The sequence below is a fragment of the Amphiura filiformis genome, chromosome 14 (assembly GCF_039555335.1).
Source record: "Amphiura filiformis chromosome 14, Afil_fr2py, whole genome shotgun sequence".
NCBI lineage: Eukaryota > Metazoa > Echinodermata > Ophiuroidea > Amphilepidida > Amphiuridae > Amphiura > Amphiura filiformis.
Genome location: NC_092641.1, coordinates 519,537 through 591,625, shown reverse-complemented (window position 1 = coordinate 591,625; position 72,089 = coordinate 519,537). Strand labels below are relative to the sequence as shown.

General features: G+C 35.8%; 2 protein-coding genes across 3 annotated transcripts in view; one reads left to right on the top strand and one right to left on the bottom strand.

The window, feature by feature from the left end:
* The first annotated feature begins 28,549 nt into the window (after positions 1–28,549).
* On the top strand, positions 28,550–50,711 carry LOC140169601 (uncharacterized). Of its 2 annotated transcripts, none has more exons than XM_072192866.1 (11): positions 28,550–28,917; positions 39,982–40,494; positions 40,658–41,125; positions 41,540–41,851; positions 42,835–42,921; positions 44,216–44,461; positions 44,627–44,815; positions 45,366–45,441; positions 46,115–46,200; positions 47,279–47,509; positions 48,547–48,821. In XM_072192866.1, exons 1-10 carry the CDS (start codon positions 28,824–28,826, stop codon positions 47,491–47,493), a joined length of 2,286 nt encoding a protein of 761 aa, XP_072048967.1. In that variant the 5' UTR covers positions 28,550–28,823; the 3' UTR covers positions 47,494–47,509; positions 48,547–48,821. The 2 variants fall into 2 exon arrangements, with proteins under 2 accessions (XP_072048967.1, XP_072048966.1); XM_072192865.1 differs by lacking the exon at positions 48,547–48,821 and adding an exon at positions 49,318–50,711 and having other exon boundaries at positions 28,551–28,917.
* A 19,916-nt stretch (positions 50,712–70,627) lies between these two features.
* The window catches only part of LOC140168884 (uncharacterized), a 10,316-nt gene continuing 8,854 nt past the window's right edge, over positions 70,628–72,089 (bottom strand). The window contains exon 3 of the mRNA XM_072192218.1: positions 70,628–71,363. Within this exon, the coding sequence (XP_072048319.1) occupies positions 71,134–71,363 (230 nt within the window). The 3' untranslated portion in view covers positions 70,628–71,133. The remainder of the gene's footprint in view (positions 71,364–72,089) is intronic.

Below are 72,089 nucleotides of genomic sequence, written 5' to 3'. Positions count from 1 at the left end.
CGGAACTTATACATGGATTTTGATTTTTTTTAAATTTTTGATTGACCTTTTGACCCCTTAATGACCTTTGACTTCAATGAAAAAAAAACCTTATGTACACCGACAAAATGCATTGTTCCAATATTAATTAAAAAATTCTACTATGTTTAGTTGTTGAGATAAAAATTCTTGAAGTTATTTAGCTAAAAACAGGAAGTGACCCCTTAATGACCTTTGACCCCCAAAATAAAAATACCATGCATACATCAGGTAACACTGATTCATGTATGATGATTATATTACTCTGGTCTGTTTACATTTTGAGATAAAATTGTTTTAAACATTTTTGATAATTTTGGTTTTTGACCGGAAGTAACCCCTTAATGACCTTTGACCCCAAAACTGTAGGCATCCTAAAGACCCTAGCTAGTAGCAATGCATGTGTGCTAATGGCGACTCTCTGCTATGTAATTTGTAAAGACAGTGATTTTTTGAATATTTTTTACAAATTGTTCAGACTTTTACCGGAAGTGACCCCTTAATGACCTTTGATTCCAATTTTGTGGTATAACTTTTAGACACTGGCTATATATGATGCATGTGTGCAAGTGATGTCACGATGCTATGTAATATTTGGAAGAAGAAGCATTTTTAGTGAAAATCACGTTTTTGACCATTGACCGGAAGTGGATGACCATTGACCGGAAATTGATCATGTGACATTTGTAGCAAGTGCCAGTGATGAGTGTGTCTAAGTTTGGTTGAAATCCATGAAAGTATGTCGGAGCTAGAGCAATTTGTAAATTTCAAGAGGGGGTCTGCAAGTGTTGACAGAAGAAAGAAGAACGCGGTAAAAGAATGCACATCGCCGATGGCGGATGTGCAAAGAAAAAGAACGCGGTAAAAGAATGCACATCGCCGATGGCGGATGTGCAAGAACGCGGTAAAAAGAATGCACATCGCCGATGGCGGATGTGCAACTAGATATGGTTGCGGTCGCCTGCGACCGCGAGCATGCACAACCGCCAGGTATTTTAGAAGGTATTTTGTTTAACACCGGAAGTGACGCCTCATAACCTTTGACCCTAAATAAAAATCAATAATGTAAACGAGATCCGATTGCGTTCGCCTGCGACCGCGAGGATGCACAGCCAGCAGTGACAAATGAGTTATGGCTCCGAATCTGTGAGAACCGGAAGTGATCCCTTAATTACCTTTGACCCCGCAAAAATATTACATAGTGCTTAGGATGTCATAAGGAATATTCCTGGTGAATTTTCAGCTTTATCGGAACTTATACATGGATTATGATTTTTTTAAATTTATGATTGACCTTTTGACCCCTTTAATGACCTTTGACCTCAATGAAAATTAAACCTTATATACAACGACAAAATGCATTGTTCCACTTTTAATTAAAAAATTCTACTATGTTTAGTTGTTGAGATAAAAATTCTTGAAGTTATTTAGCTAAAACAGGAAGTTACCCCTTAATGACCTTTGACCCCCAAAATAAAAATACCATGCATACACCATGTAACACTAATTCATGTATGATGGGTATATTACTCTGGTTTGTTTACATTTTGAGATAAAAAAATTTAAACTTTTTTGATAATTTTGGTTTTTGACCGGAAGTAACCCCTTAATGACCTTTGACCCCAAAACTGTAGGCATCCTAAAGACCCTAGATAATAGCGATGCATGTGTGCTAATGGCGACTCTCTGCTATGTAATTTGTAAAGACAGTGATTTTTTGAATATTTTTACAAATTTTTCAGACTTTTACCGGAAGTGACCCTTAATGACCTTTGATTCCAATTTTGTGGTATAACTTTTAGACACTGGCTATAGATGATGCATGTGTGTAAGTGACGTCACGGTGCTATGTAATATGTGGGAGGAGTAGCATTTTTAGTGAAAATCCAAGTTTTGGCCATTGACCGGAAGTGGATGACATTTGACCGGAAGTTGATCATGTGACATCTGTGGCACCACCAAACGGTTATACTGACCAAGTATGGTCAACATGCCTGAAAGCATGTGGCTACGATGGCTGATCATAGTGTTGACAGAAGAAGAAGAAAGAAGAAGAAGAACGCGGTAAAAAGAATGCACATCGCCGATGGCGGATGTGCAAGAAGAACGCGGTAAAAACAATGCACAGCGCCGATGGCGGCTGTGCAAGAAGAAGAAGAAGAAGAAGAAGAAGAAGAAGAAGAAGAAGAAAGAAACTACTGGGAAACAGGAGTCTAGCCGCCGCTCGGCTAGACTAATTAGTATATGTGATCTTGATATGATTCAAAATATATTGGAGGTCATTTCAAGGTCACCAGAGGTCAACCAAAGGTCAAAAGGGGTCAAGTTCTAAAGTTTGTCCAATTTAAATGAAAATTAGTGTATGTGATCTTGATATGATTCAAAATATAATGGATGTCATTTCAAGGTCACCAGAGGTCAACCAAAGGTCAAAAGGGGTCAAATTGCAAAGTTTGTTCAATTTGAATGGAAATTAGTATACGTTATGTGGATATGATGCAAAATATGTGGTGAAGGTCATTTCCAGGTCATCAGAGGTCATTTCAAGGTCACGGCTAGACTTCGCATCCTTACTAAGGATGCAATATATCTAGTTCTTACACAGCCGTGACGTTAGTCACGGCTGTGTCTTTGTTCTTACAGGTTCTTTCTTCTTTACACAGCCGTGACGTTAGTCACGGCTGTGTCTTTTTTCTTACAGGTTCTTTCTTACACAGCCGTGACGTTAGTCACGGCTGTGTCTTTTTTCTTACAGGTTCTTTCTTCTTTCTTTCTTCTTCTTCTTTCTGCCGACCACTACATTTGCTCTAGCACTTACATGCTTGCACCGATTTTGACCTAACTTGGTCACAACCATCATTGACCATGCCCCTACATGTCATATGAAACTCGTGGGGTCAAAGGTCACGCAGGGGTCATAGGGGTCAAAAACGTGTTTTCAACGCAAAATGCTTCTTCTCCTACAGATTACGTAGGACAGTGACACCACTTGCACACTTGCATTGTTATTACCCAGTGTCTATAGGGTCCTCACAGATTTGGGGTCAAAGGTCATTAAGGGGTCACTTCCGGTATAAAACGAAAAACTTTCAATTTTTTTTTATTTGCTAAGAAAAACATAGGGCGGTAACGGTATGTTCACACGTAGATTGTAGTTACCCTGTGTATATGTGGTATTTTTTTATTTACGGTCAAAGGTCATTAAGGGGCCACTCTCCGGTATAAAACGTAATCCCTTTAAAATGCTTCTTCTCCCATAAATTACGTAGGATAGTGACACCACTTGCACACATGCATTGTTATTGCCTAGTGTCTATGGGGTCCTCACAGATTTGGGGTCAAAGGTCATTAAGGGTCACTTCCGGTATAAAACGAAAAACCTTCAAAAATTTTATTTGCTAAGAAAAACATAGGACAGTAACGGTATGTTCACACATGAATTGTTGTTACCCAATTCATATGTGGTATTTGTTTATTTGGGGTCAAATGTCATTAAGGGGTTACTTCCGGTCTGAGACGAAAAACCTTCAAAATACCCCTTTTGCCACAAGTAACATAGCAAAGTGGTGTTACGTGCACCCATGCATTGACATTAGCCAATGTCTATGGCCGTTTTCATATATGTTGGGGTCAAAGGTCATTAGGGGTAACAACACGGCTGTGTTCGTGGGTTAGACCACAGCTTAGTCTAGTTCTTCTTCTTTCTTCTGCCGACCACTACATTTGCTCTAGCACTTACATGCTTGCACCGATTTTGGCCTAACTTGGTCACAATGATCATTGACCATGCCCCTACATGTCATATGAAACTCGTGGGGTCAAAGGTCAAACAGGGGTCATAGGGGTCAAAAACGTGATTTCAACTCAAAATGCTTCTTCTCTCACAGATTACGTAGGAGAGTGACACCACTTGCACACATGCATTGTTATTAGCCAGTGTCTATGGGGTCCTCACAGATTTGGGGTCAAAGGTCATTAAGGGGTCACTTCCGGTATAAAACGAAAAACCTTCAAAAATTTTTATTTGCTAAGGAAAACATAGGACAGTAACGGTATGTTCACAAATAAATTGTAGTTACTCTGTGCATTTGTGGTATTTTTTCATTTAGGGTCAAAGGTCATTAAGGGGCTACTTCCGGTATAAAATGAAATTCCTTTAAAATGCTTCTTCTTCCACAAATTACGTATGACAGTGACGCCACTTGCACACATGCATTGTTATTACCCAGTGTCTATGGGGTCCTCACAAATTTGGAATCAAAGGTCATTAAGGGGTCACTTCCGGTATAAAACGAAAAACCTTCAAATTTTTTTATTTGCTAAGAAAAACATTGGAGGGTGATGGTATATTCACACGTAAATTGTGTTTACCTATTGTACATGTGGTATTTTTTTCATTTGGGGTCAAAGGTCATTAAGGGGTCACTTCCGGTCTGAGACGAAAAACCTTCAAAATGCCCCTTTCTGCCACAAATAACATAGCAAAGTGGTGCCACTTGCACCCATACATTGACATTAGCCAATGTCTATGGGCGTTTTATATATTTTGAGGTCAAAGGTCATTAAGGCGTCAAAACACGGCTGTGTTCGTGGTCTTAGACCACAGCTAAGTCTAGTTCTTTCTTCTTCTTCTGCCGACCACTACATTTGCTCTAGCACTTACATGCTTACACCGATTTTGACCTAACTTGGTCACAACCATCATTGACCATGCCCCTACATGTCATATGAAACTCGTGGGGTCAAAGGTCACGCAGGGGTCATAGGGGTCAAAAACGTGATTTCAACTCAAAATGCTTCTTCTCTCACAGATTACGTAGGACAGTGACACCACTTGCACACATGCATTGTTATTATCCAGTGTCTATGGGGTCCTCACAGATTTGGGGTCAAAGGTCATTAAGGGGTCACTTCCGGTATAAAACGAAAAACCATCAACATTTTTTATTTGCTAAGAAAAACATAGGACAGTAACGGTATGTTCACACATAAATTGTAGTTACCCTGTGTATATGTGATATTTTTTTATTTACGGTCAAAGGTCATTAAGGGGCCATTTCCGGTATAAAACGAAATACCTTTAAAATGCTTCTTCTCCCACAAATTACGTAGGACAGTGACACCACTTGCACACATGCATTGTTATTACCCAGTGTCTATGGGGTCCTCACAGATTTGGGGTCAAAGGTCATTAAGGGGTCACTTCCGGTATAAAACGAAAAACCTTCAAAATTTCTTATTTGCTAAGAAAAACATAGGACAGTAACGGTATGTTCACACATGAATTGTGGTTACCCAATTCATATGTGGTATTTTTTTATTTCGGGTCAAAGGTCATTAATGGGTCACTTCCGGCCCGAGACGAAAAACCTTCAAAATGCCCCTTCTGCCACAAATAACATAGCAAAGTGATGCCACATGCACCCATGCATTGACATTAGCCAATGTCTATGGGGTTTTCATATATTTTGGGGTCAAAGGTCATTGGGGGTTACAACACGGCTGTGTTCGTGGTCTTAGACCACAGCTAAGTCTAGTTCTTCTTCTTTCTGTCAACATTTGATATAATTTGCTATAGCTCCTTCATTATTTGACCGATTATGACCAAACTTGCGCACAAGCTCAACTACCCCGGCCTTTACATATGACATGACCCATTTGGGGTCAAACGTCACGCATGAGTAATTTTGGCTAAAAATGTGATTTTTACCAAAAATGCTTCTTCTCCTACAGATTACATGGTAGAGTATCGAGATTTGGACATTTACCTTAGCTATAGCCGGGGCCTATGGGGTCCTCACAGATTTGGGGTCAAAGGTCATTAAGGTGGTATTTCCGGCACATAACCAAATACCTTCAAAATGCTTCTTTTCCTACAGATTCTATGGTACAGAGATGCGACTGACACATATGCATTGACATTAGTTGGTGTCTATGGGGTCCTCACAGATTTTGAGTTCAAGGTCAAACAGGGGACAAAAATGGTTGATTACTGAAAATCACTTTAAAATTCAATATTTTCTGCATATTACGTGCTGTGATCATCAGAATAATGCCAAAAGGGCTCTAGCATTATGTTCGTATACGATTGTAATCAGATTTGGCTTAAACATGGAGGAGGGGTCTGTTTTGGGGTCAAAAGGGGTTAAATTCTAAAGTTTGTCCAATTTAAATGAAAATTAGTATATGTGATCTTGATATGATTCAAAATATATTGGAGGTCATTTCAAGGTCACCAGAGGTCAACGAAAGGTCAAAAGGGTCAAATTCTAATATTTGTCCAATTTAGATGAAAATTAGTATATGTGATCTTGATATGATTCAAAATATATTGGAGGTCATTTCAAGGTCACCAGAGGTCAACTAAAGGTCACAAGGGTCAAATTACAAAGTTTATTCAATTTGAATGAAAATTAGTATATGTTATGTGGATATGATGCAAAATGTGGTGAAGGTCATTTCAAGGTCATCAGATGTCATTTCAAGGTCACGGCTAGACTTCGCAGCCTTACTAAGGATGCAATATATCTAGTTACAAGCCGACGACGGATGTCGGCTTGTTCTGTCTCTTCTCAATTCTTCTTCTTCTTCTTTACAAGCCGACGACGAATGTCGGCTTGTTCTGTCTTCTTCCAATTCTTTCTTCTTTCTTCTGGCAACCAATCAAAATGCTCTAGCTCCGCCAGGCATTGACAGATTTCAACCATACTTAAGCCAAATGACCACCGGACTAGGCCAAACCTTACATTTGACTTTGACCTGACTGTGACCTTTGACCTTGACCTTATGACCAAAAATGTTGATTTCACAAAAATGCTACTCCTTCCACAAATTACATGCAATGATCATGTGACTCATGCATATGAATCAACATGTAGCAGTGCTTAAAACCTATCAAAAAGAATTGAGGTCAAAGGTCATTAAGGGGTCATTTCCGGTAAAAGTCTGAAAAATTTGTAAAAAATATTCAAAAAATCACTGTCTTTGCAAATTATATAGCAGAGAGTCGCCATTAACACACATGCATCGCTACTAGCCAGGGTCTTTAGGATGCCTACAGTTTTGGGGTAAAAGGTCATTAAGGGGTTACTTCCGGTCAAAAACTAAAATTATCAAAAATGTTCAAAAATTTATCTCTTAATGTAAACAGACCAGAGTAATATAACCATCATACCTGAATCAGTGCTACCTGATGTATGCATGGTATTTTTATTTTGGGGGTCAAAGGTCATTAAGGGGTCACTTCCTGTTTTTAGCTAAATAACTTTAAGAATTTTTATCTCAACATCTAACCATAGCAGAATGTTTTAATTAAAATTGGAACAATGCATTTTTAAAGTGTACGTAAGGTTTTTTTTTTTTTGAAGTTAAAGGTCATTAAGGGGGTCAAAAGGTCAATCGAAAATTAAAAACAAATAAAAATCCATGTATAAGTTCCGATTAAGCTGAAATTCACCAGGAATCTTTCTTATGACTTCCCAAGCACAATGCAAGAGCAGTTGACCCCATCCGTGACCCAAGGGTCAAGTTATAGGGGTCAAAGGTCAAATTTCGAAATTGGTCCAATCGAGCTGAAATTCAACAGGAATTATTCTTACGACATTCTAAACATGTTAAAAATATAATAATATTTATGACCCCAAAGGTCAAAGTTTAGGGGTCAAAGGTCAACTGCGGCGGCTTGTACTCAGAGTCTGTTGACTCTAGTCTTCTTCTTTCTTCTGGCAACCTCGTGACATTTTGCGTGAATTGCCACGTTTCGCCCTAGCTCTCTTATGCTTCGACAGATTTCAACCATACTTGAGCCAAATGACCACTGGACTAGGCCAAACCTTCCATTTGACTTTGACCTTGCTGTGACCTTTGACCTAGCTATAATGGTCAAAAGTGTAAAAAAAAAAAAAATGCTACTCCTTCCACAAATTTCATGCAATGATCATGTGACTCATGCATATGAATCAACATGTGGCAGTGCTTAAAACTTCCTAAAAAGAATTGAGGTCAAAGGTCATTAAGGGGGTCATTTCCGGTCTGAAAGCTAAAAATATTCAAAAAATCACTGTCTTTACAAAATATATAGCAGAGAGTCGCCATTAGCACACATGCATTGCTACTAGCCAGGGTCTTTGGGATGCCTACAGGTTTGGGGTCAAAGGTCATTAAGGGGTTACTTCCGGTCAAAAACCAAAAATGTTCAAAAAAATTTTATCTCAAAATGTAAACAGACCAGAATAATATAACCAACATACATGAATTAGTGTTCCCTGATGTATGCATGGTATTTTTATTTTGGGGGTCAAAGGTCATTAAGGGGTCACTTCCTGTTTTTAGCTGAATAACTTCAAGAATTTTTATCTCAAGAACTGAACATGTTAGAATTTTTAAATTAAAATTGGAACAATGCATTTTGTCGGTGTACATAAGGTTTTTTTTTTTACATTGAGGTCAAAGGTCATTAAAGGGGTCAAAAGGTCAATCAAAAATTTTCAAAAATCAAAATCCATGTATAAGTTCCGATTAAGCTGAAATTCACCAGGAATATTTCTTATGACATCCTAAGCACAGTGCAAGAGCAGTTGACCCCATCCGTAACCCAGGGGTCAAGTTATAGGGGTCAAATTGCGGCTTGTATTCAGCGTCTGTTGACTCTAGTTTCTTCTTTCTTCTGGCAACTCGTGACATTTTGCGTGACTTGCCACGTTTCGCCCTAGCTCTCTTATGCTTCGACAGATTTCAACCATACTTGAGCCAAATGACCACTGGACTAGGCCAAACCTAACATTTGACTTTGACCTGACTGTGACCTTTGACCTTGACCTTATGGTCAAAAATGTTGATTTCACAAAAAATGCTACTCCTTCCACAAATTACATGCAATGATCATGTGACTCATGCATATGAATCAACATGTGGCAGTGCTTAAAACCTATTAAAAAGAATTGAGGTCAAAGGTCATTAAGGGGTCATTTCCGGTCAAAGTCTGAAAAATTTGTAAAAAATATTCAAAAAATCACTGTCTGTACAAATTACATAGCAGAGAGTCGCCATTAACACACATGCATTGCTATTAGCCAGGGTCTTTAGGATGCCTACAGGTTTGGGGTCAAAGGTCATTAAGGGGTTACTTCCGGTCAAAAACCAAAATTATCAAAAATGTTCAAAAAAATTTTATCTCAAAATGTAAACAGACCAGAATAATATAACCAACATACATCAATTAGTGTTCTCTGATGTATGCATGGTATTTTTATTTTGGGGGTCAAAGGTCATTAAGGGGTCACTTCCTGTTTTTAGCTGAATAACTTCAAGAATTGTTATCTCAAGAACTCAACATGTTAGAATTTTTTATTTAAAATTGAAACAATGCATTTTGTCGGTGTACATGAGGGTTTTTTTTCATTGAGGTCAAAGGTCATTAAAGGGGTCAAAAGGTCAATCAAAAATTTTCAAAAAATCAAAATCCATGTATAAGTTCCGATTAAGCTGAAACTAGATATATTGCATCCTTAGTAAGGCTGCGAAGTCTAGCCGTGACCTTGAAATGACATCTGATGGCCTTTAAATGACCTTCACCACATTTTGCATCATATCCACATAACATATACTAATTTTCATTCAAATTGAATAAACTTTGTGATTTGACCCCTTTTGACCTTTAGTTGACCTCTGGTGACCTTGAAATGACCTCCAATTTATTTTGAATCATATCAAGATCACATATACTAATTTTCATCTAAATTGGACAAATATTAGAATTTGACCCCTTTTGACCTTTCGTTGACCTCTGGTGACCTTGAAATGACCTCCAATATATTTTGAATAATATCAAGATCACATATACTAATTTTCATTTAAATTGGACAAACTTTAGAATTTTACCCCTTTTGACCCCAAAACAGACCCCTCCTCCATGTTTAAGCCAAATCTGATTACAATCGTATATGAACATAATGCTAGAGCCCTTTTGGCATTATTCTGATGATCACAGCACGTAATATGCAGAAAATATTGAATTTTAAAGTGATTTTCAGTAATCAACCATTTTTGTCCCCTGTTTGACCTTGAACTCAAAATCTGTGAGGACCCCATAGACACCAACTAATGTCAATGCATATGTGTCAGTCGCATCTCTGTACCATAGAATCTGTAGGAAAAGAAGCATTTTGAAGGTATTTGGTTATGTGCCGGAAATACCCCTTAATGACCTTTGACCCCAAATCTGTGAGGACCCCATAGGCCCCGGCTATAGCCAAGGTAAATGTCCAAATCTCGATACTCTACCATGTAATCTGTAGGAGAAGAAGCATTTTTGGTAAAAATCACATTTTTAGCCAAAATTACTCATGCGTGACGTTTGACCCCAAATGGGTCATGTCATATGTAAAGGCTGGGGTAGTTGAGCTTGTGCGCAAGTTTGGTCATAATCGGTCAAATAATGAAGGAGCTAGAGCAAATTATGTTAAATGTTGACAGAAGAAGAAGAAGAAGAAGAAGAAGAAGAAGAAGAAGAAGAAGAAGAAGAAGAAGAAGAAGAAGAAGAAGAAGAAGAAGAAGAAGAAGAAGAAGAAGAAGAAAAGAGCTCGGCTAGACTAAGAAGAAGAAGGAAGAAACCGATATAAAACAATAGTCTAGCCGAGCTCGGCTAGACTAAGAAGAAGAAAAACTAGATGTATTGCATTCTTGTAAGGCTGCGAAGTATTATATCCACATAACATATACTAATTTTCATTCAAATTGAACAAACTTTGCAATTCAACCCCTTTTGACCTTTGGTTGACCTCTGGTGACCTTGAAAGGACCTCCAATATATTTTGAATCATATCAAGATCACATTATACTAATTTTCATTTAAATTGGACAAACTTAAGAATTTTACCCCTTTTGACCCCCAAAAAGACCCCTCCTCCATGTTTAAGCCAAGTCTGATTACTGATCGTGGATAATGCTAGAGCCCTTTTGGCATTATTCTGATGATCACAGCACTTAATATGTAGAAAATATTGAATTTTTAAGTGATTTCCAGTAATCAACCATTTTTGTCCCCTGTATGACCTTGAACTCAAAATCTGTGAGGACCCCATAGACACCAGTTAATGTCAATGAATATGTGTCAGTCGCATCTCCGTACCATATAATCTGTAGAAAATAAGCATTTTGAAGGTATTTGGTTATGTACCGGAAATACCCCCATAATGACATTTGACCCCAAATCTGTGAGGACCCCATAGGCCCCAGCTATATCCAAGGTCAATGTCCAAATCTCAATACTGTACCATGTAATCTGTAGGAGAAGAAGCATTTATTCAGGAAAATTCCATCAATACAAAAGTATAAAAAAAAATAATGACGAGGGCTACAATAAGTTCCTTATTAACTTAAATACATACAAAATTATAAGGCATTCTTGAACTCATTAAAGCTTAGAGAATCCAAATTGGCACAGAGATTATAAGGAAGCCTATTCCATGAAGTGGCACCTCTATAATGAAATGTTCTCTGCCCAGAAGATAATTTCCACCTTGGAACAACCAATTTGTTATGTGATTGACTTCGAGTGTTCTTAGAATGAGTAGAGGAGGTGAAGGTAAAGTGAGATGACAAATAATGTGGAGCAATGTTTTTAGACATTTAAAACTAAAATAAGTAACTGATTCTCCCACCTACTATCAAGTTTAACCCAGTCCAGTCTTTCATCATTTTGTCCACTGGTGTTCTTATGTCTGCAGAAAGTAAAATACGGGCAAGTCTATTCTGCAGAATCTGAAGCTTATTTTTGTGGCAAGCACTAAAATTTGACCAAACAGAACTGCAGTAGTCAAAATGAGGACAGACAAGGGCTTGGGCAAGTGTTTTAACTGATCTAACGGGAAGATACTTTTTCACTCTACAAATAACACCAATACGTTTTGATACATTAGACGAAAGATAATTAACATGCTCACCCCAAGAAAGATGTGGATCAAATGTAACTCCTAAATACTTATACTTATGAACTCTTTCAATGCTCTCACTTTTGTAAATGAGGGATATATTTTTATAATAAATTAAAGCTTGCCTTGTTCCAAACAAAATCAACTTAGTTTTCTTAGTATTTAGAGTTAAATGATTAGATTGAAACCAGTCAGCAATTTTCTTTAGATTTGCATTAAGATTATTTTCCAGAACAGTGGGGTCAGATGAGCTTACTAAAAGAGTAGTATCATCTGCATACATTACACACTTACAACTACTATTTACTGCTTCTGGTAATGAATTAACAAATATTAGAAATAACAAGGGTCCCAAAATTGAGCCCTGTGGAACACCAATATTAATATTTTTTAAATTTGATAAAGAAGAATTTAAATTTACAGCTTGAGATCTACCATCTAGATACGATTGAAACCAGATAAGAGCCTTACCTTTGATACCATATGAACTAAGTTTTTGAATAAGAAGGTCATGGTTAACAGTATCAAAGGCCTTCTTTAAATCTAAAAAGATTGAACCTGTAACTTTGCCATTATTCATGTTATTTGATATGTGATCTGTCACATCTGATAGAGTAGTATTAGTACTATGATTACGTCTAAAGCCTGATTGACATGGATTTAAAATATTGTTACATGTTAGATAATTATACAGTTGGTCATGTACAGCACGTTCTAAGATCTTAGAAATAATGGGTAAAACCGAGATAGGTCTAAAGTTGCTGACATCACTTCTGTCACCCTCCTTGTATATAGGTGTAACCTTTGCCTTTTTCCATTCATTAGGAAAAGTGGATGTGAACATAGAAAGATTACAAATATATGCAAGGGGATGACAAATAATCGGTGCAGCAAGTTTCAAAAGTTTAGTACTAACATTACAAATACCTGTAGACTTATTATTGGAGAAATTACAACTCTGTTTAAAAACAAATTCAGGTTCTACAAAATCAAATTCAAAATCATCATGCTCATAACTCACATCAGAATTATTGTTACTATAATTACTACACTTAAATTTATCAGCCAAGGTATTTCCAATAGACGTAAAATAATCATTAAACTGATTAGCAGTTTCTTTATCATTGCACGTAATGCCATCATTAGTTTGAACATTAGTAACTTTGGAAACATTTTTGGGAATTAATTTTCTTATAGTACCCCAAAGCTTCTTTGAATCATTTACATTACTATTAATTGCATCTGCACAGTAGGTTTTTTCAGATTCTTATTTAATTTATTTACTTGATTGCGAAGTTGTCTAGCCATTTTCCAATCCTGAGAGTCATTAGTTTTGTGAGCTTTTCTGAAAAAATGGTCCCTATCTTTAGAAAGTTTTAATCCAATCAGGATACAAGCCTTTGACCCTTTTTTCTTTTACTGGACAATGTAAATCACATGCTTGATCAAACATATCTTGAAAATTATTATAGGCATTATCTACATCATCACATTTTAGTACCTTATCCCAATTAGTCTTCTTAATTGTTTCCACAAAATTATGCTCATTGAAATTCTTGAAACACCTAGCTTTAATAACCTTCAGAGGAACCTTAACCTTTTTGTTTTTACGAATAACATATATCAATGAATGGTCAGAAAGTCCAGAGCTATGTACACCTGAACATGATACTTTGTCCTGTTTTGATACAAATGCCAAGTCAATGATAGTTTTAGTAGACTCAGTGATTCTTGTAAAATCATTAATTAATTGACAAAGGTTACTGTGTGTGGTCAGTTTCTTGATCTTACTTGCATTACATTGTTTATTTACATCAACATTAAAATCCCCAACAATAATAACATCATCATAAAGAGAAGTATTATTTTGAAAAATCAAGTCTAATTTGTCCAAGTAATCTGCTGTTGAGTTAGGTGGGCGGTATACTGTGCCAAGTAGGATAGGCTTGGTGCAGGGCAGATTTACCTCTATCCAGTGAGCTTCAACATTACTTTGCAAATCAGACTTTTCTTTGAAAACAATACCATCTTTTATATAGCATAAATTCCCACCACCATTTAAATCAAATCTGTCAAATCTACTAATATTGTAACCATCTATGTGAACCTCACCATTGCCTATATCATTATTTAGCCATGTTTCAGTTAAACATAAATGTCAATGTTATTTTCATCAAGTAAAACTCTGATATGATCAACTTTATAATGCAGACTTCTAATGTTGACATGAGCCATTTTAAAACCTTTAGAAGTATAAAATTTATAATCAATAAAACCTTCATTGAATGGGAGCTCATTATTGCACATTTTAAAAAAGCACTGATTACAGATCCAAGAATCATTGCTGTCACCGGAAGAATTCATATCAGTGCAGGATACATGGAAATCAAGGTTACAGTTATTACATACAATATATTTACAGTTTTCAATTTTACAAGTACATTCACCACATTTAATAAAGTTTTTAGAAGATCTTTTCTTATATACATTTTTATCCTTGGTGCATGTTCCACTAAATACTCCACAACCTGATGAATCATCATATTGATTAGGTTTGCTACTAGACCCACTTGAGTTCAAGTGCTTATTGTCATCCTTCTGGACATGGCAAGTACTTAAGTTTGAATTACATATATTAACATGATCAATAGAGGATACACTTACAGAGTTTTTAAAGGTTTTATGTACACTTGAATTTGTAGTACCAACATAAGAATAAAAGTCTATTTCACTGTCTGACTTGCTTCCATGTGAAAATTCAAATTGCGAAGTGTTGACATATAGTTCCGCGCAAGTAATACAGTTCCAGGCTTATCAAGATGAAGACCATCGCGCGCAAGATGTAAAATCTGAATACAGTTATTGTCAATATAAGTCCAGTTTCCAAGTTTGCACATGTCTTTAACTCTTGCATTGTATTCGGGTAATTCTCTGAAAAGGTGAACTATTGGAAGATAGGCAAATATGAATTTGAAAATGATTATTAAAATGTTTCCTTTACATATCTGTAAGGATGTAAGTCTCCAGTGCATGAAAACAATATTTGGCGCAATCTTTAGGGGCGCCCGCGTTGGTATTTTTTCTGTTGGTATTTGTTAATACAAACTTAAGTATATTCATAATTTTGCTTGAAATAACTAAATAAATTTATACTGACATAGTAAACTCATACAATATCAATTACATTTCCAAATAGTAAATTCCATCATCTCCGTCATAATTGCACCGATAAATTTGATTTCAGTAATGTTTTCACACTACTTGAAAATATCAATATCAATTACATTTCCAAATAGTAAATTCCAGGTTGTCTGGGTCAAAGGTAAAAAAAAAGTCAACAACAATGGTGATGGAGATGACATTGCTGTGATTGAGTTGATGGTGATGTGACGGAGATGATATTTCTACACGAATTCCTATAGAGAATCATCTCCGCCACGGTATCTATAAGGCAAATTGTGACGCCAACTGACGTAGCGGAGATGATGGTTCAGACATTGCTTACTGTTAATAGCAGGGTTAAGCTTACCCACGCGTTACATATAACCACAACAGCTTGTGGGACATATTCAATCATCATTATTTTCTGGAAAAATCCAACAATAACACTTATATCAAATTGATCAGAAACGTTTGGAGATGATGTTGAATAAAGGTACGCGCCTGTATACTTGAAGATACCCTCAAAATCGGCAGGAAAAGATTGCCAATGTGCAGCTATTCCGGGTTGATGTTTTTCGTCGTTTGTAAACGGCAGCGTACGGGGTCAAATTATTGACTTCTGATATTTGGTCTTAACCTCCAGCCGTTTTGATGCCAATGTGACGGCAATGATGCAAAACCACGGGACAGCAATTTTTTGACACAATTTTTTGAATTATTCCATAAAATTGACTTTAGAAGTGGTTTTAAACATTTAAACCTTCTTAGACATGATATTTACCCCAGTCAATGGTAATTTTCACTTCCCACACTTGCTCACAAAAATACTACAAAATCACGAAAATTCGGTGCGTGGCATCGGGACATGGGGTTTTCAGGGGGGTCGTTAGATATTGAAGAATTTTTTGACTCCAAGAAATGTATTTTTCTCCACTTGGATGTTCTGAACTATACTGCGCCAATAAAGTATCCTTACAGTTGGAAAAATAATCACAATTCCCAAACTGAACATAACAATATTGGGGTAAATTGGTTTTTTTAATAGATGCACTAGCTAATCCTGCACATTATGACACCACATTGAATCCAATGTGACTTCAAGAAGCAAAGTGACCCCTTCATGACCTTTCACCCAAAATCTGTGAGGACCCCATAGACACTGGGTATTAACAATGCATGTGTGCAAGTGGCATCAGTCTCCTATGTAATTTGTGGAGAGAAGAAGCATTTTAAAGGTATTTCGTTTTATTCCGGAAGTGGCCCCTTAATGACCTTTGACCCCAATACAATGAATAACCACAATTCATTTATGAACATACCGTTACTGGCCCATGTTTTTCTTAGCAAATAAAATTTTTTGAAGGTTTTTCGTTTTATACCGGAAATGACCCCTTAATGACCTTTGACTCCAAATATGTGAGGATCCCATAGACACTGGGTAATAGCAATGCATGTGTGCGAGTGGCGTCACTCCTACGTAATTTGTGAGAGAAGAAGCATTTTGAGTTGAAATCACGTTTTTGACCCCTATGACCCCGACGTGACCTTTGACTTCACAAGTTTCATGTGACATATAGGAGCATGGTCAATAATAGTTGTGACCAAGTAAGGTCAAAATTAGTGTAAGCATGTCAGTGCTAGAGCAAATATAAAGGTCGACAGAAGAAAGAAGAAAGACTAGACATGTACATAACTGTGGTCTATGGAAGTGACCCCTTAATAACCTTTGACCCCAAATAAAAAAAATTACCACGCATACACTGGGTAATAACAATTCATGTATAAACATACCGTTACAATGCTATGTTTTTTCTTGGTTAATAAAATGTCTGAAGGTATTTCATTTTATAACGGAAGTGACCCCTTAAAGACCTTTGACCCAAAATCTGTGAGGACCCCATATACACTGGGTATTAACAATGCATGTGTGCAAGTGGCATCAGTCTCCTATGTAATTAGTGGGAGAAGAAGCATTTTAAAGGTATTTCGTTTTATCCCGGAAGTGACTCCTTAATGACCTTTGACCCCAATTTAAAAAATACACATATACATTGGATAATCACATTTCATTTATGAACATACCGTTACTGGCCCATGTTTTTCTTAGCAAATAAACATCTGTGAAGGTTTTTCGTTTTATACCGGAAGTGACCCCTTAATGACCTTTGACCCCAAAGCTGTGAGGACCCTATAGACACTGGGTAATAAGAATACATGTGTGCAAGTGGCGTCACTGTCCAACGTAATCTGTTGGAGAAGAAGCATTTTGAGTTGAAATCACGTTTTTGACCACTATGACCCCTACGTGACCTTTGACCTCACACGTTTCATGTGACAAGTAGGAGCATGGTCAGTGATAGTTGTGACCAAGTTAATTTAAAATTGGTGTAAGCATGTCAGTGCTAGAGCAAATATAAAGGTCGACAGAAGAAAGAAAAAACTAGACATGTACATAACTGTGGTCTAAGACCACGAACACAGCCGTTGTATGACCCTTCATGACCTTTGACCCCAAAATCTCTGAACACCCCATTGACATTGGCGAATGTCAATGCATGTGTGCACGTGGCATCACTCTGGTATTTGTGCCCGAAGAGGCATTTTGCAGGAATTTCGTTTCAGACTGGAAGTGACCCCTTAATAACCTTTGACCCAAAATAAAAAATTATCACGCATACACTGGGTAATAACAATTCATGTATAAACATACCGTAACAATGCTATGTTTTTTCTTGGTTAATAAAATGTTTGAAGGTATTTCATTTTATAACGGAAGTGAACCCTTTATGACCTTTGACCCAAAATCTGTGAGGATCCCATAGACACTGGGTATTAACAATGCATGTGTTCAAGTGGCATCAGTCTCCTATGTAATTTGTGAGAGAAGAAGCATTTTAAAGGTATTTCGTTTTATTCCGGAAGTGGCCCCTTAATGACCTTTGACCCCAATTAAAAAAATACCACATATACATTGGATAACCGCAATTCATTTATGAACATACCGTTACTGGCCCATGTTTTTCTTAGCAAATAAAATCTTTTGAAGGTTTTTCGTTTTATACCAAAAATGACCCCTTAATGACCTTTGACCCCAAATCTGTGAGGACCCCATAGACACTGGGTAATAGTAATGCATGTGTGCAAGTGGCATCAGTCTCCTATGTAATTTGTGGGAGAAGAAGCATTTTAAAGGTATTTCGTTTTATTCCGGAAGTGACCCCTAATGACCTTTGACCCCAATTAAAAAATACCACACATACATTGGATAACCACAATTCATTTATGAACATACCGTTACTGGCCCATGTTTTTCTTAGCAAATAAAATCTTTTGAAGGTTTTTCGTTTTATACCAAAAATGACCCCTTAATGACCTTTGACCCCAAATCTGTGAGGACCCCATAGACACTAGGTATTAGTAATGCATGTGTGCAAGTGGCATCAGTCTCCTATGTAATTTGTGGGAGAAGAAGCATTTTAAAGGTATTTCGTTTTATTCCGGAAGTGACCCCTTAATGACCTTTGATCCCAATTAAAAAAATACCACATATACATTGGATAACCGCAATTCATTTATGAACATACCGTTACTGGCCCATGTTTTTCTTAGCAAATAAAATCTTTTGAAGGTTTTTCGTTTTATACCGGAAATGACCCCTTAATGACCGTTGACCCCAAATATGTGAGGACCCCATAGACACTAGGTATTAGCAATGCATGTGTGCAAGTGGCATCAGTCTCCTATGTAATTTGTGGGAGAATAAGCATTTTAAAGGTATTTCGTTTTATTCCGGAAGTGACCCATTAATGACCTTTGACCCCAATTTAAAAAATACCACATATACATTGGATAACCGCAATTCATTTATGAACATACCGTTCCTGGCCCATGTTTTTCTTAGCAAATAAAATTTTTGAAGGTTTTTCGTTTTATACCGGAAATGACCCCTTAATAACCTTTGACCCTTAATCTGTGAGGACCCCATAGACACTGGGTAATAACAATGCATGTGTGCAAGTGGCGTCACTGTCCTACGTAATCTGTGGGAGAAGAAGCATTTTGAGTTAAAATCACGTGACCTCTGACCCCACAAATTTCATGTGACATGTAGGGGCATGGTCAATGATAGTTGTGACCAAGTTAGGTCAAAATCAGTGGAAGCATGTCAGTGCTAGAGCAAATATAAAGGTCGACAGAAGAAAGCAAGACGATCCTGTAAGAAACAAAACACAGCTCTCGGCTGTGTAATAAAAGCCCTCGATCATTGCGCGCTACCACGTGTAGGCTTGCCGGCTGCTATCCTGTGCATACATGTCGAATTTGAAGGATATAAGTCTTTTAATTGAAATAACCTCTAAATGACCTTTGATCCCAATTATTTTTACACCCCATAGACACTGGTTAGGAGTTAGGTCAAAATCGGTGGAAAACAAGACGATCCTGTAAGAAACAAAACAGAAGAAGAAGAAGAAGAAGAAGAAGAAAGAAAGAAACTAATGGGATACAAAACCGAACTTTTTTAACATGCGCAGCATGTACAGCCTGCGGTTGGCCTTTTTAGTAATTTCCATGATGTTTTTGTCCCGTTTAAGATTATTTTGAACCCAGATGCCAAGGATTTTTGCATCATTAACATATTTAAGGGGTGTGTTATTAATCCCCAAGGCAGATGGATGAGGCACATCTCTTTTAAAGCACACCTGGAGGGCCTGACACTTGATGGGATTAAAAAAAAACAAGAAAAAAAACAGCGCAGTGATTTATAGTGCGCTACGCACAGGCACAACGCCTAGACGTTGATCCACAAGCCTCAGCACACTTTACAGGTTGTCGCTGACCACTATGGCCCCACATCATTCCATAAACCATTAAACAACAATTCAGGGACTTTGCTGCTTCAAGAGCGCACACCCTAGACATACCACAAATAACCATCGCAACCAGGATCAGCTCCCCGAGTTTCGTACGGGTTACAACGAGACAAATTAGCAGTGAGTTCCTTGTCCAAGGGAATTTCAAGCTAACTCAATTTATTGTCACTGGTCCATTGCGAAAAATCATCTAAAACCTCTTGGAGCTTGCCAGACGTGGAATGAGTGTGATTCTCAGCAAGTGTCAGGTCATCCACATATTTCCAACATTTTGTATTTGGGGCAATATTAGTGGCAGCATCATTAATTATGGCTTGAAATCCCAGAGGACCAACTTTTGTTCCCTGTGGGAGCCCCCCTTTCAAAACTTTAAAATCTGAGAGTGACTGATTGTATTTAACACATTGTACACACTCGTTGATGAAATCACACAACCATCTTACGATGGCCCCCCTGACTCCCAAATGAACAAACTTCTCAATCATGAGAGTGTGGTCAACCATATCGAACGCTTTTGAGAAGTCAGTGAGGACCACCGTACCAATGTTGTTGATAACATCAGCACCTGTATGTAGGAAATGTAAAAGACTAACGAGGTAGTGGGCAGTAGACACCCCCTTAACATTACCAAATTGTCGAGTGTCTATTTTCTCTGAAACATCCTGAAGCACCCAGTTGGTAATAAAACTCTCACTGACTTTGGCAAAACAATCAGTCAGGGAGACAGGGCGTAATTTGTCTTCCCTAGGTGGGTGTGTCTTAGGGATGGGAACAACCACAGCTCTTTTCCACTGTTTCGGGACTACACTTTCAGTAAACGAGCAATTGAGCATGTCAGTAAGAGGGGTACTTAATTCATAAGAAAATTATTTGACTAATTTAGGGGATATTCCATCAGGTCCACATGCCTTTGATGGCTTGATTTTTCAGCATATACATCCCATGCGTGTAAAGTGGGTGGCGGTGTAGGAGCAGGAAGATAGGCCTCGAGCTTAGTGATATCGAGAGGGCACAAATGATCCGAAACAGAAACAAATCTGTTATTGATGGCATTGGCAATGCCTACATGGTCACCATCTTCCAAACCAGGGATGGGTATGTTGACTTCAGATTTTTTATTATTAGTCATGAGTTTGACCTGCTGGTGCCATTTGCGTGGGTCAGTCTTTTGCAAATGACGGACACGATTTGCGTAATAATTAGTCTTTGCTTTGAAAATCTCCCGCTAAACACGATTACGTAATCGACGCCATTCTGTAGTTCTTTGCGGTGTGAAGGCTCTTTGTCGTAGCTCAATTAATTTTGGAATTTTGGAATTTACCCATGGTTTGTTGTTGCTATGTATTTTAATAGTCTTCATTGGAAAGAATGACTCGACCGCATTGTCTAGATAGCCGTAAAGTGTATCAGCCTTGTCTTGAGTGCCTTGGGCATTGGTGACATTATCCCAGGTTTGACTCTGAACCCAACTACCGAACTCTCTAATTTGAGAGTCTTTCATGGGACGAACCTTTTTAGTGACGGTTTTAGCTTTATCTTGGCAATACATCTTATTCGGCTTCCAGACAATGCATGTGTGATCACTCTTACCGATGGGACTCACATCAAGGGGGTTTTCAAAATAAGAACTTATGTTGGTCATAATTAAATCTAAAATTGCTTCACCACGGGTGGGAAAGGTAACTAATTGCTTTAAGTCATGAGCATGCAAAACATTGTTGACATTCATTCTATTGAAATCCCCAAGCACAGCGAATCCTATGTCTGGATGCTTTGTCTTCAAGTAGTCCATTGATTCATTCAGATGGCATTGAAGTAGATCTTGGTAGGGGGAGTCGGTAAGAATGTAAACACAGCAAACTGCAATTAGAGACACAGATCTAGGTGTACGTTTTGGTCTTAACATGACCCAAAGGCATTCGAGCTCATCAGGGATTTGGATGTCATTTATCACCTGAGCAGAAATATCCGATCGAACATTATATTCCGACACCACCCCCTCTAATGTGCACGCGACAGTTTGAAAACAGTTGATAACCATCAATCTTAGTCTTACTGTCTGGCATGTCAGGGTGGAGCCAGGTTTCACTGACCGCTGTAATGTCAATGGAATGGTGGTGAAGCAGAATCTGAAACTCATCAGATTTGTTGCCCAAAGACTGTGCATTGGTTAGTAAGAATGCTGGGAAGTCAAAACAGCTCTACTGATACTGAGTATCGGTACCTTGGGCACTCGCAGGGTTATCACTATCTGCTCTGGGTATGGGCGTTAAAGTTCTAGACCACGAACAGTGTTGTTGGTCTGCTGAGTCATTAAATGCACGATGGGGATTTATATGCACTGGGATATTCTTTCGCATGTGAGATCCAGCTCTGCGACCTCTAACATGCCTTTTGATGCCAAGATCCAACAGTTTACATTTTAGATCAGAGTTGATGGTATGACTGTGAGGGGCGGCGTTGAGTCTCCAAAGTTCATTTCGACTGTACGTAATGCTCTGCACAGGTTTGTGACAGATAATAGGGGTAGCACAGGAAGCAGATTGATGATCATTGCCCATTGTGCAGGTTAATGAGTTCATTGAAAAATTCAAAATAGGCGAGTTCAAAATTCTGCAGTCAGATAAGCTTAAAGTTAATGCAACTGCAGTGCCAGGGTTCAAAATTTTGCACCTGTTGGATGTGTCAGCATAAGTTCCATCTATTACTTCCGATTTGCCAAAAATATTCTCATTTACCTCGGTAGACAGGTTCCTTGGACTTAAAAGATACTCACTGATGTAGTTATGAGTGATGTTGGTGAATAAAATACGAGATAAAAACATATAAACAGGAACAGAAATCAACATGCTAGAACAGCGCCATCGTATCTCTGTACCATGTAATCTGTAGGAAAAGAAGCAAGTTATTTGGTTTTGTGACGGAAATACCCCCTTATTGACCTTTGACCCCAAATCTGTGTTTACCCCATAGACCCCAACTATTGCCGATACCGATGACCAAGTTTCATTACTCTGCCATCTAATCTGTAGAAGAAGCATTTTGGGTAAAAATCGCATTTTTGGTCAAAATTACTCATGCGTGACGCTTGACCCCACATGGGTCATGTTAAATATAAAGGCTGGGGTAGTGGAGCTTTTGTCCAAGTTTGATATCAAATTCGATGGTTTGAACCCAATACTACAAATTTATTGGTCGAGCTATGAGTTTTAAAATATTGGACGAGACGAAGTCGAGTCCAATATTTTAAAACTCATAGCGAGACCAATAAATTTGTAGTATTGGGTGAAAAAAACCATCCAATTTTATCATCGCTTTGCTGCTCTGCTGACAATGATTTTACTGCACTGTGCACTAGTGTGCAGTCGCACCAGCTACGGTTACCAGTAGCAAGCCGAGATATTAATCACTCTACCAGTTTGCCCAAAGCGACAGATCGCTAGGTCTAGGAGTTGAATTAATTTCAGTCAACTCGGGAGCTGCATCGCTCTGACGTACCGTATGAGATATTAAACGATTTCTGTCAGTGCTGAGCAGCAACACTGGCTTTATATCCATGTCGCTGTCGTTCAGCGGGATGCAGCTCTACGTGCACTGTTGCAGAAAAGTACAAGCGGCATGATGAAACAGCAAGCGGTAGAAGGTGAAATCAGCATCTAGGCCTAAGACTAGGCTTGGACTTAAATTCAGGCCTAGCTGATTTATATGCATGAGTTTTATAATTGCTCCCACGTACATATTTATAGACCTGGCAACTGCATAGCCCGCACTAGCAATTAGAACTAGAACACTTAACAGAGATATTGGGCTGATGAAGGCCTGGCCTAAGCCTTGAGGCTAAGCTTTGTGATTTGTGTTGTCTAATCATCTCTAGAATTAAATAGAATAAACCTACCTTTCTAGCTTCACACAATGCAAATTGCAAGCACATAAGCATGCATGTCTTGTGCAACTTCCAAAATAAGCTTATTGTAAAGTAAGCTTACTTACCTTGGCCTTGACTTCCTGCTCATGCATTCTATGTAACTCTAAAAACATGAATCTTGAAAATTACAGCTCAAAACACTGGCTGTCATAATTTTTTAACTCCAAAACAGACCTATCCTCCATGCTAGAGCCCCTTTGGCATTATTCTTATGATGCCGAAAATATTGAATTTTAAAGTGATTTTCAGTAATCAACCATTTTTGCCCCCTGTATGGCCTTGAACTCAAAATATCTGAGGACCCCATAGACACCAGCTAATGTCAATGAATATGTGTCAGTCGCATCTCCGTACCATATAATCTGACCTTTGACCCTAAATCTGTGAGGACCCCATAGACACTGGGTAATAACAATGCATGTGTGCAAAAGGCGTCACTGTCCTACGTTATTTGTGGGAGAAGAAGCATTTTGAGTTAAAATCACGTTTTTTACCCCAATGACCCCTAAGAAGAAGAAGAAGAAGAAAGAAACTACTGAAAAACAAGAGTCTAGCCGCCGGCTGGACTAATACCCCGCTCGTTTAATTGTGCGCAGGCAAGTGTATCATGATTCCTGTACGGGTTGCTTCGGGCCACATTATAAGTTGATACAATGCATTGGCTTTTGCATGGTCAATTCGTAATTTGTCATTTTTAAAATTGCACGAATTTCCAAACAACGGTTCTTATGCTCACGATGATTAAACTTTTGCTATCAAATTTGGTATCAACCTTCGAAGAAAAGTGTATAGAAAATTATTATAAACACATCAAAAGAAATAAGTCGCCCTCTCAAAATTACGTCATAACATCGTAGAATAAAACTTTGTACCAATAAAACTAACTGAGAAATATTTATATGACTGTAAAGTGTTGTGTGAAAATGAAAGATATCAATGACTTCATGGCTGAATGAGCCCAAATTAAAGACAAAAACTGCCCATTCCAAAAGTCACAAAGTAGGCCTATTCTTGTTAACTGCAAGGTGTATTGGGACAAGGAATGAGACTAACCGTCTTACCACTCACTGTGCTGAGCTCTGCATCAAGATGGGGATGTTCACTTGGTGAGGATTTTAAACTCCACTCAACCACAGTCCACATGGGTTTTACATTAGTGACAAGCCATGAATCAACTTTTGTGACAAGCATATAATAGGCCTACTTTGAGACTTTTGAAAAGGGCAGTTTTTGTCTTCAATATGGGCTCATTCATCCCTGAAGTCATGGAAATCTTTCATTTACACACAACATTTAGAAAACAGTCATATAATTATTTCAAAGTTAGTTTTATTGGTACAAAACGAAACCTTACAATGCTATGACGAAATATTGGGAGGGGACTTATTTTTGTTGATGTGTTTATAAATTATTTTGCCATTAAACTCATCAGACTCTGATTAAATGGGGATGGAACAAGTGGCGACAAGTTTCGTTACCCATGGCGAATGAGGGGGTCATCTGTGAAAAGAAACGTTCATATACGTTTATAGGACTTCGTCGAATTTTTGTTTGTTGCCTTAGATGTTGACTTTTTTAAGAATCATTTGTTATCAAATATACTACTGTACTTAACGTGTTTTTTAATGTTGCAAAATATGTTTTACAATTGGCAAGAAAATCAACGTTTTAAGAAATGTGGGCAAATTCCAACAAAATCAATTACAAACGTCATATGGCAACATTTTAAGAAGTCTCGGAAAATTTATTAAGTGTTTAAAGCTTTTATAAAACTCTTGGTCAGTGTACTTTGGTTATATTTATAAATGCGCTTTTATAAATATGCACGTGACCCATGGGTAACACATACAAAGACCAGCAAGCGTGACTAAATCCTCATGCATTGACCACTATACAGAAAAGGATAGGAACTCTGTAGATAAATATCAATGCGACCATTGTGTATGATTTTCACTAAGATTCTCTATAATGATACATTAGTGTATCGGACTGTCCTCCGAAACTCAATTTGATTTCCGCCATCTTGAATACCCATTAACAAATCACACAATGACCAACTGCTAAATAGACAATCGACTTGTGATTTGATGACTTGACTTGACTTGACTTGCAACTTTTTCAAAATGACTTGACTTACTTGTAACTTGGACAGAATGACTTGTGACTTGGACCTGACTTGCACAAAATGACTTGTTACCATCTCTGTCTCTCCAGTCCCCCAACATTGGTTGAGGGGGTATGGGGGAGGGAAGAGGAAAGGGAAGGTTTGTACTTCTCATCAAACATAGTTATCCTAATTTCACTGAACAGAGCAGAGCAGCAACGAAGAGTTCCAACACCCAAAACACCTTTTTGGGAAAAAATGTGTATCTTCAATACAAAATTTCGAAATTTTCAAATGATCGTCGGCTTTTCCTCCCAGCTCCGCACACTTTTTTCGCTCTACAGTTTTAACGCGCTCTGCGCCTTAGTTCCTGCAATAAATAATTTGTCTTGAGTCTATGTTGGCAGAAGGGGGTCATAGGTACATATTATTAGGTTTATAAACTTCGAGGACAACTTTTTCAAGAAGCTTGGAAATCGAAGGAAGAATAGAGATATGCCTATAGCTAAGACAATTATGCTTATCGCCTGCATTATAGATTGGTGATACATTGGGTTTCTTGAGTAGAGATGGAACTACTCCAGTAGTAAGAGAAGAAATACAGATGTTAGCCAAAGTATTGCTGATGAAAGGAATAATCTGTTTCAGGAGGTAGTTACTGATGTCGTCTGCATCGGTACTGTAGCTGTTTCTTAGTTTAAATGTCAAAGTAATTAGTTCATCAGCAGAAGTAGGGTACAGAAATAAGGTGCTGGATAAAGTGTAAATAGAGATAGGTGAGGTAAAATCCGGTATTTTGGTAGTGACTGTTTTGCCAGTGTTAGAGAAGAATGATATTAAATCTGCGAATTATATATTACATCTGCAAATTTAATATTTGCGAATTGAATATTCAATCAGCGAATTAAATATTAAATCTGCGAATTCAAATGCAAATATAATATCAAAATATACGATGATATTAAATCTCCAAATTAAATATTAGATCTGCGAATTAAATATTAAATCTGCTAAATAAATATTAAATCTGAGAATTAAATATTAAATCTGCGAATTAAATATTAAATTCAAGAATTAAATATGAAAATTTCGAATTATATATAACATTTGCAAAATACATTTTAAATCTGCCAATTTAATATTAAATCTGTGAATTAATTAATTATAAATTTAAAATTCGCAGATTTGATATTTAATTCGCAGATTCAATATTAAATCGGTCAATTCAATGTTAAATTTGTGAATTAAATATTAAATTTTAGGCCTACTAGTACATTTAAAAGTTTGTTAAACTTTATCCATCTCTATACGGAGGTTGTACGGAGTTTTATCTCCCATCAAGCTATTATAGAATACTCTGCATCTCCAGATGCAGCGCGGTACATCTGTTTTCATCTGAATTTACGATTTAGTGGTCACTTTTACTGGCACAGGGCCTCATAAAACTGACTCCACTGCAGAAGACTGCAAAAAGCTGCAACTGAATTTGGTACCATCACAAAGATGAAACTTTTCTGAATGTGCCTGTATAAGTTTTAAGGCGGGAATCGACGGGAATCTAATCTTTCGAGATCAAATTTGTTAAAATGTAATTTTTCCTTAGTTTCGATGACGTTTAAGCTAAAATATTTAATTCCCTGAAGGTTTTCACATTCTTCATATCCTATTGTTATATTCTACAAATAGTGTCTTAAATAGCTGTGAAAGCGCAAATGAATCAGAAATGTCAAAACAAAATTATAGAATTTTACCCCCAAATCATGATTTTTCTAATAAGAAGCAGATTGTGGCGATTTCTCGTGTTTATTATAAAAAATACCACCTTTAAGAACCAACCAGTGGTGAAATATTTTCAGAAAATATTCTTAGGTTCATTATCTTTCCAAATCACATTAAAAAAATTCGAACATTGAAAGTCACTAAAGTAGGGTTTTGGCACACTTTGACTTTGACCTGGCCCACTGTGCGTCGTCCAATACTGTTGGTTTGAACGGGAAGTCAAATAAGCAGTTTGGATTCGAGCCGAACAACCGTCTTTCAACATGAGCGGGGTATTATAGATTAATAATCTGTGACACGGTTGATATTGGCACGTCATCAAGCAACTTCCTCGGCGATTTACCTCGGATGACCTTAAATCATCCATCCAGCTGAAGGTCAAAGGTTTTGTCCGTAACGTCGGTTGTAACATCTAACCAAAAAAGTAAGTTTTTCTGGTTGACACGATTTAATTAATCACAATTTAAAATAATGACATCCAAACGTGAAGCTTAAATGAAAATGTAGTCCTTAATTAATACAAGAATGACGTAAAAAGTAAGACATATTGCCATGCGGGTGTCGGGAACTCGCCCGGGGTAGAAAACACCGCGTAAAAGTGTTGATTTTTTAAAGCTTTTCAGCTGAGAGGCTATAGTCGTATGCGCCCTTAAAGCACGCCATCTGTGACCAGACGAAGCTGTCACCCGATGACCTTTTTGTTTGCCCGATGCTTGAACAACACACCATTATACCCAATGCAATTAATTGATGCATGACTGCTATTGTGAACATTAGTACCATGTATTCACTTAGCGTATGTAGGCACGACAAGAAGTAATACTAATCACCTACCAAATTAAAGATTTGTCACCACTCTTTAATCAAGTTCATTAGCAAATATTAATTTACTTTTTTCAATGTGAATTGAAAAAAACTCAACGTCATCGATTATTTAATCTGCAAAATATACTGATTTGGCACATGCGAATTGCTTAAGGTTGTGGACAATGCGTCGACATCTTTGACGTTCCTGCTTAAGAGTCAAGACTGACATGCTTGAGACTATGGAAAAGCTACAGCCACATCTGTCTTTTATTTTGCTGTTCGTTTTTGAAGTTGTCATTTCTCCACACAACGTGAATGCCGGTAAGTACCTTAATTTTTTATATTCAATTGTATATTTGATTTTTAAAGTTGGGTTATGTTGTGTGAACATTACAATTATTTAATAAATGAAAGTACAAAGATGGAACTGTCATATCAGACAGATCAGAAATCCTTCAAATATATGCTGAGCTCTACCAGGACCTGTATATACTTCAAGGGAAAAACAAACCAAAGGAAATACCTTTCTACAAATATACAAAGGTTGAAGCAACACAGGTACATCCAATACTACACAATGAAGAAGAAGAGGCTTAAACAAAATACAAAGCACTAGACACTCATGAAGTTACAAGTGACGTGACATAATCAAACCTGGAGGAGAAGAGGCAATACTACAGCTCGCTCACAAAACTTTGTAATCAAATAATGCAAACACAGAAGATACCAAAGAGTAAGCTACCATTATTTTACTTCACAAAAAGGAGGACAAGACAGACATCAAAAGGTGCCAACCTTCTTTTTTAGATCAAAATCAGCCGAGAGAACATGAAGCAGGTTTTAAGTTAAAGAATCTCAACCACAAATCACCTGTTGAAAAATCAATTGAATACCAGATCAATTTTTGATATTGGATTCGTAGACTACCTAAAGGGCATTTGACTCCATAGAGCATATGCATATGTTTGATGTACTGAGAAAGATTGGAATAAATGAAAGTTACATCTGCATCCTAGAAGAAATATATAAAGATGCCCCCACCAGAATATACATAGATTATGACGTTTCCAATGAGGTAAGTATAGAAAGAGACAATCAGACACATTGTCATATTGACAGTCACGTGCCTTGTAAATCATAACGGCGTCAAAGGAAAAACGCGTTACGTAATGTATTTTTATTCGTGTTTATACAAGCTCCTTGGTCCATAGTGCATGGCGCTAAGGGGTTATATTTGAGTAAGCATCTACTTTTCCTAATGGAACCAATCCCTCATTTCAAATTATAAGTTTAAATTTGTCTATTGTTCAAAAACCAAAAAAATTAAAGAGTGGAGCAGATTTGGTCTGTAATCATAACACTATTGTGCTGGGAGGACACAGTATAGGGTATATAACCAAATGGCCTATTGTGCTAACATTAGTATTATCGGATATCTCACCACGGGCGGTAGCTATGCTCTTTGAAATCCGATTAACCAGACAAGTCTGTCGTAGTTGGCATGTTTCATGTCACCGTATAATTACACCCCAAGTTCTAGAACTAGAAATCATGCGCGTATATTGAGAGGGGCTTTGTTTGTTTGTATGAAACGAAAACGATACATGCTGATGGAAATGATTTGATTATGAATTAGTTTATTCTCTCCGGTAAGCACAACCCATACCTCTTACCTAGGCTCCCCCTCTCCCCCACCTATATAACATCCTCTTTCCTAAGTGTCTTCTTCTCAGCCCTCTTCGCTTCCCCCTACATTTGATATTTCCTCTATCTCGAGGTCTCGTGCCCCTTCCTTTTCCACTTCCAATGCTCCCTCCCATCTGCTTCTCTTTCAATAAATAACTCATTTGAATAAAAGTCTACCTAGTTTATACTGGAAGTAATATAACTTCAATCTTCAATTGAATACATGAATACAAAAGCCACCTAAGTCCATGCGAAGTTATTTTGAGAGAAAAACCCGCGTATCATTTTAATTCCTTCAGTTAGATTTACCTGGTCAATATGGTAAGTTTTACGTGCAAATGAGTGGATTAACCTGTATTAGGTATGACGATTAGCATTTCAGGGACTTCGTGGGGTTCATTTTAAATTTTGGACTTAGGTGGTTTTTTGAATCATATACAAAGACAACAATGTTAGAATGAGATTACCACTAGTAAGATAATACAAAATAAAGCACACATGTATGTATAATGTTGATAAGCATTCTGCCATGTAATATAAACCACACACTTTCCTTTATTAAACCCATTTTTTGTTCAAAAGTCATTCTCTAGCAATGAATGTGTTACAAGTGGACTTTTATACATACTGGATTTCAATCAATGTGTTACAAGACTCAAATCATGGAATTGGGTGATTCTTTCATACATGCTATTTTTCACATGCCCAATAGACACAGAGAATGAATTTGAGTTGTTCTTTCATGCATATGACAGGCCTATGTATAGCAACAATTTCCCATGCTTAACTCAATTTGGCCAAAGTATGGACTTAGGTGGCTTTTGTATTCATATATTCAATTGATCCCTGTGTATGCGATATACATATGAATTGGGTTAAGTGTCTATTGAGTAGGCTTCAAGTGCCTATTCTATTATAATCTGGGTTGCAATATTTCGATGGTCTGTATTGTTCACAGAGAAATAAGCTAATATGGAAATCGAACCCACGCTATCAAATGTAGATTGACATGTTCGACAGATCTGCTCGTGAATATTACACTGCGAAATTTGAAAACTTCTTTTGTATAATTTGATCAAGGTAACTTCAAACCTGATTTCCTGTGGTCGCACATTTATATAACAAACTGAAATGAAAACAGAAACTGCTTGCTACAAATTATAAGTTTCTAACAAAAGGTACAGACAAAGATATTGCTAATGACGTCACTCAAGAGCTTAGGCAGGATAATAGGAAACAAATACCAAAAACAAAACAAAACCTAAATACTCTTTACACCTCAAAGGATAAAAACGAGAATTTGTTCCATTTTTATACCCCCTCTGCTTCCCACTAGGGGTGGAAGGTCATAATAGGGCCAAATTTATTATTTGTTCTATCATTTTGTAATATACCTCAAAGTGTTCCTCTTATTGCTAGCAATTAACAAAAACAATTGTCATATTTTAATACACATTGGTGCTTAGTTTTTGAGTAGTATAGTAAATAAGCTCAAATGTCAAATATCTCATGCACAGAAGCCAAACTTTAAAAATGCACTGATTCAATCGAAATTTGTCTTAAATTTCTCCTCTCGGCAAACCAAATAGGAAAATACAAAATAGTTTATTATAGAAATGAAGTCATGGGTCGAATGTTATGCTTGTACATATTAGACTGTGGATGAATGGACTCTGAGGGGGGACATGACAATACAAAATTGCACTAAAATTGTAAATAAAGTATATGTTGGAGATTTCTTATGTTAAGGGGGGTAATTTGAGACCAGTTTTGATGAAATCGGACTAGTTTTCAATTTTTACCTATGTGTATGAAATTTTGGACATTTGACCTATTCGCCTTATAATTCTTGAACCAGAGCAAAATATGACAAATACCTTTTTTAATCCCTGTGATGAGAGGACAAATTTGAGATGCATTGCAACATGGTGGCACTATTTTAAAAAGTGTTTGCCCCACTGTAACCTTCGACCCCTCGTGGGAACCACAGGGGGCATAAAATAATCTGGAACCAATCAAATCTTTCAGATTTAATGATGCCAAAAACATTGGCTCCACTATTGTATGAATATAAAATCACAAACCCATAGCGCCATGCACTACATTACATGTCGGATCAACCAACTCAGTACGACGAAAACTTCGTGACCTCTTTTGTTTGACAAACAATTATCAGTGGCGTAGCCAGTGCCGCCCCCCCCCCCCCCTTCTCATCAGTGTCGTCGGTTCATCTTACGCCGTCGGTAGTCGACGGGCCTTGGCTAAAAAAATTGGGGGTCAACAATTGAAAATTTGAAGAGACAAAGAACATGTAGGTCAAATACTTTAAATCTTGGATATGACTCTTCCTTTTTGGCTGTTTGCGTTAGCACATTGAAGAATATTGATATATAAACGTAAAAACGCTGTCCATTTTTTTGGAAAAATTTTGCCGCAGTACCCCCCTTTTTTTAATAGATTTTTGAGGTCCGCACTGGCCCAAAAAATGGGGTCAACAATTCACAACTTTCGTTGGCAACACAACGTAACACAATGTTGAAAATTTAGCCGGCAAACTTGTTTTAGCAAAATAGCTCCAGAAATTAAAGACACTGGTCGTACTATGACCATGATAAGATATCAAACATTAATATGTAAAGCAAAAATTAACGTGTAAAAGTTCAATTATATGGAAAATAATGAAGCTTGAACATGCCCAAAGTAGACGGGAAAATGAGAAAAAAATCGCAAATATGTTAATAAAAAACAACATTTCTACTTTCCTGCAATCAATTCAATATGGCTGCCAAAATGACAATCTCCTTATGTATATAGAATAGTTACAGTTATGGAGTTGGCTGCGTGGATCTAGAACCGATTTTTTGCACCTACCAAGTGAACTAAAGATATCTCCATAGTCTAAAATGGTATGTTTCCAAAAATGAAAACTGCATGTTAAGGTTAAATGAGATCAAATATTGCTTTTCCTACTGGAAAAATATATTGTGACTTAACACGTAAGAATACATCCCTACATATCATGCTGAATAAAGAAATCAAGAAAATAAATGTGTGAAAATCTGTTTTTTGGTCTATTTTGTATTATGTTGTCAATGACTCATATGTTACCTCCACAAGAGTCGCTAAGTGAAATTGATTGACAGGTAATTCTGTCAAGTGGACAATTATTTTGATTGTCTAAAACACAGACGTCTAAAAGGATCATGTATTTTGTTAGCAGCCAAAATTCTATGCGGCGGCAATCGTACTACAGGCTCTATTTAGTTCATACTGCACATGCGCACGGCGTGGTCAAGGGCAAGCGCCGTCCATGTTGAGCTCGATTCCAATAATGCCAATACAGATTAACTCGTCCCAAACCAAACTGGCCATAAATTACTTTATATCTTTATCTTTATTATTTATTATTTATTTATTTATTTATTTAGTTATTTATTTATTTATTTATTTATTTATTTATTTATTTATTTATTTATTTATTTATTTACATTACCTACTTTTTATACTTTACATTACTTTTTATTTTTATCTTTATTATTTATTATTTATTTTATTTATTTATTTATTTATTTATTTATTTATTTATTTATTTATTTATTTATATATTTATTTATTTATTCGTTTATATGCTTCTTCAATTATTATTTTTATTTTCTCGTTATTTTGATTTGTTTACTGTTTGTTTCTTGATATAGTTTTATTTATTTACTTATTTAATGATTTAATTGCTTGTTTCTTGATTTAGTTTGTTTATTTATTATATTCATTCATTTATCTATTTATTATCGTTGGTTATTTGTCTGTACTTACATAATCATAATACTTTTCGTCTTTTTTTTTCTTTTTACTTTTGAATTATATATAATATTTACTTGAGAGAGATGATGTCTAGTTGTCTATGGTTTAATATTAGGCCCAAACACTCGTTTGTACTTTCCCGTAGGTGGTCTGAACAGCTAGGTATTTTTTTTATTTTTAATCTTTTATTTTAGTCAGAGTTACATAATACCTGAAATCAACTAGGCCTATTAAAGGTTTGATGGGTGTAACTCGACCTACCCTAAATATAATGCCGACCATGAATATTTATTTACTTTAGGGAGGAAAAAAGAAAAGGGGAAATTTTTTCTGGATTTCTCAAAATAATAAAAAGGAAATAAAATTGCTTACAATGCCCGTTTTCAGTTGCAAATGAGTAAATATTTCAATTAGGGCAATGTGCGAGTGCCAAGCATATTTGCCATAGGGTTTCATTCAAATTCGAGTTACTTCCAATTTGACCCCCAGAAGACCTTTGAGAGAGGACCTCTGGTTTGTTTTTAGCATATTTGGCACAGCTTCAAATTTACTTCCAGCAAGTGTTTGCCCAATCACAGCTATTTTAGTAAAATGTTGTTAATGATCATAAGTGACCTTTGAACTTGCTTTCCTTGACACTCCTCTTGACCCTTCAAATAAGAAGTATTTCAACAAACCATAGCAGTAGTGATCTATTACTTCCAGGGTGACTGAAAATTTGATCATCTATATAATAATAATGGTAGTCTGTGACTATGTGCATCTCTCTCTGTGACTCTGTCTGTCTGTCTGTCCACCTATTTTCTCGCAGACTGGGGGTCGCACGTTCCTCAAACTTGGTGGGTTTGTGCATCTTGACACCAGACAGAACAAGTTTGGTTAGTGGGTCAAGGTCACCCGAGGTCTTCCAGGGGTCATCTGAGGTCAAATTACTAAAAACTCGTATGGGCATGAAACTTGGTGGGTACAGTCAACATTTAGAGCCAAATTTTTGGAAGGTCACCCAGGGGCCATCTGAGGTCAAATTATTAAAAAGTGTTGTATGGGCATGAAATTTGGGGGTACAGTCAACGTTTGGAGTCAAATGTTGGATTAAGGTAAAGGTAAGGTAAAATTAGTAAAATCTGTCGCATGGGCATGAAAATTGGTGGGGGCAGTCACCATCAGCTAGGTAATCGGGCTCAGCCGAGAACTGCCGAATATAGGTAACCACCTAGTTAGTATTTAATTTGTGAGTGACCGCAACTTATTCAACCCTAAATGACTCCAATTGACCTCAACTGGACCCCAACCAATGATCTATGCTCAACAAGTTTGAGTTAAGTAGCAGTCAGTGGAATGAATATACTTTTCGAAACTTTAGTCAAATTAAGGGCTGGGCAATATTGAAGTCAAGACACTTTTTGAAGGGCAAAAAAAAGGTGGGGGAAACTTGATCAATTTATAGCAGGGCAGGCATATTTTGGGGCAGAGATTTTTGGTATTCAAAGCATGAAATTGTTGGCACACCTTCATACATTTTAAATAAAATGATATATATATATATATATATATATATATATATATATATATATAAAAGACTTCATGGGAAAACAGTATGGAATGCCTGGATGGAATGCTTCTCACTACGCATTATAATACGTCAGACCATTTCAGGTTTGTGATTTGGGTTACAACAGTATTCTCAACATGGACTCAAAAATGTCCAGTTTTGAAATGAAAACAAAAAAATTACCTAAAAATTGCAATTTATTTTGATCATATAAATTTTTTTTTTTTTTTTTTATTTTTAAAGGACAGACATGTAATCAGCCTAAAACAGGCTTGTCGCAGTCTAAAAAGTTCATTGCTTATTGTAAAACGTGTAGACTTGGCACAAATCTAAAGAATGTCATGGTGTGTGTAGCGTATTAAAAGCAAGTGAAGGGGGGGGGGTGGAATGGGCAAGCTTCATTGAATTGAAGCACAATCTGCATTTTGGTGACTTTGTTTTGCTTTCAATTATACTGCATGATTATAATTATTTGCGATCGGACTGACATAATATTTTTCAGTTGGAAAATTAAAATGTATTTTGATACGGTTGTGGAGGTCACGGCTGCCGAATTCAGCTCCATGACAAAGTGTATGAACATGGACGTGATATCAGATAGGATAACCATTATAAAAGCCTGTTTAATTCCATGTTCATGATGGCTTTACGGACAGTTGGAAGTCTGCTATAGGCATGTGAGTATTATAAGCTAGGATCGTGTAGGGGTATGACAGGGCTGAACACAAATATTTGGTAAGCTTATAGGTTTATGACCCCCTCCCTTATATATACATGCTATTTAGATGAATAATAGCTTGCCATAGCAATGTGAAATCGAGTAAGTGCATAATGAGCTTATCTGCTAAATACGCACAATTTAACGGTTCAACATGCCGCGCGTAATGTTGCGACTCAAAAAAGGTGCTGCGTCATTCTGTAGAAAACACGCACAATTTTACGGCTCAACATGCCGCGTAATGTTGCGACTCGTTCAAAGGTGCTGCGTCATTCTGTAGAAAAACACACAATTTTACGGTTCAACATGCCGCGTAATGTTGCGACTCGTTTAAAGGTGCTGCGTCATTCTGTAGAAAATACGCACACTTTTACGGTCTAACACGTCGCGTAATGTTACGATTCGTTTAAAGGTGCTGCGTCATTCTGTAGAAAATACGCACAATTTTACGGTTCAACATGCAGCATAATGTTACGACTCGGTAAACATTGACGTACCAGTCATTGGCAAAAGGCCTGTGGATTTACAAAAAAAAACACACACACAGTCATATTGACAATTATTAAAAAATGAGTGCAAATTTGCCACAAAATGAAAACCATCAAAATTGTTCTTTAAAGTTTAAAATTTTACATTTCAAAGTCATTGACTTTCCCATTATATCAGTATTATCTTTGTTATGTAATAGCCAACGTGAACTCTAGCCACTTCACACCTTTTCGTACAGATACATGTCATTGTTTACATAGCCCTATAGCCAGGCAATATGCAGCCATGCATACATGTACTGTGAGATGCATGGAACAATGTTTTATACAGGGGGGTGTAATCCTAACTCTAGAGCATTGAGCCCTAAATCTAAACCCTAACCTAAATCATAACCCTACACTCTAACTCTATGACATAACCCTAAATCTAAACCCTATCCCTAAATCATAATTTCAAACCCTAACCTTATGTCATATAACCAGAACTCTAGACCTAGTAGCCTAAATCATCAAAATCTGTTGCAATTTGCAGATGTATTTCTTTTCCATTTTCCCCCTTTTTTTAATTTAAGAAATAAAGTGGATTTTTGTAAGTCCATGTTGAGAAAAATCTCTGTTTTACCAAATATTTGTCATGTGCAAGGGGCAAGGATTTGTTGGCAAGCGGTGAGGTTTTGGAAAGGTTTTTTATGGGCATGCCCGATGCCGGGGGAAGCAGTATTTTTGTCAGGCCATTTTCAAATGTCTTCATTATTATTTGAGGACTTTTTGTAATTCTATATTTTCATTTATTCATGTTTATTATATTATTTTGTTAGGGGTGGTGAAATAATTATGTGTACCCCGGGTGGTGAATTATATGGGGGGCAAAGCTTTTTGGGAGGCCAAAAAAAAGGGGGGAGGGCAAGCATTTTTTGGCAGATCGAAAGGGGGGGTCAAGCAATTTGTGGCAGGTCGTAAGAAGGGGGCAAGCGATTTTTGGCACAGATAGTTTGGGCACCATTTCTATGTGAGTGGACACTACGAATAAGCCGTAAACTCGGCAAATTGTATTCTGAGTTACAGTGTAAAATATGCGTGAAGGCCGTATTCATATGTATCTCAATTCGGCGCGACAGGTATCTCATCACACACTGTTTAAACCAATCAATAATCCTAATGCTGAAGAGGATAATAAGCTTTTATGGAATCCTTTAAATAATTCTTGTCTTTGGTTGCTTTGGCTAAATCCTGTTCAAGTGGTGGATAACAAAGCATTGTATTTTGTCTAGGTATGTATAACCAACAATTACAATGAGAGGACATTGAACCTCGTTGACTTGGGGATGATTTGAAATGACCGCCAATTATTACCAGAAATGTGGAAAAAGAGACACATGTAGAACCGAAAAAAATGTTGTTGAAGGAACATATTTCAACAAACCATAACCCCGCTTCTGGATATTGTTTGAAGTCAAATGATATACCATGTTTAAGCTTATGATATATATTTTTTAAACACGAAATAAAACAAAATTGGCCGGGCCGGCTTTACGGCTGATTCGTGATGTCCAGTCACCTATATTACGCCCTAAATGCTTTGAAACTAGTAGTAACGGTTGCCTTTTCCAGAGGTCTATACTTTGCATTTGTTTCTACGCTCACCTGTAATGGGTTTGAGCACTTTTAATTCTAAAGTTAGTCACCTGAAAAATAATACTTGTTATATTACGCCCCACTATTTATAGTGGTTGAGCACTTTCGACTACTTTTGGAGTAGAGACTGTGCTGGAATGACTAGGTTTGTCCTGATTTTGACACCACAGAATGTATACACATGTATATGCATTTGTGTTAAGTTGGAACCATGACAAATTATCCGTCTGATGATCGGTATACCCAATGATCGTAAGTGAGGGTATGCTGTGAAACTAGTAGTAACGGTTGCCTTTTCCAGAGGTCTATACTTTGAATTTGTTTCTACGCTCACCTGTAATGGGTTTGAGCACTTTTAATTCCAAAGTTAGTCACCTGAAAAATAAGAGAGAGAGAGAGAGGGAGAGAGAGAGAGAGAGAGAGAGAGAGAGAGAGAGAGAGAGAGAGAGAGAGAGAGAGAGAGAGAGAGAGAGAGAGAGAGAGAGAGAGAGAGAGAGAGAGAGAGAGAGAGAGAGAGAGAGAGAGAGAGAGAGAGAGAGAGAGTGGAATGTTTCTTACGTGACCGAGAACAGGCGTATCATACTGCAGTTACTGTCCGTTTTCCTATACACAATACACAGTGCTCTCACCATTGACGCGTGACCTCTAAAAATGATGTACGTTGGAAGAATGGGCACTTGCCTAGTTAACATCACTGTGTGAAAAATAACCAGCCAATATCTTAGCTATTCTCCAAACTTCTAGCAAATATATTTCTCTAACATGACCTAAAATTACAGCTAGGTTAGATGTTCAGAAATAGTCGCACTTTTGTAAAATATGAGTGAGGGCAAGGCATAGCTAGCCAACTCCCCGTGTTAATTGAATGGAGATTTGACCGAAAATATTGGTATCGGACCGCTCACTTCTGAAGGATGCCACAAAAAAACGGTACAAGCTACATTTTAACTATTCTAAATAGGTTCTAGAAAATATAGTTTTGTAACATGTCCTACATTTTTAGCTAATTTAGATGTTTGGAGAGGGTCGCACTTTTGTGTTTTAGGAAGGATATGTAAACGACAGATAACACCAAAAATATGAAGAAATTATTTCCAAACCGTGTTAAGTCAACAATCATTATGTTGCTCATTTTGAAGAATGCTAGTTGACAAAAAGCAGGTATTTGTCTCATTTCGTGAACAATGCTACACATACCATTGTTTCCTTTCGTTTCCTTTATAATCGGTTAACCAACTGAAGCTATAATACCAGCTTTATTGCGATGTCGCACATTGAAAACAGACACTTATGCACAACCAGAGAAGATCTGATTTATTCAGTTGAGCTGCTTCAATGAGTGTTATCTTGGTTTAATAGCTTTAATGGGGTTTAAGTCCTGCAAAGGTCGAGATGAATTCTACTGTAGACATGACTGCATCATGTTTACCCTACTCAATATTCTGAATATCGTTGCATTTTGTTACTCCAAAAACATATTGTGAAAAACTTTATTTCTCACGATACAGAGTGTTTCGTTGGACCAGATATCATCATGCGCGGCGGGACGTTATCAGATCCTGTTACAGATATGGAAATTTTTGTGTTTGTGAGTGAACAAATAATGTGTGATGGACTTTTAACAACATGGGAGTTTTTTCCTACCGAATCAGTACCTGTCAAACTACTAGTTCTACGACCAGTGGGAAGCGATTTCAATATCGTCGGTGTTACCAATGTTCCTGTTGGAGATGTGACAGCTAATGAACTTAATAAATACGAGATAATGCCAGAATCGTCTCGTATTGAGGTTGAAGCAGGAGATGTTCTTGGCTTATTGAAGTGCACTACAATTACACCTACTTCCACGTGTGGCAATGGAATAAGTTTCGATATGGGTGGTTCTGCTTCTGGTCGGTTCTACATTAGAAGTGCCAACGCAGCAGATTTAATAGCAGTAGACACTTTAGCTTATATATTTAGTCCGTTGATTCCAATCACCTTGATGGGTACTGCCTCCGTTTCAGCTACAGTAGCGTTAGGTATGGACTTCTTTACTTATTTGGAAATTATTTTTAATACAAGCTTAGTAACTTATCCAAAAAAGTTAAACAAACCTGAAATAATTAAAAAGTTACTGTATTGTTCAATAATATGTTTTTAAAACACAATAGAAGCAGTTTGTTTGTTTTATATATTTTTTAGAATGTGAACCTGGTAGCCAACCGTTAGGTTTAGTATGTACATCGTGTGATCCTGGATCATATCAACCCGAATCAGGAATAGATTTATCGTGTAGTGAATGCCAACCAGGCTCTTACCAGCCTAATTCTGCTTCTTCCGAATGTTTTGAATGCCAACCTGGTTCTTACCAGCCTAATTCTGGGGCCACCTCTTTCTGTGATATATGTGAACCTGGTCATTCTCAGCCATACACAGGCGCATCAAGTGCATGTTCACCATGTGCACCTGGAACTTATGCACCTAATTATGGTTCCGCTGTTTGCATTCCTTGTAAACCCGGGACCTTTCAGGAAAACTCAGCGTCTACCGAGTGCAAGCGATGCTATATTGGCTACTATCAAGATTCGGAATTCAGCACTGAATGTATTCTATGTGGAGCAAGTATGTCAACGCTTACAACAGGATCCAATTCTGCTGATTTGTGTCTGGGTGAGTACTCATATTTTTTTTTAATTCGAAATGATGCTGCGGACGGAAAATATCGTTGTGAATAATAGAAGCGGTGTGTCTCCATTGCCTTCACATTGCCCTAACAATGAAACAGAGTGGGTATGTCCCTACCGAATGAGAACAGCATCATGAACAGTGATTTTTCATACTTAAACATCATGATCATGATGATAAAGTACTTTTTGATATAAGTGCTAAGAAGTGAAACGTCATAAGAAAGTCAAGATTGTGTATAATCATGTAAACATAAAGGAGTTGAATGGTAAATGGGCTCAACAATCAAAACAACTGGCAATATTGTCCTCATGTTGCTTGATTAGCTCACATATGACATTTAGTTTTATGATATGAGGAATGGGTCATACATTGTGTGCAATATAATTTTCTTCGCAGCGTATTGTCCGTCAGGCCAGAGTTCGTCAACAGGGCTAACTCCGTGTACTCCATGTGAACCAGGATCGGCTCAATCTAGTCCAGGTTCACTTAACTGTGATCTGTGCCAAGCAGGTACATACCAACCGAGTGATAATCAGGCATCCTGCCTTGAATGTGATCCAGGATCGTACCAACCAAACGTAGGAAGTACTGAGTGCATTCCCTGTCGAAAGGGTTTCTATCAAAGCGCAGGTGCTCAAGTTGTCTGTGATCGCTGTCCATCAGGGACGTCTACAGCAGCAACAGGTTCAGTTTTCTCTGATTGCACCGGTAAATACGTAGTATATTTATAAAGTATTACGTCTATACAGTTTGAATTGTGAAACAATTAATGTGTTTATGTATTAACCCTTCAGTACTCCTTTACAGAACTGGCAGTGGCGTGCGCAGAGGGGTGGGGGCGGTCGCCACTTTTGTTGGACATTCGGGGGAAATTGGAAGGTCCCGTGGAAGGAAAAATCTCTGAGAAATTCAGAAAAAAGTATTTATGAAAGAGTCCGTCACTTTTGACGGTGCAAAAATGTAAAAATTTGCCCCCTCAAAATAGGATTCCTTGGCCTTTTAAAACGCTAAACCCCAGAGCTTCCGGGCTGCCCCCGGGACCCCCGCCAGTGGCTTTGCCCCTGCACCCAACCTGTGAGGGGCTGCGCACGCCACTGAATACTGGTTATAACTGATATACCAATGACCCCCTAATTTGTACACCAACCGGAGTGATACTCAAAGTTACAATGTGTGATTTGCTCCACAGCGATGCCCTCAATTTTTCTTGTATGTCTTCTTTTTGCATGATTGTAATGCCCAGTGGTGTACTAAAATACCACGTGAAAGACTAAGCCTGAAGTGCTTTAATTACAGTAAACGTTAAGTTTTTATATTAAATCCGGAGATTATTCATCTTGTGCATATTGCTATTCGTCTTATGTCTTGTTTGTACATCCAAGCTGCATGAAGCTCCGCCAATAATCATGATACTATTATGAACGGCGAGCTAATACATGCACGCATTGTAGGCGCTGGAATGAAATGGCAATTTTCTTCAATTTCCCTCATTTGTTTGGCTAGAAATTAAAAGGGGACAATGTGATCAGTGAAAACTAACATTTAAATATTAATCTATTCTTTATGCAAATCATACATTACTGCTTTGATTTATTAGCTTATTAGATTGATTAATAGGACACAAATCAATCCTACACCCCCCCCCCATTATAATCAGACTGTCAATATATTAGTGTTAATTTGCTTTACAGTGTGTCAATATACTGATGACAGTAATCAATTAGACAATGATCAAGACGGCCAAGGAGATGCTTGTGATGACGACGACGATAATGATGGTAAATTATATGATTTATATCTTCAGACCTATATAGACCAGGTGTAACTTTAAGCCAGACTTTTAAGTCTGGCTTAAAGTTACACCTGGTCTATATAAAGTGTAACCTCCATAGTTAAAACTATGGAGGTTACACTTTATGGAGAGATCACTTTAAATTTGTTTTCTTTCCCTTTATTATTCCTTACATACCCATTTAATATTAAGCTGCATGATTTTACCCTTAACATAATCTACAATAATATGGAATAAGATATTTAAGTACCAAAAGGTTGAATCTCTGCAGGACTAATCTTGATAGGTAGTCCAGATTACTGATTCTATACCAGGTTGTTGATGCTCACTTCTTTAGTGGACACTCAGGTCCGTATGCACAAAACAAGTTAGACTTGGTCTACACTCTAAATTACAAATATTTAAAAAAAAGTCCTTAAGGTTGTAATTAGGGACCAATCAATTTTAGATTTAAAATTAATCTTACAGGTTTGAATTTTAAATCCCGTATGCTTTATTTTAAATCTAATGTTGAATGTAGCTATGGAGTTTTTGATATTTTACAAACCTTATTTTATATTATTGTAGATCCTGTTGAGGGCAAATGCATGTAGCTTGATATTAGATGGCTGTTGTTATGTTTTTAAGATATCATACATGTAAGTCAGACAATGTGGCTTCTGACCAATAACGAATTTATAATAAACTCAACCCAGAAAGATTATAGATGGTCAGATATATCGAGAACTGAAATATATAGCAAAAACTTATTTATTTAATGTATATAAAGCACAGCTTTCTCCTGCGCATTTTGATACCTCTTTTGTTGCTATACGATATCATTTGGTTGAGTTATGGGCGCTTGAGTGGCTTCAAGTCGGATTTTGAAAGTTGCACTTAGCTCCTATTCAAGCCAAAAGATAAGAACATACGACGACGAATCCAGGCAGTGATAGACAGTGATGGTGGGCACACCAAGTATTGAGATGTCAGTAGAGTTCATGATAGTTCATTAGATAATTCAGAGATAAGTAAAGGGTAGCAAGTATTGAAGTTGGAAGTCGAAGGAGTAAAATAAAGTAAAGTTCATGGTTAAGTAAACAGAGCACATCGGTGTCCTTTATCTTGAGTTTGTGTATGGGGTGTGTACACGACGAAAGCATTTGGCTTGAATAGGAGCCAAGTGCAAAATCCGACTTGAAGCCACTCAAGCGCCCATAACTCGACCAAATGATTATCGTAGAGCAACAAAAGAGGTATCAAAATGCGCAGGAGAAAGTTGCGTTGTTGTTGTTCCTTAGGTATTAGTGACGAATCTGACGTGTGCCCGTTTGTCCTCGATGCCAACCAAGAAGACCGTGATAGAGATGGTGTCGGTGACGCGTGCGATAATTGCCCAATGGACATAAATTTTGACCAAGCCGACGCCGACAATGACAACGTCGGTGACGCATGTGATAATTGTGTAAATGATGGAAATCCAGATCAATCTGATTTAGATGGGGATGGATATGGGGATGCGTGTGATCGTTGTCCAGGCATACGAGGTGAGTTAAGCAATTGTCAGGATTAGATGTAGGATTTTGTATGTGAACACGGTACGTAAACACATGACGTCTGTTTGACCTGATTCAAGAGTGCTGATTGGTTACAGCAGTCGAATAATTAAAAAAAAATTAAATTGACTCATATTTTTTACTCATCTTTATTAGACATATTAGACGATCCTGATACTGATAATGATGGTATATGGGACAAATGTGACAACTGTCCGGATAATCCTAACCCAAATCAGGAAGACACGGATGGCGATGGGCTGGGAGATCAATGTGACAATTGCCCATTAAATAAGAACCCTTCTCAGGAGGATGGCGATTTCGATAACGTCGGTGATATATGTGGTAAGCATGTACATGTCAACTGTACATTCTTTAAATTAACTCCTCACAAATGAATAGAATCTAAATTTATTTAAATTTGACAAGTATTCCGAGGGGGACATAACAGAATCTTGTCAAAATGAAATGGGTAATCTTGACAAATAATGAGTTTGAGATCTTGTCAATTTGAATAGTTACTTATTAGAATTAAACAGCACCTAATCAAAATGTATATCTCATCAAAACTCCTGGTCAAAACTAATAGTCACGGGATCAGAAATAAATTCATATTAAAAAAAAGAATAGTACGAAATTATAGTGTATTGTCCTTTACAACGATGTTTACACAACCATTCACCCCATACCCCACCCCTATGCATATATATCCACTTAACTATCGACCTCGGGTGACCTCAGGTCAATTGACTTCACGTAAACAATTATGTTGAAATAAAAGCTGATTCAAAATGAAGCACGTTCTCGTTTGTACGAAATCTATAACATCCAAAATTCAAAAACATTAGAATGATTAACAAACACGTTTGTTCTCACTTTAATATGATTCATGCAGACATTTGCCCGCCAAATTTCTGTCGTAATGGTGGTACGTGTGTCAGTGACACAGGAAGGAATACTGCAATTTGTCAGTAAGTCTATTGGGCATTTTAATGTATACTTTACTCATTCCTTATGTGTCATTTTTACTTGATGGCAGCTTTTTACTCAAAATATGGGTTACTATAAATAAAGTGGAACTATTGATTGAATATGTAACAATGTGATCTCATTATGTAAACTGTGCTTTATCATATAGGGTCCACAAGTTATAAGTTCTAATACTTTATTTAATAAATCGAGCAATATTTTACGAAATGTAAAAGTGAAAAATGATGTAGCCTTATTTGTTTTACAAATTGTAGCGTCACATGTTATTGCGTTCAGTCACAATGGTTCATTATGTAAAAAAGAGACCGTTTTTAACGTTGTTAAAAGTGGCATCTGAGTCCATAGGAGTCAACTCTCATATAATACAGTGGGTCAGGCCTATTCATGTATTTGTTAAGGAAAACCTGACTGCTATGGACTCAGGTGCAACTATAAAAACGGTCTCTTTTTACACAAGTAACCATTGTAACTGAACACAATAACATGTGACGCTATAAATTGGTCCACGTGTGTAAAACAATTAATGCTACCCCTAACTTTTTACATTTTTACATTTGGTAAAACATTCTTTGATTTATGATAAAAAGTATTGGGGGACTTATGTTGTGGACCCTATACTTTAATTATCGTTAAAATTTGGTGGTTTTTTTTTAGATGTTCAGTTGGTTTTGGTGGTATTAGATGTACTGACATTGTTCCAGATGATGGTGGCGGCGATGATGGCGGCGTTGCTAGACAAAGTAAATATTGACGGATACATTGTGATTTATTTTTTTTGTTTCATTGATTATCAGTGTTGTCAGTTAAAAGCAGAATGAACCGCTCAAAAACTTCATTCGCACTTTTTCTTCATCAAAATGGAGATTTTCCTGGTAAACACAAAGCTATTTTAACACGTTATGAACGTGTTACAAACGTGTTTTGGTTTTGGTGAAAATGTTTTAATGACATGCTGATCATTAATGTCGGGGTATACAGATTTAATGAAGGTGTTTTAGAACATTTTTATATAACAAAAATACTGTTCAGTATACCGATTTCATCCCAGCGAACTCAAACCTTTTAATATCGGGCTATATATAAAGGGTGAACATTCTAATATAATATTGTATAAGTATTGACAAAATATCGTAATTATAGGTTTTTTGTATTTTTTTAAATAAAAACAAAAAAGCCCATATTATTCTTATCACAACATGATATTAATCCTATGGAACACTAGGTCTGAAAGGTGTTATGTGTTTTGTTTAGATTTTGTGAGCCAAAATATGCCGAAGGTGACCAACTTTTTCTTCATACAGTATTCAATGGGTCCTACAGATATTAAATACATTATTTGGGCTCTCGATTCAAAGGGGTCAGGGTCGTTCAACCATGCCCATTTATGTCAAGAGAAATTCTTGAGAATTAGAAACAGGATTTCGTAATTTATGCTTTTTTATGTGTGTGGCACTGGGGTTGGTGTGTGTGTGCGGGGGTTATGTTTTATTACCCGGGACAGCGGCGTACTGTGGCCGCTCCCAACTTGATGGTTTGAAAAAACAATATTATAGGCGCTAGCGACCATAAGACATGTATAGTTCAATTGGTTTCACAACTTTTTCATAATTTTTCCACCCTTTTCTTTTATCATTATTGTTTTATCATCATTGTTCTCCTACCTCTAACCATTCTTTTTGCTCCCCCATGCCCCCCCCCAAAAAAAAAAAAAAAAAAAAAAATACGCGCATGCCGAGAAGTCTCAAATGCAACATTTACCAAATGTGTAGTTTCCTGAACTACGTGTATAGTTGCTAACTCTGCTCCAATATTTTTCAGGACTGAGTGACACCTCCATTGCTGTTATCAGCATGTCGTGTGTTATAGTAGTTGTGGTCGGTTTGTCGGCCATATTGGTTTTTCTGCGCATGTTACTTACCGCATCACGTGGGATCAAAACATCTGGTATAAATGCTCCACAAACTTTCAGTAATACTCCGAGAAGCAGGGCGTATTATTATAACGGACGCGTAAACCTATACCCAGGGATTTAGCCATTAATGCTATCAAGTAAGTATGCTAATATTTTCCAATTAAAGAGTTTTGGGAAAAGATCTGAGGCCATTGAATCTCGATCATTGTACGAAATAAGGCGTGGTAGTGGTACCATGAAAATTGGAAAATATGAATTACATGGGGCTATATTTTTTTATTATTATCGATTTCTTCATTATTCTTACATTATTTATCAACATTCTGGCACTTGCTATTCCATTTCATTTTCACTGAAACTTGTTTTGCAAAATAAGACGTTTTTCGCCATCGGTTCGTCCGAAATTTCAGAGCGATATGCTTGTTTATTCTAAACATCCATTGTGCCGACGCGATTGTAATCATATAGCCGCTTTGAGATCAAACAACTGCGTATGTTGATGCTTTCTCCTTTTCCTTTACCCCCTTTTCCTTTCTTTTTTCTTTCTTTCTTTCTTTTTTCTTTTTTCTTTCTTTCTTTCTTTCTTTCTTCTTTCTTTCTTCTTTCTTTCTTTCTTTCTTTATTTCTTTCTTTCTTTTTTTTCTTTCTTTCTTTCTTTCATTCTTTCTGTTTTCTTTCTTTCTTTCTTTCTTTCTTTTTTCTTTATTTCTTTCTTCTTTTCTTTCTTTCTTTCTTTCTTTCTTCTTTTCTTTCTTTCTTTCTTTCTTTCTTTTCTTTCTTTTCTTTTTTCCTTTCTTTCTTTTTCTTTTTTTTCTTTCTTTCTTTCTTTTTCTTTCTTTCTTTCTTTCTTTCTTTCTTTCTTTCTTCCTTTCTTTCTTCCTTTCTTCCTTTATTTCTTTCTTTCTTTCTTTCGTTCTTTCTTTATTTTCTTTCTTTTCTTTCTTTTCTTTCTTTTCTTTCTTTTCTTTCTTTTCTTTCTTTTCTTTCTTTTCTTTCTTTTCTTTCTTTCTTTCTTTCGTTCTTTCTTTCTTGCCTTCTTTCTTTCTTTCTTTATTAACTTACGCCCCTCTGGAATCAAGGAATCATTGAAACATATATTGTAACCTTAAACACCATTAGAATATTAGTCCCAATAACCTCAGAACCATCAAAGTCATTATGCTCCTTGTTGTAGGGGGATGTCATTTTCATCGGAATGGGGGTGTCATGTATTTACTGCTACTGGGGCCAGACGATGGTGGACTACATTATTCACTGTGGCAACAGCCAATATCGTAAACAAAACAGACAATATGACGGCAACACTGCCTGGACATTGGACGCCCCGTGCTGAGTTGTGTTTTTAGCTCTATTGGCCCCGTTACAGAAAAAAAATGCACAAAATATATTTCTCAGTGAATGTATAAATTTTCACATAAAATAAATATTTTTGGATTCAAAATAAATGTGAAGAAAAAAAAAATTATAGCCGGGAGTGAGCGGGACTCGATCTCGTGACCCTATGCACCGCAGGCGAGACCCGTTACCATTAGACCAAGCGAACCGCGATACACAATGGGTGAAATTTTAGGTATATATCATAAACATACCGTGCGTTATTCATACAAAACATTCAAAAAACAGTACTTACAATGAGGTTCACTGGCGAACCTCAACGGATTTAGACTGATAAAATAGTGCTTAATAACATACGTACAGTTTTGGAATAATTTGAGACATTTTTGTGTTTACGTGTAAAACCAATGACAACGTCAAAATTCAGCCAATCTTGGCCGGCCCCCCCTGACTGGGGCTTATAGAGTTTTTAGACCAAAAGTAGGTTATAGAATTATTAAGGGCTATTTTTTTAACTTACGATTTGACAATGTTTGAACCAAGTATGTAACAAATTTCACTAAAACAAATTCTTGTTTATTTGTTGTCTGTCTGCCTGTGTCTGTTTTAGGTCACAAGATGCTGTTTTGATGAACTCTATTATATATTAGACTATTTATTAATAGATGTTGCTTGTGTTTTGCGGACACGTGTCCTAAATAATATGATACCTTTTTATACAACTTAATGTATAGTATGTGACATAATTGTGATACCTTTGTGTACAATTACCATATTAAATTGAGTTATTCGTTGTAAAAACGCTGTATAGAAAATAATCACTGTGAGGTTTATCCCTCTCAAATTTGACTTTTAAAATGTAGACCTACATACTTATCAAACCTGTAATTAAAGACCTGAGCGCAAGAAGACCGTAAGTCCACTTGGCCCCTCAACGTGTATAGGCTACACAATAGTTTCGTATAGTTTCGTGTAGTTTGGTAATGTTTTATACATAGTCAGTGGCCAAAACAAATCTTTCACAACCTTTCATGATGTTTTCACCCTGGAACATCTATTAAACATTATAAAACCCTAAGAAACTATACGTAACTTTAGTATATACATGTTGAGGGGCCAAGTGGACTTACGGTCTTCTTGCACTCAGGTCTTCAATTGTAGAACACTGATCAGTGGCTGTAACAAAAAAAATCGCTTCCTGGGAGAATGGTGTTAAATTGGAATTCATAGGGACCACAAATCTGACATTTTTCTTAAATTTTGAATTCTTTACCCGAACTAGACATTTTCATGGCTTTTGTTTTGTTTTGATGGTGAAACAACAAGTTTTGGGTGTGAAATGCCCCCATGTCTTCCTTGTTACCGCCCCTGCAACTGGTGATGAGTTACTGGTTATACATGGTGTCCACGAAAGAACTGTATCGTCGGAAACATTAATTTGTTTGTATTTTAATGTCTGGACTAACCAAACACTTAATAGTTGTCAAGGTTAAGGAATAAAATAGATATCGCATAAGAAGAATAAGAAGAATTTTACGAAAACACTTCATTTTCAAGCGTTCCAGGGAGTCAAATACCAAAGACGCCTCATGTCTAGTGATTGGCACTCCTATTAAATGCAGATCATTGATTGATATTTGAATCCGAGGAAAGGTTTGAAAATGAGGTGGTTTCGTAAAACTCTATATTAAAGAAAAGTGTGGTCAGTGATCAAAATTCAAAAAGTACCTGATAGCTGATTTATTCCTCAAGCACATCATTTATTTAGTTATGTTTATAGTTTACGGACATACGGTTCTTTCAGGGACACCATGTATTGTTGCTCGTTATTTCGTTTATCATGATCAAATACACAATATCGTAGTGTGTGTCTAATATATTGTATAAAATTGTAATTATACTTGTATTTAATTAAACTGTAAAACATTATTATATATTATAAAGAACAATGCAATATTATTGCCTTCAAATTATAAAGATGCATTTCGGTGCATAAAAATTACATTTCATTGCATTCACATAATTTTTGACCGTGTGTCTATGAGTGCCATGCACTTTAAAGTATTATTATTACAACTTGCTGTCATTTTCAAACGCAAATGGTACATGTAGTAAAATGGTAGTAAAAGGGTACAACAATAGTATGCATTATGCATGTTACACACATGAGTGAGCGTTTTGCAAACTTAACAAGCCTTACTGGCTGGCAGCATTCAACAACATGGTGGAACAAATTTTACATGTTGCCCCCCCCCCTCCCATTATGACCTTAAGCCCCTCGTGGGAAGCATAAGGGCATAGAAAAAATGGAGACAATTATGGTTTGATCATTTGAGGTGTAATGATGCCAAAAATCATTGGTTCCACTATAATGTAGGAAGACTCAAATATCACCCCATTGCGCCCGTACTATCTGGTGTTAAAAGAAATTACGGAACCCACCTGGTTTCCATGGGAGTTATGTATGCCTTCACTAGTGTAATTATTTCTATTTTCATCAATCAATACTTCTTTTTATTAATTGCTAAATATTTTTTTCAAAAATATTTTTTTTTTATAAAAGGGTATCAGCATACCTTAATGTTAATAACTATATAGAATAATTGGAATATGTTTTGTATTAAACAATACATTATTGTAAACATTGGATTAATTTGAATTGTGTTAATGATAATTACGTATCATGGTCATTATAAACATAAGATGTGTATAATAGTCATACATTTTCCTTTTATGTCTGTATCAATGAAAGAAAGCGGAATCATTCAGTGCAGACATTTTTTATTGATTTCATATTTCATAAATCAGAACCTTTTGGTCCTAATGTTCGCTGGTTCCAAAAGTTTGCTTGTAACATGTTTGTACAAAGAGACATACAAAATAAAGCATATATTTTTGAATAATTCAGAAAATGTTTTCCACTGTTTTTCAGTATTTAAGCACAGACTTTGTTTATGGTTTGAATGCAGTCATTCATCCACAAAATAATACAAGAAAGATGAATACAATCTAAAAATTTACAGTAAACTGTTATTGTGTGTGTAAAAATGACAGGAATCTGTTCACAAAAAAGCTAACGTTTTGCTGTATATAAAACTTGAACCAGTTTTACCTTGAACCTACCACTGGATATCACCAGTACATTATGGTTGGTTCAAAGAGGTTCAAGTCTACGGTACAACAAAACATGTACATGTTCTTTAACCATGAGTGACATATTATTAATAATAAAGTTGACTGAATCTGTTAATACTTTGCATTCAGCTACCTGTGAATGCACGAATGAATTGAACGAGTTCATAGCCAAAGCATAAGCATGAGGAATAAAACGAACGAAATGGTTGTTTTATTGTTTAACTGAAGATTTGGTTTTGACATTTAAAAAAAGTTCATATACAGGGTGTCCCAGAATGATTTGTACCGTGTTTGCAAAAATAACTAAAAATAGAAGACGGGCAGTGTATCTATTTTTGATACATGCATTATAATGCTGGACATGTCTCCTACTTATTCTGTGAATTTCAGCACGCTACCTTTATTTGTTTTGGCGTGGCATGCAATAATGTAAAATCAATGAAAAACTGCTTTTCATTTTCAGCGCAAACGACTCGCATACCCTTGAAAATGGCACGATACGATTAAATAAAGAACGTGGGATGTTTGGCACAGCATTTCGACGACAACTACTGTTGGGGTTGGGCCTTAAAGCTTGCCAGACAGCTGCAATCTTCGCTCTAGTTCTTGCAGTCTTACGAGCACCTGAAGCTTCACTCTGCCGATTCCTGACAGTTCTGTGCTCGTCAAACTTCTTTACGTTATACACTATCGCTCCTTTGACTGGAACGCGTGCTCGCGGAAATCGTCTAATGAATCTTCTTTGCGTCTCAACATAGCTGCCGGTTTGCCAGTAAGTTTTTGAAAGGAATCTACGCTGCTGCAAAATAAATTGAGGAGCCATCTTTTCTGTACCACAACCAGTTCGACCTCTGCAAGCATTTCAAATTACATGGACCTCACACCACAATAACTAAAACTACCGCCAAAGAGAGAATGGGATTAGGCCGCAAATCCTTAATTCCATGTAATGATTGCTTCGTAACGTCATAAATAATAGATAGATATCGGCTATTTAGTGGAAATATGAACAGGGCACAACTAAAATACCTGCATAACTTTTTCCAAATAACTTTGTGCTGAACGGTTAGTAATGTTACAGATTTTCAAAATAGGTTGCGTTGTCAAAACTTAGAATTCACCATTTTTACGCAATCTTCTATAACTTCTACTAGAAGCGTCCAATTTTTAAAATCTAAAAAATCTGAGAAAGCTCAATATATGTAAAACTTAAAATGTAAAACAATATGAACATTTAACATGCCCTTCATACCTAAAAAATTCCATCTTTCCCGGTACAGATCATTCTGGGACACCCTGTATTATCATAATAATAAATAAATACATAAACAAATAAATAAATAAATAAATAAATAGATACATAAATAATAATAATAATAATAATAATAATAATAATAATAATAATAATAATAATAATAATAATAATAATAATAATAAAAAAATAATAATAATAATAATAATAATAATAATAATAATAATAATAATAATAATAATAATAATAATAATAATAATAATGATAATAATAATAATGATGATAATGATAATAATAATAAGAAGAAGAAGAAGAAGAAGAAGAAGAAACACAATAATCATAATAATGATAATAATAATAGTAGTAGTAGTATTAATAGTAGTAGTAGAATAGTAGTAGTAGTAGTAGTAGTAGTAGTAGTAGTAGTAGTAGTAGTAGTAGTAGTAGTAGTAGTAGTAGTAGTAGTAGTAGTAGTAGTAGTAGTAGTAGCAACAGCAGCAGCAGCAGTAGTAGTAGTAGTAGTAGTAGTAGTAGTAGTAGTAGCAGCAGCAGCCGCAGCAGCAGCAGTAGTAGTAGTAGTAGTAGTAGTAGTAGTAGTAGCAGCAGCAGCAGCAGCAGCAGCAGCAGCAGTAGTAGTGATCTTCATAAACTTTATTGCTATCAAATGTAATGTTATAGTTGAAAAGTGCGTTTGGTTGTAACTAATAATTGGTTTGATTTAAAGTACATAAAATTAATACATATTTGCATATGAGCACCTCTCACATTGTTCGGATCCAACATGTAACACCAAGTAAAAAAGGTACTCCATGCTATATATATATTCTTTACTTTCGCGGTTACCACCTTTTCACGCATCATGGGCAGAGTCATTGCACGTGTTAAGTCATTTGAAACCACGAAAGTTCAAGGTTTCGGACGACATGATGGCATTTACTAGCATATTACATCAACAACTCGCAATAATATTATTATCATCAACACGTTTATGTAAGGTAAAAAACAAGCATTATGGACAAATCAGCATGCCACCTTTCTAATCCAATCTGAAAGTTAGGTTTAAAGCTGCCAGTTACCAATAATATACTATTTGCATTGCTTCTACACTATTATTATAATCATTATACCTTTGTAGATGTCAGTATACTCAGTATACCTCTCAGTATTCATGCGTCATTTTAACTCATGAGAGGGTACATTTCGGACACGGATAATACACATCTGTCATCAACCTTTGTACAGTATTTCTGTGGGATCTGAGAGCACACCAGACACACCAAATTGCATTCTGAATACGTGGAAGATCATTATGAAAAAATTTGATACAAATTTTATGATATTTTTGATATTTAACAGTCCTCGAAGTAAATTTACAAATATAATGATATGTACTTAAAGTGTATGTAGCTAGAAGGGAAAGCCGTCAATCATATGGACATGTTGACCATTCGTATTGAAGATATACATTTTCCCCCAAATCCATTAAAATTGGAGTTCTTTTGGGAAAAAAATACGAAAGCTTAATTTTCAAAATGGCCGACTTTTCCTACCAGCTACATACGCTTTAAGTACATATCGTTATATATATTTGTCGTAAATTTTACTTTTTTTAAATATTTGAAAGAAATTAAAAAATGAAATTTTTTGATAATTTGCCATAACATTTGTATTATGTCGTGAATTTCAAAAATATATCTAAACAATGCGTACTGTTTGTACCAATTGTTTCGCTATTTAAGGTTTTTATGAGGGGAGGGGTAAACGGTGCAGGCGACATCTGCCTCCCCTCTTTATCAAAATAAGTCCAAGTTACAGTATAAACTTTAGAACTGGTATAGTGGTTAATTAACACCGTCTGTGGATACGACTTTCCTATTGCAAACAATGTGTGCATTAGACAGTGAACATTGTTGCCATATCATAATATGAGTTTATTCAACTTGTGTAGTGACCCCAAATAAATTTGTTTTAAACATACTACTCCCTATTCCAGAAAAATACAGCATTAATTTTTTGGGATTAAAAAAATATTATCACGTTCTGCGAAATGAAACGTAGTTCAATCCTAATCATTCATTTATTACTGACTGGAGATACAAAAAAAAGGTTTACTATTTTATAAATTTCTTTGAAAAGGACCCAAAAACATGTATTTTTAGCATGTTTTCTGACAATCGAGTCAAAAAAACTTGATACAAGTCTAAGCATCCAAAATCTTGAGTATATGTGGAAATTTTGCTCAAATTTTCACTTTTACTTTTATTACCAGTTAGAACTAAATGAATAATTAGGATTAAGCTGTGTTTCATTTGGCAGAAGTTGAAAAATGAAACATGTGTTTTCCAAAAATTAGAATGCATAAATTGACATTAGACTTCGTACAAATCTTTAGACTTGATTGTCACATTATGCGAAAAACACCCTAAAAATGCATGTTTTGGCCCTTAATTCATAAATCCTGCCCAATAGTGAAATTTAACTTTTATTACCAGTTAGCACTATATGAATGATTAGGATTAAGCTGTGTTTCATTTGGCAGAAGTTGACAATATTTTTTTTAATTCTAAAAAATTAGTGCTGTATTTTTCTGGAATAGGGAGAAATAACTTTTGTTGCCAGCGCGCTAGATATGAAAGAGAGATGGCGCTATTAGCCCACAAAAACAGCAACATGGGGGATAAGACCTGCATACAATATTTACCTTCATTTCTGAATGAAAGGACATTTATGTGCGCTCTTTTAAAATGAATTTGACTAATTATTTTCAAATATGCTTTTGTGACATATTTGTAATGTCCTAACTTATATTGCACCCAATGGAATACCAACACAATTTTCAGGTTTTGGGGGGAAAATCTATATCTTCAATATGAAATGTCAAAATTTTCAATTGATCGTCGGCTTTTCATCCCAGCTACATACACTTAAAATATATATCATTTATACAATTTAGTTCGAGGACTGTTAAATTTCAAAAATATAAATTTTTAATCATTTGCTATAAAATGTGTATTATATCGCGAATTTCAAAAATTCAAAATTATTTGATATCAGAAGGACGTTCCTCGTATTGAAAATATATCTGATGTGCTCTTAGGTCCCACAAAATATACGTAAAAACGTCGCTATCCGAGTCCTTAAGGGCAAGCATATCAGAGTCAACAATAGAAACATATCATTTAAAATAAATGCCTCTAAAAGATGCACACTGTAAAAATAGGTCAATTTAAGAGGATTTATTTACGAAATTAATATTGATTGCTGTTATTCCCTATCCTATGCTGTGTATTTCGGAAAATTAAATTATGTATATCTCATTATTGCATTTAATACTTAATATCGAAAAGAAACTTGACACATGTACCTGGTAAAAAAACAAATACATTTGATGCCATTTCAAAACGTAGATATTATACAAACAGTACAATTTTTTGTGTATCGAGTTTTGTGGGAAGGGGTCACAAATATGTTATACTTATGTTATGTCACTTAATGTGTCCCTGTGTCCATCGAGTCTAGAACTTGCAGTCTGGAGTTACAAAATCCGTAAAAAAACTGTTAATGTTGTCGAATACGAAAGACTTGAACCGAGCCATTGACAATATTAATTTGTTTATCTATTTAGTTAAGTAAACAGTTGAAAGATGATTCAACATCTTGTCCTCCCACAACAGTAAAAACACTGGCTTGTGACGGAACGTCTTGCAGAATTGTTTAGCAATCGTGTGATTGATTTGAATCATCAAGTGGAATTGTACAGGTTGACATCTTCAGGCAGGACAGACCTCTCATTGGACGTTTACAAAGGGAGAGCTGAAATTAGAGGAATGGTGGCCATGTAGAAGACTAAGATTGTCAATTACAGTAAATAAAGGGGTGAAACATGTGATTTTCATGATTTTGACAACTCATTAATTCAAAAAGGGCCACCAATCCTACAGTCAATCATTGTTCGTAATAAACAAATATTTTTGCTTCCATTTCACGCGGTATTTCATAGCGAAAATTAGTGGCAAATCATACAGATTCAGAATTTTTGGACACTGCTACAGGTCTACCTGGTTATCACCTTCACACTACTTTTTCAGATTCACTTCCAATTATATGCTAGCAGTTTCTGAAATACCGTACATACAAATTCCGAACCCCATTCGCCAAAAAAATCAAGTTTTTCACAATTCTTTTGTTCTTTTCCATGTTTTCGGACGACACATCAATTCATATAATAAATATTGTACATCGACACGCTATTTCACAGCCGAGTCCCTTGGTCTAATGGTAAAGGTATTGGACTCTTATTCCGGGGACTGGAGTTCGAAATCCGATGACCAACTTATATTTTTGTTACAATCTTTTATTAAACAATTAATTTTCGTTCAACAAGGATAACATAATTTTAAACATCTGGTGCTATTGTGATTTTTTTTTTAAGAATCAAAGCAAGATGTTTTATTCTCAGGGAAATTGTTTATTATGAAGAACCTATTTAAAAAACACCACTCACAGTGTCATACAACATCAATGATAGAGAACAAATAATTAAACAAATCTGAATAACATAAGAAACTACATTAGGATAACAATACTACGATATATGCAATACCACGTCACTAATTGCAGAGTCATTCTCACGTCGTGTTCACACGGTCGGACATTATCATCATTAGTCGGCTCTGGAGCAGGCCACTACAAGCTTTCTCCAACAACTCCGATCTTGGGCAAGCGAAACAATTTAGTTTGGCTGCAGCAGTGTAATGAAAGACTGTCTTGAGATAATTGACTGCTAGTTTGGACGAAATTATGTGCTCAGGTGTATCGAAGTGGAAGCTGATTTAAGCTGGTTTAAAAGAGAATCGTTTCTGTAGCCAAACCTTTTAATATGTTACCGCTAATATGTCAGGCTGACCATGTGAACACGACTTCATTGAAATAAAATTATGTCCTACCACGGCCCAATTCGCATGATTAAATAGGACAATAAAACATATGAATGTTCTGGAATCGATCTAGAGACCTGTCTTTCTTTCATCTTCAGCTATCTTAGAACTGCACTCCACCATGGCTGCCATTTCAATTGTTATACCGTTCCAGTTGGTTTATTGCATTGTTCCACTAGTATGGAAGGCCAACAGGGACAAAAACGTATCCAAAAAGAGACAACCAAATATGGAAGGCCATTTAAGTCATACGTAAAGACAAATTAGCAAAGCGGCAAAAATTCCCAAATGCCTATTGAAAGGAGGGACTGTCCCCACCACCATGACCACAGACACACGGAACCCCCGATAGAGAGCAGGGCTTGAAGAATGAGGGAAATTAAAACCACAAACCGCGAAAGACCGCCAACAACCGCCGCTCAATAGGGATGTCAAACTAGATTGCCCCACATGGTTACAAAGAACCACAAACCGCGAATTTTTTGGATATCCACCTAAATTGCCCCGCGGGGCTACAAAGAAGTGTTGTAATCCATCAAGCTTAAGCTATAAATTACCCCCTCCCCCCGAGACTGCAGTGCTTGAAGAATGAGGGAAATTAAAAACCACAAATCGCGAAAGACCGCCAACAACCGCCGATCAATAGAGATGTCAAACTAGATTGCCCCGCAGGGCTACAAAGAACCACAAACCGCGAAATATGGATATCCAACCAGTTTAAAAGACAAATTAGCCACAGATAGAGGCCAGGGCCTGAACAATTACAGAAATTAAAACCACAAACCGCGAAAGAACGCCAAAAACCGCCGCTTACTAGGGATATCCAACTAGATTGGCCCGCAGGGCTACAAAGAAGCACCAACCGCGAAATTTGGATATCCAACAAATTAAAACCACAAACTGCGAAAGACAACCAACAACCGCCGCTCAATAGAGACATCCAGCTAGATTGCCCCGCAGGGCTTCAAAAACCACACACCGCGAAGTATAGTTATCTAACAAGCTTAAACTATAAATTAGCCCCCGATAGAGGGTAGGGCATAAAGAATGAGGGATATCAAAACCACAAACCGCGAAAGACCGCCAACAACCGCCGCTTAATAGGGACATCCAACTAGATCTATAAATCTAAATAACTATCAACTGCGAAATTTGGATATCCAACTAGATTGCCCCGCAGGGCTACAAAGAACCACACACCGCGAAGTATAGTTATCCAACAAGTTTAAACTATAAATCAACCCCCGATAGAGGGTAGGGCATGAAGAATGAGGGAAATTAAAACTACAAACTGCGCCAACAACCGCCGCTTAATAGGGAAATCCAACTAGATTGCCCGCAGGGCTACAAAGAACCACGCTCCGCGAAGTATAGTTACCCAACGAGCTTAAACTATAAATTAACCCCCGATAGAGGTAGGGCATGAAGAATGAGAGAAATTAAAGCTACAAACCGCGAAAGACCGCCAACAACCGCCGCTTAATACGGAAATCCAACTAGATTGCCCCGCAAATCTACAAAGAACTATCAACCGCGAAATTTGGATATCCAACTAGATTGCCCCGCAGGGCTAAAAACCACAATCATTAAAACATAATTATGTTGCTAAGTCGTTGCACTTAGACGCTTCCGTAGTATAACTATAAGCCTTGCTACATAGTTTCAATTTGAAGTAAATCGGACTGACTCTGTGTCTCGCTGGCATCGTCAACATTGGGTATATGTTGTTCATATTTACATTTTCTTAGTTGCCTTGAATAATAAAAGTATATTAAAATGTATATGTATCCCTATTAACATTACAGTCACGCGGTAGCTGTGACCAGCAAGTTTTAAAAATAAACGGCTGATAAAGTTTTATTAAATTATTTACTGTCATAAATCAAGGATAACATAATTTTAAACATCTATTTTTCGTTTTATGGAGTACTTCGTAACCCGATGACTGTCTAAGCTTAGAGCTGCTTGGCTACATTCATAAAAAGAAAGAAAATCCACCAAAAAACGTTGACAACGTAAAGAAAGCAGCAAGTTTAAAAAGCCCCCACCTCGGCTCACTTTTTGAAACTTGGTCCCATTTTGAATATCAACAGCAAATCGGTGTTTTTAACGTTTAAACAATAGCATCATTGCCATTAACATGCCTACTTGTTATTCGTTTAATTCAATCATTGGTCATGAACTTAATAATAATTATAAAACAAAACATATATAGGATATTGGCCAAGAACAACATATTAACCTTTCTGATCGTTCCAGAATGCTAACAACTTAATATCGCATCGGCACATTAAAGATACATAACACTTCTGGAAATGTTTTAAGTTGATAATTATGACAAAGATTAAATCAGTATCTTTTACAAATGGGACCAAGTTTCAAAAAGTGAGCCGAGGTGGGGGCTTTTTAAACTTGCTGCTTTCTTTACGTTGTCAACGTTTTTTTGGTGGATTAATTCTTGTCTACTAGTTCCAACCTTTGTTGAGAAAGAACTTCAGGTAATATATGGGTCACTCCATATGAAATCAAGGAGGTCCCCCACCTGACCCCCTCAGATTTGCTTTATATTTTAGTCATATGTTGTACCTTTTCTGTGGCAGCCATTTAAAGTTGGAGTAGGGGGGGGCCTAAATTTAGACCCAAAAGTCTTAGCAAAGTTGTAATTTGACTAGTAGTCATATACAAATGATGTTTTATAAATTTTGAAGGTGGACCACATCGACTTTGGGCCCCCTGAAAATGTTGAATTTGCAATAAATTTCATCTTCGCGAGGGCGCTGTTCGAAATGTAAATGAGTTGTGACCTCAATTTTTTGGATATGCATTGTATTTATCCTATATAACATCAGTGACAACAAAAAATAATTAAACTGACAAATAATGTGAATTTAGGGGGGCTAAACTTGCCAGTTTACAAAACATTACATTTTTTCTTGCATATTTTATGACCCCGTGACACAACTCGCAATTACAGAAAATTTATTTTTTTAACTTTTTGACAAATTGGGCATGCAGTTAGTGTGTATCCAAGAATTCAGACTTTTCTCTCCTTTTATAAAGAAGGCACAGTCTCCCAAAATTGAAATTTATTTAAAGGGCAACTTTTGGGTCTAAATTTAGGCCCCCCTACTTCAACTTTAAATGGCTGCCACAGAAAATCCGTAAGAGCTACGAACTTCAAATTTGCAGGTTTTTAATATTTTTACAGGTGCAACATATGACTAAAATATAAAGTAAATCTGAGTGGGTCAGGTGGGGGACCTCCTTGATTTCATATGGAGTGACCCATATTTGACCATCATCAATACCTTAAACATTCAGCTTCGTGTGATAAAAACCTTTAATTATGTATTATTTATTTATCTAATTATGAGATGTCGATCTGTCTTGGCTGTAATACTAGACTTTTAATAATAACAATGAATGAGATTCTTTAGAAATTATCTTATGTGCTATTTTTTCGCTAAATACATCACATTTACTACCGCATTATCGCTAGCCAAGCAAACACAAAACGTTTTAAAACGTTTTTTACACAAATATTTTTAAAATGTTTTCAAAATGTTGTAAAATATTTTTTGCAAACAATTTTGCCAAATACTTTGTCAACACTTAAATAACATTATGTTAGAATATTTGTAGTAAGTTATCACATAACGTTTTTGAATGATATGAAAACGCTACACCCTATAATACACTTTATATAACCCGACATTTAAACATTTTCTGGCAACGTTTTTTAACCTTTTGCGAATGATGTCGAAAATGTTTTGTGTTTGCAGGGAGGTTGTGGTTCAATGTTTTTGGCAAAGTTTCTTCATGTTCAAATAAAGCTGCATACTCTGTTCTATCACTCATAAATAAGTTGTTGAACTTACTTAATCAACTTGTGGCCTCCAAATTTCAGCAAACGTTGAATAAAGTAATACTTCATACTAGTACTGCACTTAAGTTCGAACAACAAAACTAAAAAAACGTGCCATAAAATCCATTCAAGAGTATTTCTTTTATGCTGATTACTAATCATATGAAGCCGTAATGGGCAAATTTTAAACACCAAAAAAAAGTTACTTTAATTACAACAATTAGTTTCAATTGTCTGTGCTTGTTGTACTTTCAAAAAATATTTGTTTTGATCGGTTGACTTTATTGTTTTAAGGTGTAATTATTGCCTATTTTGATTTACTTGTTTATTCTAATTGTAATTACTCAATAAAATTTAGGTAAGAATTTAATTGCATAAGCCGAACAAATCATGTAGGTAGATTGGAACATATGCTGACAAAACTCGTACAAGTGAATGTTATATAATTCGTTGTAAAGATTTGAGTACGCTGAACTAAAATTAATTTTGTGACCAATGCTAAGGTGGAAAGTCATTTTTTGAATGTAGCTAATACTGACGTGATATTGATACCTGGATTTTAATTTATCAATCAAAACAAAGTTTACCCGTCGCCTATAATTTAAAAACAGTTTCATTCTTTGCAGTCAAGGGATAGGAGGTGCCAGAAACCCAAGCCGTTTGTAATGGTGTTATTGTCAAAACTTAATAGTATTGATTTTTGAAAACTGTGTGTACGAACGTAATCTCTCAAATATATTAACGAAAACTCCATGAAATTCCGATATTTCTCAATTTAAACAAAATTTATTTAACCTATTTAGGGGACTTCGAAGGATCGACTACATAAATGACGTCATAGTGACGTCATACAGCTCACGTTGTAATTTACTTTTTGTCATACATCTGACATTAAACTTGGACAATCAAGACACTATTGGTGACCTTCACGAAAAGTTATTGAATTCGTGAGGGCTAAATTAATATACAGAATTTACATTTAACTGTGGAGAATATATGCATGCCAAAATGCATTCAATATTTGACAACGAAGACAACCTCTGTAGATGAGATATGTTATGGTCCTTTATTAATCCCTTTCTATTTGCATACAAAAATGGAAAGGTCCATTTTTATTCTTGATAAATGAGGTATCTTCATGACTGGATACCGCTTAGAAAAGAATGATAACTGTGTATTCTCTAAATATAACGAATGTTTACTTACAGTAGTTTCAGTAATTGTCGTTTAATTTTGTTGATGATTACGAAAAATTGCTTTCAACTTGAGGAAAGAGAACAGAGTATGCAAATCAAATATTGTAACACACTTAGAATCCTTACGAAAATATTGAAATGAACCCTAAAGTAACGACTTCTTACAAAAGTTTTACATGTGTATTCGAGAGCAGGATATCTCAAAAGTAAGTGGACGCATCATTTTTAGTCGAATATTAATGAATTTTAAAAATAAATGTTGTGCATGACGAGACGAGATACGTAACATTTTCTGTCGAGGATGAAAAGAACATAACTTAAGACGAAAAAATAAAAAAGAAATTTGATTTTTTTTTTTACTGAAGTTAAAACTTATGGGTCCACTTACTGTTGGAAAACTCTTAAAATATACTCTACTCATTTTCACCACTCAAATTGAAAGCCATAATATACGATATCGTTAAATATTTTTCTTTTAACACTAATGTTTCAACATATAGGAACCGGTCAAATTTGTTGTCTACGTACGAAAACAGTTATTTTTGTCTAATTATTGCAATTGCGATGACAAATCTCGGCGGTTAATCGATCGAAATAGTTAGTGTGTTTTTCTTTCTTTTCATCTCAGTATTTCGGCTTAAACATTAAACTTTCGTGACCGTCATTATTAATATTATTTTATCACTTTGTAAAAGTAACATACTGTGTCCAATTGTGATTAAATAGTACCAGAAAATGATGCTGTTTGCAAAATAAACAACTGACAGAAATCGTATATTATGACTTGGAATATTTTCACATTCAAGTAAGAATTTTAAATACACACTATTTTTACTTTACAAGATTGCGTGCATTGATATTACAGTTAGTGCAAATTGTTGGTGGTCATTTAGCGCACATTTGGTTATTTCGTGATTTAAGCATCCTCTGTTTATGGTATGCCTAAACACTCTTAGAAAAACGTTGTTGGTTTTACATACAGGACAGTGGTTCTAGAGAATTAAAAGAACCCTAAAATGGTTATTTTTCTGGCATTTACACGACCTTTTGCTATGTATAGGTTCCCGCCTTTTCAGAACCCTTTTACAGTCACATTCATATATTCCAGCGCAAGTGTAAACAAATTTAAATTGTTTATAAATTACTTAAAAGTTAAGGATAAGTCATTCTAATTGTCACGTGGTATTTTTGAAAAGAAAAATTTGGCAAAAAAATAAAGAAACCAACAGTATTGACGAAGCCCCGTTCATACACATGTAGCTAATTTATATACTATAAGTATATAAATTACAGATTCATGTAAATGCCTTATTGTGTCTTAAATACACGGCTTTCGGCTGAACCACTAGCAGGCTGTGTTAGCACATCTATGCAATGACAAAGGCACCAAAATCTAAATTGTTATGATTTTTACGATCGTGCGAATGAGCAAATAACCGACAGGGCCTGTAATCGTTTGTAGAACAAAAAGGTTCTACATACATGAGAACCCTTTCCGCTCTACTTGGAAGCTTTGTGTAAGAGTGAATAAATATTTAAAAAAAGCTTTATTTTCAAAATTTCAATTGATGCGGACAAATAAATTACGCAAAAAACAAATAGCATAATATATTTGTTAATATTATTAGTACTGCGGTACGTGTTCGGTTGTAATGAATTTAATCTTTCTTTAACCAGGGTTAAAAATAACACAACTTAAGCAGCACAGCGAACTGACACTATAACAAATTGAGAGAGCAGGTGACAATCAGAAGTGGTGGGGATCGAACTATTCAGCTCAATATTTCTGGTATAGAGTTTATCCAACTGCTCCACACGGAAATATAATGGGTTGATCATGATTGAAAGTGAATCTTCTTCACTAGTCATCGTCCTGCTACCATGAGTCTCAACGACTATGATCCGGCCCTAAGTACTTCACCCTAAGACGATGAGAGACTCAAATAATATACACGAGCATCGTAGATAAAGGTTGCCTTCCGTTCGTGAAGGAAAAATCACCAATGCTACATTTTTATCCAGTACAAACATAGTTTTGATTAATATTGCCATTAATATTTAAAAGTAAATAATCACCGTGATTAATATGTGTATGTTTCGTGACGAATTCTTATAAAAATTGATATAGCTGCGGGAATTTTTTTTATTTTTTACTGAAGTTAAAACTTATGGGTCCACTTACTGTTGGAACACTCTTAAAATATACTCAACTCATTTTCACCACTCAACTTGAAGGCCATAATATACGATATCTTTAAAAAATTTTCTTTTAACCCTAATGTTTTAATGTATTGGAACCAGTCAAATTTGTTGTCTCTGTACGTAAATAGTAGTTTTTGTCTAATTATTGCAATTACGATGACAAATCTCCGCGGTTAATCGAGCGAAATAGTAAGTGTGCTTTTCTTTCTTTTCATCTCAGTATTTCGGCTTAAAACATTAAACTTTCGTGACCGTCATTATTAATATTATTTTGTCACTTTGTAAAAGTAACATACTGTGTTCAATTGTGATTAAATAGTACCAGAAAATGATGCTGTTGGCCAAATAAACAACTGACAGAAATCGTATATTATGACTTGGAATATTTTCACATTCAAGTAAGAATTTTAAATACACACTATTTTTACTTTACAAGATTGCGTGCATTGATATTACAGTTAGTGCAAATTGATGGTGATCATTTAGCGTACATTTGGTGTATTAATTTTCGTGATTTAAGCACCCTCTGTTTATGGTATGCCTCAACAATCTTAGAAAAAAACGTTCTATTGGTTTTACATACAGGACAGTGGTTCTAGAGAATTATAAGAACCCCGCAGATTGTCACACACCCAATTTGCCGAGTCAAATATTTGAAATTCGCCACGTGGCCCTCAGATCCAAAACGTTTGGTCACCCCTGCTCTACTTGGTACATTAGCCAAGTGCTAAAATACATTTTTATACTTGGATACAATAATAAAAAATATTACAATCTAATAAAATAATAACCCCTAGTCATTCAACATGCAGTAAGTTTTTATGATACATGCATAGAGATTAGTTTGTAAGTAGTAATGTATTTTCTTTTCAATTCACATAAGGAGACCCATTCCTACAAAACCCACAACATGTTGGCAGACATAAAAGATAAGTGCCTTTGAAAAATATATATAAAAGTATAATAATTAGTCAAACTTTTGAAATTTACCTTTTGAAATCGTTAGTTGTGATATTTATTTCAGAAAAGGAAAATAACTATTATTGTTTGATAGTCCGAAGGGTCATTAGACCGAAAACCCAAACCCTAAACTCTAACCCTATACTTCACCCTTACTATAACCTGAGCCCTAACCCTAAATTTAACCATGTTCGGACTTATGACCATTCGGACTAATAATAGGCTGTTCCCAAAAATGTTGTCAATCCTAATTCAGTTCTGATTTTTTTTCTCTGAATGCTCGGAATTGCACTTACACCCAAAGAACATCTTTAAACGTTTTACATAGTACAATACAACGAGTACGTGTCAAGTGGAAACTACTGTACAATACATTAAATATCAAAAGTCAAATTAGGACATGTTCTGAGTTGTTTGGGAACGGGTCACATATCTCAATCCACATTTCCCACGATTTGAGGATAACGGGTTCTTTCAAATTAATATTTTGACTACTAACACTGGTAAATTGCTATTACCACACCAGATTATTGACATTGAATAACGACAAATACATACCATTATACAAATGGCATATTTGAAAGAACTTAGCAATTGCACATAGTATTTGATAATACTATGTAAATGGAAAGCTGATTAACAATACATTTACAGAGTGTTTTATGCAATTCAATGCGCAATACATTAACTAGTGATTACATTTTTTCAATGTATTTAATAATTTACACCGTCATTGTTTAATACCCCTCCCAAGATTTAAATATTACGGTTTCTTTCAAAATGTTAATATTTTCGTTAATGTTAATTCAACGACAAGTTATTGATATTGAATCATTGTAACACACACAAAATCTGAATGATTCACATTTTACAATATGCCAATTAGTGATTTGACCAACTTTAAAGAGCATGAGAATACATATTGTATTGAATGGTTTACACGTATTATTATACCTTCTAAAAACTTACTATTGTGATCTCTTCCCAATGTGCTGGCTGCCAACTAACACAGAAAAATATTATAACACTACATCGATGATGCAAATAAGCAAATATTCAACACTAGGCTATTGATATCAAATCGTGCTAATACTTACTAAATACTGAATAACTTCAAAGAACTTTACGATTGCAAATATTATTACTTAGTAGAACAGTGTTTTAAAATACATTTATGTTCCGCCCTATGTAATTGTTTAATATACATAATAAATTCTTGCGATACACACATAGAGATTTTTTGATATTTTTAAAATGTTAATATTTTTACTACCAACTAGAACAATGGTTAACAGCTATTACACCACCAGATTATTGATATTGAATCATGCTAATACATACTAAATACTGAATGACTTACATTGTACAAAACTTCGCAATGGGCTATTCCAGAAATTGTCCATACACCCCAATGATGACATTGGGATACCCCACACCTTTCTCCCTCAATATTGTTTGGGAATTCCCATCAGGAAATATCAAAAGAAAATCCCATTTCCCGTCCAGATGCAAATCGGAATGTAAAAAATTGGGAATTCCCATGGTTTTTGGTGTTAATGCTTAAAAATCTCAATTCCCAAATGAACACCCTAATTTTTGGCTGGGAAATACAACTGTTATGTTATGGATGGCTCGGAAAATTGCATATAATTTTGCGAAATCACTCATGGGAAATCCCACATTTCTTGAAACATTTAACTTCGTCATCGTTGGGGGTGTGGAAAGTGTCTGGAATAGCCCAATTATTGAGTGAAAAGCTGTTTTACAATACATTTATAATGCGTCCTATAATATCAACATGCAGCAAGTTCTTGCCATATACAGTGCCAGTGCTTAAATTGTTGTGATCTGTCAATGTATTTTGTGTTGAACATATTACATATCTCAGTATGCCCTATCCAAGACATCACTGTTAGAATTTCTTCCAAATATTAATATTTTGGGATACCAACTATAGAACAATGGTGAAGTGCTATTTACACATCATTTACACCTGTTTATTGTTATTGAATCACGCTAATGCTACACAACTCACATTATACAAACAAAAAACAGCTTGAAATAACTTCGCAATTACAACCAAACACATCCAAAAAAGAAAGCCCCCACTTGATTGGATGGTTATAACTTTGAGCACAATTAATTAAAAGCAAGCGGTTGAGAAGGATATCGATGTACGGTACATACAAATACGGCTAGTGTTTAAAGGGTACAAGTTTCCGGATAATCTCTAACCGGATAGAAATTATACGCCAATATACCGTACATCTGCTCCCACTATAAACACGCAGATAGATGTATATGCATAACTTTCAGAACGAATCTCGAGTTGGTTCAAGCTGAATGACTCAAGGCTTACCTATTTGAATGACGTTTCAGAAGCTTTACGCTACACCATCAACTGACTAGATCATTTAAAACAATAATTGGTTAAATTCCGTTCTACACGAAGTTTCGGTATTTACCATCTTAAAGGTAGATTCATGTATTAGTTTCAATGTTTGCAAAAAAACCTTTCATGGTGATTGACTCTATATAATACATACTTCAAAGTTAAATGATCATATCTGTTAGGCCTAGTGCCTTCCAAGGTCCTGATGGATCACAATAATTGCAAGTAAGTTACTGTTCCTTTATCAGGATTGCAGGCGTGTACACGTTTGCAGCTATATAATTTAGACTGTTACTTTATCTATCAAAAATGAGCTTGCAACAAAATAGCCCAAACCTTTTACAGAGTTTTGAGTAGTGATGAAAAATTAACAGAGCCTTGTAGGCCTAAAACATCATGCTATTTTGTCAAAATAAATGTTTTTGCAACTTTCATTGTTTATTTCATATTGATTGCATCACATCACAATATCAAAATACTACCATTCTAAAAATTTCCGTAGACCATGCCCACAACATCTGTAAATATCCCGTTCAACAACCAGGATTTTTCCGTAACTAACCCACTTGCTTAAGGGCTGGGGTATGAACGTTTGGACAGTATTTAGTTTGGGACATTAGAGCACATCAGACATATTGAATTGCATTCTGAATACGAAGAATGTCATTCTGATATCAAATAATTTTGATTTTTTGAAATTCGCAATTTAATACACATTTATGGCAAATCATTAAAATTGATATTTTTGATATTTAACAGTACTTGAAGTAAACTTTATAAATCTGATGATTTATACTTAAAGTGTATGTAGGTGGGATAAAAAGCCGACGATCAATTCAAAATTTTGACCTTTCGTATTGAAGATATGGATTTTTTTTCCCAAAACACCAAACAAAAATAAGGTCTTTTTGGGAAAAAATCCATATCTTCAATATGAAAGGTCAAAATTTTCAATTGACCGTCGGCTTTTCCTCCCTGCTACATACACTTAAAGAATATATCATTAGATTTATAAAATTTACTTCGAGGACTGTTATATATCAAAAATGTGAAAAATATCAATTTTTATAATTTGTCATAAAATTTAATTATATTGTGATTTTGAAAAATGAAAATTATTTGATATCAGAAAGACATGCTTCGTATTCAGAATGCAATTGATAGGTCTGAGGTGCTCTCATGCTCCACAAAAAATACTGTCGAAACGCAATAAACGCTCATTTTGGATCCCTTAAGGCCAGAGTAAGGGGAGACACATTCGTCCACACCCGAATTTGAGATTTCTTGATATTATTTTATCAACACTAAGATGTATTCTTTCACTTGAAACTGATAAAAATACAACTTCCTAATATTTACTTGTATTTTTGCTTGAAATATTTTACTCTTTTCAACTCTAAAAAGTCACATGGCTCAAGACAGCTTAGTAAATTGGCGGGAAATAATGAGTCAGCAATGCGCGAATGCGAAATATTGTGATTACGCGCACGATTCGCGTCGCGTGGCGCGGCGCAACTCTGCGCGTATGTCCAACGCAATCAAGGCGCATTCGGTATGTTGTTAACGCCAGCAAACGTGATGTAAACAAAACAAAAATTTGCAGTAAAAAAGCCACTTAGATTTTTTTATTATTTTGGATTTAGGCGCACTAAAAACAGACATTATAGATTCATTGGTGTAAAAAGATGCATATTTAGACCATACACCAGATATAGCTTTTACAAGCGTGAAAGTCTTGCCGTTTTAAAATATAAGGACGTTTTGTGCATAATTTTGACATTTTTTTACTAAAACGTCGATTTCTCAGAGTTCATTTTTAACAATATTGTACGATTTTTGTGACAAGATAACTCGAAAAATATGCAAGCAAAAGGTAAACCTTTTGCACTATCGTTTAGAGCACATCAAAGTCTAGGAAAGGTTTTTCTCATTTTTTCAAAATATTTGTTTTGAACAAAAATATGCACCATTATGTGCAATTTTTAGCTTAATAGAGTGACAAAATTGCTTTTTTCACATGTTTTTTGCAATATTTCGAAAAATAAGACGAATTTCAAAAAAATTAAAAAAACCTTCCCTAAGTTCATGTCTCTTCTCCATGAAAAACTAACTAATTTTTTTTACTCCGAACGGATTTTTTTTTAAGTTGTCACAAAAAAATTGGGGTAAAAAAGTGCATTTTTGTGATTTTTTCAAAAACTCGAGATTTTTTAACAAATCTGACGTCACCATGGGATTCCTTGACTCATTTCCTTTCCAAAAATGTATAGTTTTATATACTTTGGACATACAATTCAAAAATAATGATGCTCGAAAAGGTCCTTGTTCTCTCCCATTACTCTGCCCTTAAAGGCTTAGTTAATTGGCTTATGTGAATGGTTAACGGAATTGCTTAAAAACTATTTTTCTTAGCAGCGCAATCTAAACTTCTGAAATAAGAGTGTGTTTTGTAACTTTTATGCTTGTGCCTTTTTAGCTTTATTTTGTTCAATCATTGTCTTTTATAGTGATGTATGTAAACGAGTCATGATAGATTTCTCCATTTACTTGAATGGCAATATACACCACTAAACTCTCGACCGGTTCTACATCGGCGTCGTCAACGATACTCAGGCTAACTGTAGCATCAGTCTCGGCAGGAACAAAATTCACGAGTTCGTCCTGAAGTGGAATATAGTCAACACCGGCTGTCGCTGTATAATCTGCCGTGTTCACAACTGCAACGAAATAATAAGACGCGTAATTGAATATTAATTATTGTTTTCTTTTCTATTTTGTTTCGTTCCACCCTTTTGTTTAACTTTTGATTAGGATTTGGATCGAATCTCCAACCGAATTAAATGATAACATGCAACATAAATCTATGATATGAAATGAGATTTGAAAATTTACATTATAATAAATAGGAAAAATTAACATTTTTTCATGTTTCATTTCATAGATTATGTAGTACATGTATATAAATAGCGTTTAAAACACTATATGTTTTTCAGCAACGTGAATTATACGCAAGTATGTAAAACTACCGAAAATTTCTCATGAATTAGGTAACGAAACGTAATTTCTAGATCAATAGTTGTGTTTTTAAACACATGTTTATTTATTTATTTATTTATTTATTTATTTATTTATTTATTTATTTATTTATTTATTTATTTATTTATATATATATAATTAAATTCAGGTGAGTTGAAACCATCCAAAAGGGAAAGTGCTCAACCCGTTAGGGAGCATGAACATAAAAAATTTGGATTTGGTTGATACTACATAGTTTTACAGAGCTGTTTCGTAAGGGCCAATAGGCCCTCACTCATCAGAAACTTAATGCAGAATGAGGCATAAACTAAAATATACACAACACCTAGCTTCAAGAATAATCATGCACAAAAGGATTACATAATGTTACATAAAATCAATTGACAAAATGTCATAGTTTCAAGTGC

Bases quoted from the DNA above. Each gene is read 5' to 3' on its own strand.
- LOC140169601 (XM_072192865.1), top strand. From the start codon at position 28,824: ATGCTTGAGACTATGGAAAAGCTACAGCCACATCTGTCTTTTATTTTG. The intron at 42,922-44,215 runs GTAAATTATATG...GTTGTTCCTTAG, and splicing joins TGACGACGACGATAATGATG to GTATTAGTGACGAATCTGAC. The intron at 45,442-46,114 runs GTAAGTCTATTG...GTTTTTTTTTAG, and splicing joins AGGAATACTGCAATTTGTCA to ATGTTCAGTTGGTTTTGGTG.